The 72,089-nt window shown below is 44.5% G+C and overlaps 2 protein-coding genes across 2 annotated transcripts; both read right to left on the reverse strand.

Moving 5' to 3' along the window:
* Nucleotides 1–16,495: 16,495 nt before the first annotated feature.
* On the reverse strand, nucleotides 16,496–21,337 carry LOC123190667 (molybdopterin biosynthesis protein CNX1). Its single transcript, XM_044603357.1, has 13 exons — nucleotides 21,117–21,337; nucleotides 20,918–21,044; nucleotides 20,675–20,805; nucleotides 19,982–20,083; nucleotides 19,815–19,898; nucleotides 19,488–19,715; nucleotides 19,098–19,285; nucleotides 18,915–19,019; nucleotides 18,499–18,822; nucleotides 17,403–17,560; nucleotides 17,191–17,297; nucleotides 16,970–17,026; nucleotides 16,496–16,891 (listed from the first exon to the last, which is right to left on the reverse strand). The coding sequence occupies exons 1-13, from the start codon at nucleotides 21,273–21,275 to the stop codon at nucleotides 16,682–16,684; spliced, it is 1,980 nt and encodes a 659-aa protein (XP_044459292.1). The 5' UTR covers nucleotides 21,276–21,337; the 3' UTR covers nucleotides 16,496–16,681.
* Nucleotides 21,338–22,987: 1,650 nt separating this feature from the next.
* LOC123186281 (DNA topoisomerase 1 beta-like) lies at nucleotides 22,988–28,120 on the reverse strand. The gene is made up of 15 exons (XM_044598066.1): nucleotides 27,156–28,120; nucleotides 26,819–27,013; nucleotides 26,586–26,666; nucleotides 26,131–26,190; nucleotides 25,944–26,038; nucleotides 25,690–25,846; nucleotides 25,474–25,599; nucleotides 25,025–25,105; nucleotides 24,852–24,942; nucleotides 24,629–24,762; nucleotides 24,243–24,315; nucleotides 24,070–24,155; nucleotides 23,844–23,947; nucleotides 23,597–23,765; nucleotides 22,988–23,340 (listed from the first exon to the last, which is right to left on the reverse strand). The coding sequence occupies exons 1-15, from the start codon at nucleotides 28,074–28,076 to the stop codon at nucleotides 23,272–23,274; spliced, it is 2,442 nt and encodes an 813-aa protein (XP_044454001.1). The 5' UTR covers nucleotides 28,077–28,120; the 3' UTR covers nucleotides 22,988–23,271.
* Between the last annotated feature and the right edge of the window lie 43,969 nt (nucleotides 28,121–72,089).

A 72,089-nucleotide genomic window follows, 5' to 3' on the forward strand; every position in this document is an offset into this window, starting at 1 on the left:
AGGACACCCAAAACAGTTGGGTATACCTCCTGTCTCAGATCCGAAAGCAATAAGGGATTGTTTCTACAATCGGGTCCTTTCTCGAGGAAAAGTTTCTCTCGAAAGAATTGAGTGGGAGGATGGTGGAGACTTGATGAGGTTATTGAACCTTCACTTCAACTAGTGTGTGGCAGGGCACAGGAAGTTGTTCCTGTGGCACCTACACCAATTGAAGTTGAAGCTTATGATAGTGATCATGAAACTTCAGATCAAGTCACTACCAAACCTCGTGGGATGACAAGGATGCATACTACTTCAGAGTGGTACGTAATCCTGTCTTGGAAGTCATGTTGCTAGACAACAATGATCCTACGAGCTATGGAGAAGCGATGGTGGGCCTGGATTCCAAAAAAATGGCTCGAGGCCATATAATCCGAGAGAGGATCCATGTATGAAAACAAAGTGTAGACTTTGGAAGAGCTACTTGATGGTCGTAAGGCTGTTAGGTACATGTGGATTTTAAAAGGAAGACAGACAATGATGGTAAGTGTCACCATTGAGAAAGCTCAACTTGTCGTTAAGATGTTTCCCGACAAGTTCAAGGAGTTGACTACGATGAGACTTTCTCACACATAGCGATGCTAAAAGTCTGTTGGAATTATATTAGCGATTACTGCATTATTTATGAAATCTTGCGGCTAGGATGTCAAAACATTATTTCCTCAATGATTTTCTTGAGGAAAGGTTGTGTGTGATACAATCGGAAGGCTTTTGTCAATCCTGAAAGATGCTAATAAGTATGCAAAGCTCCAGCAATCCTTCTAAGGACTGGAGTAAGCATCTCGGAGTTGGAATGTATGCTTTGATGAGATGATCAAAGATTTTGGGTGTATACAATGTTTATGAGAAACTTGTATTTCCAAAGAAGTGAGTGGGAGCACTATAGAATTTCTGATGAGTATGTGTTGTTAACATGTTGTTGATCGGAAATGATGTAGAATTTCTAGAAAGCATGCAGAGTTATTTGAAAAGTGTTTTTCAATGGAAAGCCTGGATTAAGCTACTTGAACGTTGAGCATCAAGATCTATAAGGATAGATAAAAACGCTTAATGGTACTTTCAAATGAGCACATACCTTGACATGATCTTGAAGGTGTTCAAGATGGGTCAGTCAAAGAAGGAGTTCTTGCCTGAGTTGTAAGGTATGAAGTTAAGACTTAAAGCTCGACCACGGCAGAAGAAAGAGGAAGGACGAAGGTCGTCCCCTATGCTTTTGTCATAGGCTATATATGGTATGCCATGCTGAGTACCGCACCTGATGTGTGCCTTGCCACATGTCTGGCAAGAGGGTACAAAGGTGATCCAGGAGTAGATCACTAGATAGCGGTCAAAATTGTCCTTGGAGTAATAAGGACATGTTTCTCAGTTATGGAGGTGATAAAGAGTTCGACGTAAAGAGTTACATCGATGCAAGCTTAACACCTATCCGGATAGCTCTGAGTAGAGATACCGGATACGTATAATGGAGCAACAATTTAGAATAGCTCCAAGTAGAACAGTTATTTGAAATGGCTCCAAATATAGCATAGTAGCTGCATCTACAAGATGACATAGAGATTTGCGAAGTACATACGGATCTGAAAGATTCAGACCCGTTGACTATAACATCTCTCACAAGCATCACATGATCAAAGCCAGAACTCATCGAGTGTTAATCACATGGTGATGTGAACTAGATTATTGACTCTAGTAAACTCTTTGGGTGTTAGTCACATGGGGATGTGACCTTGAGTGTTAGTCACATAGCAATGTGAACTGGATTATTGACTCTAGTGCAAGTGGGAGACTGTTGGAAATATGCCCTAGAGGCAATAATAAATTGGTTATTATTATATTTCCTTGTTCATGATAATCGTTTATTGTCCATGCTAGAATTGTATTGATAGGAAACTCAGATACATGTGTGGATACATAGACAACACCATGTCCCTAGTAAGCCTCTAGTTGACTAGCTCGTTAATCAATAGATGGTTACATTTTCCTGACCATGGACATTGGATGTCGTTGATAATGGGATCACATCATTAGGAGAATGATGTGATGGACAAGACCCAATCCTAAGCCTAGCACAAAGATCGTGTAGTTCGTATGCTAAAGCTTTTCTAATGTCAAGTATCATTTCCTTAGACCATGAGATTGTGCAACTCCCGGATACCGTAGGAGTGCTTTGGGTGTGCCAAACGTCACAACGTAACTGGGTGACTATAAAGGTGCACTACGGGTATCTCCGAAAGTGTCTGTTGGGTTGGCACGAATCGAGACTGGGATTTGTCACTCCGTGTGACGGAGAGGTATCTCTGGGCCCACTCGGTAGGACATCATCATAATGTGCACAATGTGATCAAGGAGTTGATCACGAGATGATGTGTTACAGAACGAGTAAAGAGACTTGCCGGTAACGAGATTGAACAAGGTATCGGGATACCGACGATCGAATCTCGGGCAAGTACAATACCGATAGACAAAGGGAATTGTATACGAGATTGATTAAGTCCTTGACATCGTGGTTCATCCGATGAGATCATCGTGGAACATGTGGGAGCCAACATGGGTATCTAGATCCTGTTGTTGGTTATTGACCGGAGAGTCATCTCGGTCATGTCTGCATGTCTCCCGAACCCGTAGGGTCTACACACTTAAGGTTCGGTGATGCTAGGGTTATAGAGATATTAGTATGCGGTAACCCGAAAGTTGTTCGGAGTCCCGGATGAGATCCCGGACGTTACGAGGAGTTCCGGAATGGTCCGGAGGTAAAGAATTATATATAGGAAGTGCCATTTCGGCCATCGGAACAAGTTTCGGGGTCACCGGTATTGTATCGGGACCACCGGAAGGGTCCCGGGGGTCCACCGGGTGGGGCCACCTGCCCCGGGGGCCACATGGGCTGTAGGGGGTGCGCCTTGGCCTACATGGGCCAAGGGCACCAGCCCCAAGAGGCCCATGCGCCAAAGGGACAAGAGGAGGGGAGAGTCCTAAAAGGGGAAGGCACCTCCGAGGTGCCTTGGGGAGGATGGACTCCTCCCCCCCTTGGCCGCACCCTTCCTTGGAGGAAGGGGCAAGGCTGTGCCCTCCCCCTCTCCCTTGGCCCTATATATAGTGGGGGGGAAGGGAGGGCAACCTAACCTAAGCCCTGGCGCCTCCCTCTCCCTCCCATGACACATCTCCCTCCTCCCGCAGCGCTTGGCGAAGCCCTGTTGGAATCCCGCTACTTCCACCACCACGCCATCGTGCTGCTGGATCTCCATCAACCTCTCCTCCCCCCTTGCTGGATCAAGAAGGAGGAGACGTCGCTGCTCCGTACGTGTGTTGAACGCGGAGGTGCCGTCCGTTCGGCGCTAGGATCATCGGTGATTTGGATCACGACGAGTACGACTCCATCAACCCCGTTCTCTTGAACGCTTCCGCGCGCGATCTACAAGGGTATGTAGATCCACTCCTCCCTCATTGCTAGATGACTCCATAGATTGATCTTGGTGACACGTAGGAAAATATTGAATTATTGCTACGTTCCCCAACACTAGTGACTTCCTGCAAGTGACGTCCAAAGGGTGTATCTTTATCCGCTTGCGTGAACTTGCTCCTTGCATCCGCCATCCTAAAGAGTAGAAAATATGAGAGGCCAGAAGAGAAGAGAGTGAATAATGATCTAGGTCTTTAGCTTAGTGGTCGTGTCCTATAGTCAGCGTGTGCTCTGATACCATCTTTGTAGCGACCAGACCTCAAACAGTCTGATCCCTGTGCTCAGGTGTCATCCTTGGATCAGTAATGCTGACACCACACAGTACTTGAAGGATTTATAACAGAGTAGCAATCACACACTTATTACATCGAGTGTCTCAATACAGAACTTATTACAATAAATATGGCTTAAGGCCATCTAATAACGATAACAGCGGAAGGCTTAGAAGATAAGTGAGTCCATCAACTCCAACGGCATCACTGAGTATAGAACCACGACCTAAAACTCCTTAATCGTCGTCTGAAAAGTCTGCAACATTAATGTTGCAGCCCGAAACGGGTCAGCACATGGAATATGCTGGCAAAGTAACACATAGAGAGTAATGGAATGAAACAGCTATACTATATGCATATTTGGCTGGTGGAAAGCTCTATGGTTACAGTTTTTGCGTAAAGCTAATTTTTCCCTACTGCAAAGGAATAAATTTTATTTAACTATCATGGTAGTTGTTAAACATTGAGAATGGTTGACAGCATTCTCAATCCCAATTAAGCATCATCATTAAACAAAATCCATCAAAATTAAATTTTAGAGTAACATGTTGAGATTCACATGATAATCCAAGTACTAGATACTCAAGATGTCCATAACCGGGGACACGGCTAACCATGATTAGTTTATACACTCTGCAGAGGTTTACACACTTTTCCCCACAAGACTTGATCGCCTCTATTTGGTTTCTCGCACTACACGGTGTTTGAGAAACGGATGACCGAGACATAGTCTTTCAGAAGCGCTAGCACCTTACGATGGATAGACCGTTACACCTACTTTCCCCTACATCTGCTAGTCTACCCTGTAAGAGTTCGCACGACTTAATCAACTATGCTAGAGCCCATAATAGCTTGTGGTTGCACACGGAAATTTCTAGTATGAAAAATTCATGATCCCTTTGGGCCTGGGTGGCGGTCCATAAAGAAAAACAGGCAATCCTGGAATACCCAGGTACCTCAATCCACCCAGATGTGTGTTTAAGTTGCCACCTTAGATAAACCATTAAATTAACAAACTCACATCTGTCATGGATATCACTCACTCAATCCACGTCTACTAGCATAGCATGGCATAATAGGCAAACGTAGAAGTAACTCCCAAAGGTTTGATAATACAACAGGTAATAGGTATTATCTCAACTATTTCTCATCCCACAATTTAATTAGATCCTAATCATGCAATGTTTGAGGATTGATCTAATGCAATAAAACTGGGTAGTAGGAGGTATGATCAAAGTGTTACTTGCCTTGCTGATGATCCGCGAAACCTAGAGATTAGAAGTAACAGGTGGCGCACTCCGGGTATTCTATCGCAGACAAACAAACAAGCATATAATAAGTATTCATCTAATGCACACGTAAAACTCAAATAAGAGATCTAACCAGAAAGTTCAACTTAAGAACTCCGGTTTGCAAAAAGAATCAAATCAAACGAAGCAACGAAAGTCAAACGGCAAAAGAAACAGGCTTCGTTTACTATTCTGGATCTAGGGTAATTTTTACAGTAGCAAAAACTTGTTTAAGTTAGTTAAACAGATAGAGGGTTTCGAGACGAAACTCCAGGCGCTTGAATCGCCCGATTCCGATAAACGAGCGAAAAGTTATACTAAAACGAAAATCAAATCAGGAATCGCGATGAGAAAAATCACGGATTTAATCCGAGAAAAGAAAAACGACGAACGTTCGCTAGAACGAACGAACGCTCGCTATTTAAATAAATCGGAAAAACCGATCTACTTAAAAAAACTGAAACTAAAAAAACGAACAAAACCGTCGGAAAACCGAACGGTTTTTTGGAAAAAAAACGGCGACTAAAAAAAACTACCCCAGCAACTCTGGCGGCGGCGGCGGCGGTCGGCGGCGGTGCGGGGTCGGCGGCGGCGTGGCGGCGCAGGGCGGCGGCGGCGGCGGCGGCGGTCGGCGACAGCGGCGGCGGTCGGGGCGCTAGGGTTTGGAGGCCCCGGGCTGGGCTCCCCGTCTTATAAAGCCTGGACGGGCCTAGTGTCCGAGTTGGACACGGCCCGTAGGTCGGTTGCGTTTTTTTCATATTCCGCGATGAAAAATAAATAAAAGAAATACTAAACGGACTCCAAAATTCCGAAATAAATTTTCCCCGGCTTCTATAATCAAGCCGCACAAGGTGAACATTTATTTGAGTCCTAAATGCAATTTTGAAAAACGCATATTTTTCCTAAATTCAAATAAAATATCAAAAAACTCCGAAATAAAATCTTATTTGATTTTATTATTAAATCCTCAATATTTTTTTATTTTGGGAAAGTCATTTTATTCCCTCTCTCATATTTTTGTAATAGAAATAATTGATGATAAAATAATTAAAATCAAATGATCCTATTCTCAAAATTTGAGAAAACTCAAATATGAAAATAACGAAATCCCCAACTCTCTCCGTGGGTCCTTGAGTTGCGTAGAATTTCTAGGATCAAAACCAAAAGCAAATAAATTATGATATGAAATGATGATCTAATGTATAACATTCCAAATTGAAAATTTGGGATGTTACACATCGACATGCAAGTCGTGATTCCTATTACAAGAACATGATCAATCTCATACATCACATATATCATTCATCACATTCTTTTGGCCATATCACATCACACGGCACATGCTGCAAAAACAAGTTAGACGTCCTCTAATTGTTGTTGCAAGTTTTTACGTGGCTGCTATAGGTTTCTAGCAAGAACGTTTCTTGCCTACACCAAAACCACAATGTGATATGCCAATTTCTATTTACCCTTCATAAGGACCCTTTTCATCGAATCCGATCCGACTAAAGTGGGAGAGACAGACACCCGCCAGCCACCTTATGCAACTAGTGCATGTCAATCGGTGAAACCAGTCTCACGTAAGCGTACGTGTAAGGTCGGTACAGGCCGCTTCATCCCATGATGCCGCCGAATCAAGATAATACTAGTAACGGCAAGCAAATTGACAATATCCACGCCCACAACTGCTTTGTGTTCTACTCGTGCATAGAAACTACGCATAGACCTAGCTCATGATGCCACTGTTGGGGAACGTAGCAGAATTTTAAAATTTTCTACGCATCACCAAGATCAATCTATGGAGTCATCTAGCAACGAGGGAGAGGGGAGTGCATCTACATACCCTTGTAGATCGCGCGCGGAAGCGTTCAAGAGAACAGGGTTGATGGAGTCGTACTCGTCGTGATCCAAATCACCGATAAACTAGTGCCGAACGGACAGCACCTCCGCATTCAACACACGTACAATTGGGAAGACGTCTCCTCCAACTTGATCCAGCAAGGGGGAAGGAGAGGTTGATGAAGATCCAGCAGCACGATGGCGTGGTGGTGGAAGCAACGGTGATCTCGGCAGGCTTCGCCAAGCTCAGGGAGAGGGAGGAGTGTCACGAGAGGGAGAGGGAGGCGCCAGGGGCTAGGGTGTGGCTGCCCTCCCTCCCCCCACTATTTATAGGACCCCTAGGGGGGCGCCGGCCCTAGGAGATTGAATCTCCAAGGGGGGCGGGGGCCAAGGGGGGTGGAGTGCCCCCCAAGCCAAGTGGGGCGCCCCCACCCCTAGGGTTTCCAACCCTAGGTGCAGGGGAGGCCCATGGGGGGTGCACCAGCCCATCTGGGGCTGGTTCCCCTCCCACTTCAGCCCATGGGGCCCTCCGGGATAGGTGGACCCCCGGGACCCTTCCAGTGGTCCCGGTACAATACCGATTACCCCGAAAACCTTCCCGATGGCCGAAACTTGACTTCCTATATATAAATCTTCACCTCTGGACCATTCCGGAACTCCTTGTGACGTCCGGGATCTCATCCGGGACTCCGAACAACTTTCGGGTTACCGTATACTAATATCTCAACAACCCTAGCGTCACCGGACCTTAAGTGTGTAGACCCTATGGGTTCGGGAGACATGCAGACATGACCGAGACGACTCTCCGGTCAATAACCAACAATGGGATCTGGATAACCATGTTGGATCCCACATGCTCCTCGACGATCTCATCGGATGAACCATGATGTCGAGGATTCGATCAATCCCATATACAATTCCCTTTGTCAATCGGTACATTACTTGCCTGAGACTCGATCGTCGGTATCCCAATACCTCGTTCAATCTCATTACCGGCAAATCACTTTACTCATACCGTAATGCATGATCCTGTGATCAACCACTTGGTCACATTGAGCTCATTATGATGATGCATTACCGAGGGGGCTCAGAGATACCTCTCAGTCATACGGAGTGACAAATCCCAGTCTTGATTCGTGCCAATCCAATAGACACTTTCGGAGATGACTGTAGTGTACCTTTATAGTCACCCAGTTAAGTTGTGACGTTTGGCACACCCAAAGCACTCCTAGGTATCCGGGAGTTGCACAATCTCATGGTCTAAGGAAATGATACTTGACATTCGGAAAAGCTATAGCAAACGAACTACACGATCTTTGAGCTATGCTTAGGATTGGGTCTTGTCCATCACATCATTCTCCTAATGATGTGATCCCGTTATCAATGACATCCAATGTTCATAGTCAGGAAACCATGACTATCTTTCGATCAACGAGCTAGTCAACTAGAGGCTCACTAGGGACGTGTTGTGGTCTATGTATTCACACATGCATTACGATTTTTGGATAACACAATTATAGCATGAACAATAGACAATTATCATGAACAAAGAAATATAATAATAACCATTTTATTATTGCCTCTAGGGCATATTTCCAACAGTTCTTCGATCTTATGCTTTTCCTAGATTTTGCTTGTGATTGCTCAAACGCGCTTTGATCTCCTCCAATTCGTCCGCACAACCATGATCATCCACGCCGCCCTCCGTTTCATTGTAGTCGAATGGTTCGAAAGGGGCTTGATCGATGTCAACCACGTTCGTGTCCAACAAGTTCACGAACTCGTTTGTTGCATTGTTCGAACCACCGATATAGCGAATGATAACAAGTCACGAGCTATCGACAATAATGGTGAAAATGAAAGGGAATCGCCAAGACCGAAGACGCATACCTTCCGGCCATTTCGTCGAACACCTCGCTCGCGGGGGGAGCGGCACCGTTGAACGGCATCGCTGGAGCACCTCCTTGCGGGGGGATGGAGTGAGAGGTTGAAGAAGGTGGCTTCTTTGAAGCCGGAACCTTCCTCCGCTTTACGCCCACGACCTTGCCGACCTTCTCCGACGCCGGCCGGGATCGCGCTGCCGCGTTGGCACCCAAAGCACGGGCCATCGCGGCGGGGGCAGCCGGATTCCCGCCCTACACGACCATGTTGCCCTGCCGCTTGCGAGCAGGCGCGGCTTGTGCTTAGGCGACGGCGGCGGGGCCAACATGGCCGGCGACGAGATCCGCCCGAGGGGAAGGAGCGTGCGCGACCTCCACGGTGACGGGGGGCAGCATTGGGTCGTCCATGGCGACGAGGGACGACCGGGGAAGAGGAACCGGAGCTTGCGGAGGGGGGGCAATGGTGGCGGAGAGTGCGGGAAGCGGGAAGCAGGAAGCGGGAAGCGGGAAGCGGAAATGTCTCTCCCGCCAAATCTCGCGCGGGATAGGGGTTGAGCTCGGGTCGGCCTCCCAGCCCGTGAAGATAGAGGTTGGGGGAGAAGATTTGTTGCGCCCCGCAAAAATATTTGCGGGTCGGGGCGGGATGCGGGGTCTGATCGTGCCGATTTTCCGGCCCCGACCCGCAATCTGACGGTTATTTTACGGGACGGGACGGGATGCGGGGTCTGCTAGAGTTGCTCTTAGAGTCCAATAGCATTGCCCTGCCTGCTAATTTATATATTGGGGGTGACCCTTTAATATAAGTTGGCCAGTTTTTTTCCTTTTCTTTTCTATTTGTGTTGCTTTTTTACTTTAGTTTTAAAAATAACTAAATGTGTAAGTAATATCAAAAGGTATTTTAGAACATGTTCTTGACATTTTAAAAAATGTACATATTGTTTCTACAAATATTTCTGTACATTTTAAAATATATTCATGACATTTTATAAAGTGTTTGCATGATATATTCACACATTTAAAAATGTACATATTGTTTCTTTTAAATATTTCCGTAGATTTTAAAATATATTCATGACATTTTATAAAGTGTTTGCATGATATATTCCGCACATTTTAAAAAGTGGTCATAAATTTTAAAAAGTGTTCATGATTTAAAAATGTCTACGGGTTTGAAAAATGTTCATACAATTACAAACCGTGTGTCATGTATTGCTTTGAACGTGTTCACATATTTTAAGAATAGACATATAAGGGATGGAACGGCCCACACAACACGTCCTGCCCACTATCACATGGGGCCCACTCAACACACACGGCAGAGCCGCATGGAGATGAATGAAGATCCGTGTTGAAGAACTACGAAGGACAAAACTAGGTATGGCTGGCGCCGCGGAAGATCGTCAAACTGGCCACCTACAGCCAGTCATCGTATACAACAAAGGCCCCGCAGCTGCAACTCAACTTCATAGCAACAAACAAACCGAGTCAATCCCGCGGACACGTCAGAGAAGAGCCGACTACCTCAACCATTGTTACATTGCCGACATCGCTCTCAGCATCATCGTTGCCATAGAAGTTCGGACACCACAACCGCCGCCATCCACCAGTCCCGCTTGCCGATGCCGAGCTCCGAGACAAAGCCTCCAAGAAGGAAAACGACACCAAGACGCCACCATCATCCGATCACACAAGATCAAGGGTTTTTCCTGGAGAGGCCGAGATGGCCGGATCCGTGCAGGAGGGGTGCGGAAGCAAAGCAATGATGCCTCCAAGAAGGTTAACGATGGCCGCCGCCGCCGCCATCGTTGGGTTTGTTTTCGTTCATGTGTCTTCAGGTTGGTTCCTTCTGATCTACACTCTTCATCCACGGCGGTTGCTGTTCTGGTGCGTTGGTTCTATGGGGCCTTAGCACGACGACTTCCCGACTGTCTACTACAACGAGGTTTGCCCGGCTCCGGCGAGGGAGGGGCGATGATAGCGGCGCGCCTTCTGCTCGCTTCAGTGCTTGTAGTCGTCGCTAGGTGGTCTATGGATCTGGATGTAATCTTTATTATTTCTAGTGTTCGTTGTACTACCTTGATTAAAAATGAATAGATTGGAAGTTTTTTCCGCGAAAAAAAAATAGCACAAGGTCGAGACAGGGTTTTCACCCGAGCTTCCTCACTGACTGCACATCATCCTGCACCGGCGCCGACAAGCCCACCAATCACTGGCACACCATCGGAGCTGCCCATCAAAGAAGAAGCATCAAGATCTGCCGCAGCCAACCGCACTATGCGGAGACCAACAACGGTCAGTCTTCATCCGCCAGATCCGACCACAGTCTTCCGAACACAGAGCCATCGGACGCAGCGCGAGGCACTATGCCTTGCCGAGCATCATGCCGACAGGGAACAAAAGAGTGTTGTCCGAGGCCAAGGACCACCATGGTTCGATTCCGAGCCGTGGCCGAGCACCAACGCGCACCACGCACGCCACCACACCCTCCGGAGACCAGATCTGCCGCATACGCAGCCGGAAACACCCTTCTTTGCCAACCTGAGCCTCCGCTCGACGCCAGAACCAAGGCGTCTGACCCCTTGTGCAGCCGCGCGCCCAGCACGGCAGAACTGCGCTGTCCAGGCGCCTCTGCACCGCTGCCCCTCGCCGCCGCCCGTGTTGCCTGTGCGGAGCGACGCGGGGGGCCTTTGGCTCGGTGTCCGGCCAGTTCGTAAAAGCAGATTTTGGCTTCGGCTCGACGCTTTAGGAAGACGCATGGATCCACGACAGCGTGCAAATCCCTCAGCATTTGCCAGGCATCATGTTTCCAGACACAATCAGACAATCTTGTGTGATTGGCATCACGATGACTGGGTATCTACACGACCCGGAATACTAGAGGTAAAATGGCATTCATCACGATGGGAAATGATGAACTTGCTGACACAGGAAACAAGATACTTCACACTTTATTTGTCAATCGTAACACACACTATTACTGGAAAAATTAGGGGATAATTTTAGTTCTCCTGGTCTCTATACCAATTAGGCCTCTTTTGGTTCATAGGATAGGATTATCATAGGAATAAGAATCTTGTAGGAAATGAGATGACAATCCTATGAGTAGGAATAGGAAACAAGATGTCATTTGGTTGACATCAAAGAAATTTTTCCATTGAGTCTAGGCTCTTTTTTATTTTCCTATGAAATATGGAGGATAGGAACTAATCCTATGTAGAAATATGAATCCATTCCTATGAATCAAAGGGCTCTAAAGAAAAAAATCCTATAAAAATCCTATCCTCTAGAATTATTATGAAATTTCTCTAAACCAAAGGAGGCTTTAGAGATGCACAAATAATCTTTAAATATGAGTACTATATGGTTTAAATCTTAATGGATAGAATAATGCACACACGTTTTACTACTACGCACAAAGTTCGGTCCTCCAAAATAAATTTGTATAGACCATTGTGCACCAAGTTTGATCCTGATGGAAATAAACGGTGATAAACCCTTTTTTTCTAGAAAGGAAGGATGACCCCAGCTTCTGCATCTGGACAATGCATGCAACCACTTTATTAATTATTTATAAAAATCTTACAAAGTAATATATCTAAAGCCACCATCTCGGCAACATCTGTCGTTACTCCTATTCATTTGATGAATGGGTGTCAAAAATCTGAGCCGAATACCAAACAGACTTCGCACCAAAACCTAACATCTAAAGTTGGAGGCCCCAACCAAGCCATAATGCCGGGTCTGGGGCACACACTGCTCCGGTGCACTCTCAAAGATTACCGTCGCGGTCTTCCACTTATCCATCTTCAGAACAGGAACTGATGCATTGACCGCCATGTCGTGGACGCCACCACGATGGTAGACAATACCGTCCTCCTACGCGAGTCCGTGAACCCACATCAGACGCTGAGACTCCACTGCACCACGCCGTCGAGAACCACCGTCATTGATGCGGAGGATGAAACCCCGCTCCGCCTCTAGGCCCTTTCAGTCAGCACCTGCTCCAAAACGATGCCCCCGAGAGGAAGAACAATATCGAAGATGCCGTCATCGTTCGATTCAGGAAGACCCAGATTTAGGGTTTCCCCCGGAGCAGCCCGAGGGAGATGACGTTGCCTACAATGACAATGCCTCAACAAGGAAACGACGTCAATGACGCCGCCATCGCCTGTTAAGACCGAAGTCGGCGCGATTCTCACCGGTCGTCACGCCATTCCTACCCAGTATCTAACTGGAACCGCGCGGTGCGTCGCCAAGGAGACGCACGCAATCGCCGGAACTCCGAGGACCACTGTTGTGCCGTCACCACGGCCCAGCATAGCCCCCGGCCACCACCGCCCCAAGGACAGTACTAGCCACCGGTCTGTGTCGTACGCAGCCTGCTCCGCCATGTGCCATCAGACAGCGAATCTAGGCGAGTTCTCCGCCACCAACAACAACCTACGCGCCGCACAGTCCGCCGCGAGACGGAACCGCCAAGAGCAGAGTCGCACCGCCGCCACCCTCGTGCGGCCATCCACGCGCTGCCGCGACAACTAGCATTGACGCCGCTCCGGCGCCGCTACGCCCTGCATAGCGTCGCGCCCCAGCCCGGACAGATCGCCCCACGTCGATCCCACCGCAAGGGAGGGAGAAGGCACCCCGCCGCCGCCCATACCAGGTAGGCTTCGACCGCCGGCGCGCTTGGGCGACGGCAAGGAGAGAGGAGGAAGAGGAAGGTCAGGGGCCGGCAACGGTGGGAGGCCTCCCCTGTTGCCCGCGGGAGCGGCAGAGGAGGGTGATCCACTTTTTTCAGGAAGACTTGTTCCCAACTAGAGGAGGATCCAAACGGGGATAAACCCTTTTGCAGCATGAGTCGATGGTAGGGATCAAAATAGACTGCAACAACTCCAGGAGATTTACAAATCCAGATTGGATTTGTTGATCGTGAGATGCATCAGAGTTCCCATACCCTGCCAACATGTTGCCATGTAATTTGAATAGTTTGCCTATGTAAAATAAGCTTTTCAGATAGAAAAATTGTATTTACTCAAAAAAAGATAGAAAAATTGTATTGTTCTGCAAATGCTTCCCAAATATATAGATGCTTTTGTTTATTGGAAAGTTTGCCTTCTTTTCTAACCCTTTTGTACAGTTATTGATGACAAACTAGTTTTCGTTTTGTGAAAGATCAATGGTTTTTCGTGCCATTTTGGTTGGTTCTATGCATCTAAAAATTACATTGTTTTCTGAACAAGTTTACTGCACTTTATTTCCAGGGATCATAAGTATCAGTACGTTACACTGTATAACATAGATAAAATGACAACTGTCATTGTGAGAGGATAGACTGAGGCCAACTTCACCGTGCGACCCCCAACGGACGTTCGTTTTGTCCGGTTTCTTTCCGTTTGGGTAGGGCAATGGGGTCGTGTCCGGGCGTGTCCTGGGATGCGGTGGCCGTACGCCCAGCGCGCGGCCGCATCCGTTTGCCCCATCCTGTCCATCAAGACCAAAAATGCCCATATTTTCAGCAAAACTAGTTTTACAACCCAAATATTTGTTTGAAAATTAAAATAGTTTTCAACCCAAATGAAATTGTCTTTAATAAAATAGTTTTACAATCAAATCGAAATTGTCTTGACTGAACATAAAATGAACCAATACATCTATTGGTTGCCAATGTGATCCCACACGTGCTCAACCAAGTCATTTTGAAGATTCAAATGAGTGTGTCAATCACGCATCTCATGGTGGAATTAGACAAACTGTTCAAATGTGGTCGGGTCTTGGTGCAGGGGCTCAATATTTTCATCTTGATAATCAAATCCTTGGTCGAAGATACTCTCATCACGCTCGTCCTCGACGATCATGTTATGCATGATCACACAAGCAGTCATCACCTCCCAAAGCTTCCTTTCATCCCATGATAGTGCAGGGTTTCAAACGATATCCCACCAGGATTGAAGCACACCAAAAGCACGTACCACATCCTTTCTAACACTCTCTTGCATTTGGGCAAATCTTTTTCTCTTCTCACCTTGGGGTTTCGAGATTGTCTTCACAAAAAGTTGACCACTGAGGATATATACCATCAGCTAGATAGTATCCCTTGTTGTACTGGTGGCCGTTGATCTCAAAGTTGACAGGTGGGGAGTGGCCTTCTACAAGCCTTGCGAAGACTGGAGAACGCTGCAGCACGCTTATATCATTGTGAGAACCTGCCATGCCAAAGAAAGAATGTCATATCCAAAGATCCCACGAAGCCACCACTTCTAATATGACAGTGCACGCGTTGACATGCCCCTTGTACTGGCCCTGCCAAGCAAATGGACAGTTCTTCCACTCCCAGTGCATACAATCTATGCTGCCAAGCATGCCTGGAAAGCTCTAGCTGCGTTGGTCGTCAACAATCTCTCTGTATCAGCGGTAGTTGGCTGCCTCAAGTACTCTGGGCCAAACACCTCGATCACAGTCTGGCAAAACTTGTACATTGACATCAGACATGTTGTCTCACTCATACGCACATACTCATCCACCAGATCACCTGGAATTCCATATGCAAGCATGCAGATGGCCGCGGTGCATTTCTAGTAAGAGGAGAATCCAAACTTGCCAAGGGCATCCGTCTTGCACTCGAAGTATGGGTCATGAGCAATCACTCCCTATCGGATACGATTGAAAACATACCTTGCCATACGAAAACGGCGATGAAATTTATCCAGCTTGAAAAGCGGGTTTTCGCAAAGTAATCGGCATAGAGCAGGGCGTGGCCTCTCTCCCTGTTGCGGTTCAGGTTGGGAGCACGGCCAGGGACTGACCCCCTGTACCGAGGAAGCTGTCGTTGAATGTGGTCGTGAATGACCAATGCAGCCACCACAAGATCTTCATCATCCGACGACGAATCGTCCGATGAACAAAGGAAGTGATGGAAGAAAAACTCGGCTCCACTGTCCATACCTTTGTGGGCAAAATGTCGAACACCTTGCGGTCGTGATGGCGAAGAGGCCGCGATGATCACCTCGACGCAGAGGGGTGGTTGTCGGCCGGCTACTGGCCGCTTTGGAGCTCTCGTCGGAAGTTGCCGAGGCCGTCGTGGTACGTCGCCGGCGGTCGTGTCCCCTCTGCGACCGGCAAAGACAGCGACGGCCAAACCTTCTCCGATCGACGGCCAAAAGCGCGGGCGTGGTGGCAGCCATGTCGAGACATGGTTTGGCAGGGACGGCCGGGGGCTACGCGGTGAAGAGGCGGCCGAAGAATAGCGGCGGCGCCGACAGCGGGGCAGGAAAGAGGGGGTGAAAGCGTTGGGAGGGACTGCTAGTGTCCCCGACAGGCAGGCCACAGGGGGGGCAAGGGCGTGCGTCCAGGCCATCCGCGCGCGTCCGTTTCACCCCAAACCGAGCGTAAGTTTAGACCGGGGATGGATCGAAAACGGACGGAATCCGAACATTTGTCCATTTGTGCCCGCGCGCTGGGCCGCGCTATTCGTCCGTTTTACCCCAAACGGACGCGCACAGGGGGGGAAAGGGCGTGCGTCCAGGCCATTCGCGCGCGTCCGTTTCACCCCAAATCGAGCGTAAGTTTAGGCCGGGGATGGGTCGAAAACGGACGGAATCCGAACATTTGTCCGTTTGCGCCCGCGCGCTGGGCCGCGCTATTCGTCCGTTTTACCCCAAACGAACGCGCGCGGACAGGATGGGGTCGCGCGGTGGAGTTGGCCTGATAGACACAAGAACAAAAAGAAACTCTCACTGCTTTGCTGGTAGCACATACACGCCGGTTCTCAAATGTCCAAAGAGTCACGAAATGGCCATAACGATCAAAATCGAAACCATCGCTGTTTCAGCTTCAAACTAGATGCAGCAGGATTACGAAAGCAGGTTCCCCAGGAAGAGTGTTCCACCACCTCTGGACGAGTGCCAATCAAGGGTCGCATGAGCAGCCACCGCCCGACGACGCGGCTCTGAAGCTGCGCTCCCACTGGTCCACAGGTGCCGCTTCAGCATGAGGCACGTGTCGAGGGTTCTTCTCCCTCTTGTCACCCTTCAACTGCTTCATGGCGTGCTTCAGCGCTGGGAGAAGAGCCTCCATGCACTCCGCGACAGCATTCGGGTTCCCAGGCATGTTGATGATCTGGAAAGAAAACTCTTGTGAGCGGTTCAGGACCTACAAGTTTGAAATTAAAGAGCATTCTTGGGTTTTAGTCTGTACAAGTGTTGATCCTCTTATCCCACACGCGGCTCGGGATAGCATCGCAAATGGTGTCACCTGTACCAAAAATAACAGTGCAAGCACCGTCAGTACAGATAACAAAACAATCCTGCGAACTTTATGACAGTAAATGCTATTGGCGAAGATTGCGTTTTGTGTAATCTGCATGGTTTGCAGTTAGCTGTGCTAAACCTAGAGGCTGTAATAAACGCTGTCATCACCTTCAAGCTCTCTTGAATCATAACAAACGCAAGGCCAGGTGCTTCTTTCTGTATTACAGATTTAGTTGCTTCTGGAGTAACATCTCTAGGTGTGAAGCCAGTGCCACCTGCATGTACGTTATTACCAGGAGGTAGAACCTCATGTGAGTAGGAAACAACTTGAAACTTGAGATCATGTCACCTAAGCAGCTTCTTCAAAATAAAATTTTCACCTAAGGTCAAGATGAGGTTAACACGGTCAATATCGCTCCACTTCACCAGAATCTCCTTAATTTTGTCCACTTCATCTGGAACCACGGCAGTAGCAACAACAACTGCTCCCCCTAATTTCTCCGATGAAGAGTTCACTACAGATACAGCTCTTGGGCCACTACAGATGGGATGATAAGAGAGACGAAATAACAATGACATAAGTTACTTTTCATGGAAGCATGATTCACATCACGAAGAATAAACAGAAGTTATGATTAATCCGCAATTTTGAGGCCAAGAAAGGATAATAACTTTGTGAAATGTGGAGTCCTTACTGAAATTCATCACCATCTTAATGTGAAGAATCATCAGTTAATCATATCTTCTATTTTGCATCAAGAGTGACCCACTTGCAACTCGAGGCAAAGAGGTGTATCAAGATGCACATACTTTGCAAAGAGTACAAATTTTGAGGACTAGGTAGGATAATAAATTTGTAAAATGTGGAGTCCTTACTGAGACACATCACCATCTTATGAGAAGAATCATCAGTAAATTGACTCTTCTATTTTGCATCAAGAGTGACCCATTTGCATCTCAAGGCAAAGAGGTGTATCAGGATGCATGTACTTTGCAAAGAGCACATATTTTGAGGCCTAGGTATGATAATAAACTTGTGAAATGTGGAGTCCTTACTGAGACGCACCACCATCTTATGTGAATATGCAAAGAATAGACAGTAATTTGACTCTTCTATTTTGCATCAAGAGTGACCCATTTGCAACTCGAAGCAAAGAGGTGTATCAGGATGCACGTGCTTGCAAAGAGTACAAATTTTGAGGCCTAGGTACGATGATAAATTTGTGAAATGTGGAGTCCTTACTGAAACACATCACCATCTTATGTGAACATGCAAGGAATAGACAGTAATTTGACTCATTTCATTTTGCATCAAGAGTGGCCCATTTGCAGCTTAGGGCAAAGAGGTGTATCAGGATGCATGTACTCTGCATACCATACAGATTTTTTCTTTCTAATGTATTTTGAGAGTGGGAACAAAATCACAAACAACAGAACTTAAGACTGAAGAAAAAGGTATTGCACTTAAGGAAATACCTCCTATCGGGGCCTGCTCCAGAAGAAACAGTGTCACTAACAGTCAGAATTGCTACTTTAACTTCAGCATTCTGAGAAGCTGCAACCTGTGGCGCATCCGCCAAAGCACCTTTTGCAGAAGAAACAAGATGAGATGATAAGGGGCTGGAAGCAGCAGGCAGCTTATCCAGAGGAGGGCTAGTTATATCAGAAATAAGTATAGCTTGGACAGATGCTCCAGCTGCCAATATCTGCTCAGATGATTGCACTTCCAGCAAGGCATTTGCAGATTTCATACTTAGAAGGCGGCTACTAGCTTGTTGGCCAGTGCTCTCAGCAACATAACTGCCAAAAATAAATTAGCAGACATTTACTTACGTGGTGTCAAATATGGTGTAATGAAACATCAGGCTGCCATGGTAAAACATAACTCTTACCCTGGTCTACCGGATCCATCGTCGAGCACCCATCTGATCACTGCACGATGGAACTCCATACGATGTGGGTCTGCTCTTAGAGGATGTGATATTCGCACATGCACTCTAAAAAAGTCTCATCAGTGGAAAATGAAGAACAAAATGATGAAAGAAAAACAAATAACAAGCACAAAGGATAACTACCTCTCTAGATGAGGATTTGACCAACCAGAGACAAGACGTATTGCAGGAACAACAAAGAGATTGAAGCAAACCATACAGCTCACTGGGTTTCCAGGCAAGCCAAAAGCAAGAGCTGTTTTGGATGGCTTTGTTGGGTCATTTGATGTGATCTCAGCAAATGTCAATGGCTTCCCTGGTTTCATCCGGATCTGCATGCACATACAGCAAATGATTAAAATCATTGGAGAAAAATGGACAGATATAGCGGTGTCGAGTTTAAAAGGTATCTTTTGCAAACATAACTGCTTTCAATGGTTATCCAACAGCATAGAGGAAAAGAATACAATCATAAGGCTGATGCTGCTTATCAACATCTTGGTACACAATACCCCATAAGGATTTCTAGGTTACCTTTTCGAAGTGAATTTTACCCATCTTTGCCAAGCAAGGTTTGACAAGATCTCTATCACCCATGGAAACACCACCAGAAGTAAGGATTATATCAGCATCAGAATGTAGAGCTGCATCCATATGCTCCATAAGACTTTCTTCAGTATCTTTTGCAATACCCAAGTCAACCACTTTACACTTCTGCTGAATAGCAGCAGCAAGTAGCATGGCCCGGTTAGAATCACGAATCTGAAATTTTAGTTTGAAGCAGAGAGATTATGCATTTTGGTAAATATGGAATGCAAAGAAATGAGAAGGGCGCAAACATTGTGGAATAGTAGAAATAACCTGACCACGATTGAGAGTTGCAGTGGCTGGCTGAACTAACTCATCCCCTGTAGAAAATACAGCAATGGTTGGTCGACGGTATGCCTGCACATGCAAACACAGAATGCTGCATTAGAGCACTAGTTTTACTCTCATATACTTGGTAAAATTAATCATAAGATGTTCACCTTGACAGTAGTTACTCCCACTGTTGCAAGTAGCCCAATTTCTGCAGGACCTATGTTCTCACCAGATTTCAGCACTATATAATCTTTCTCTATGTCACATCCCTGGAAATTATAAATTCAGATAACTAACACACCGGTTACCAAAAAAACTCACCAGATGATTGTGGTCCATCTTTATAGAGAGAGCACAAAGTTGTAGTGCTAGACAAATGCCTTATTGTGCATGCAACATTTCATTGATCTTTTATTGCATTGAGTACAAACAGTGGTGGCAATTGATATACATTTGTACACAACTAATCTCATGAGGCCATGACAAGATTATAAACAAGAATCTTGCTTCCAGTTTCCAAGACAAGAGATAAAACAACTACCGAACTACGCAAGCTGAATTTGGATGCAGTTAACATGGCAGCAGAGTGTGAGAACTATAGCTAGTATCTATCAAATGCATAGCATCACAAATCAGAACCAACGGTTGCCCTCCAAAACACAGGAGAGCTCATTACAAATTTACAATAGAGATGAAACAGTAAGAGTGTCAAACATGTAAACTGAATTTAGGCGCAGCTGACTCGGCTGCAGAGCATGGGCTATAGCAATCCATCAAATTCAGTCTCACAAGCCGTGGTTAATCCCCATAAACCGAGAGAGAGCACATAAAACTAGCAAGCACTGACAAAATTGGCATACCACGCTGCGTATATCGTGCCCCTCGGCTACCCGCGCCGAGATCCTGACCCTCTTCGACCCATCCGGCGCGGCGGCGACCTGCTCCGTGTCCTCCACCTGCACGACGGCATCCGCGCCGTCGGGAATCGGCCCTGCCCAGCACAGCAACAACAGCCGCATCGTCAGCTCACTGAAAAACGCACGCAGCACCGGAGCACCCGAGAGAGATAGATAGGGCGTAGTAGTGGTAAGCCGCCGACGCACCTCCGGTCGTGACGTACGCGACGGTGCCGGGTGTCACGACCACGCCGAGCGCGTCGTCGCCGGCCCTGGCCTCCGCGATGACCGGGTACTCCCCGGGCCCGTCGGCGGCCACCACGGCGTACCCGTCCTGCAGGAGACGGCCGTTATTCACCTCAGACGGAGCAGCGGGAGGGGGGTGGTTGACTCGACTGGGACTGACCTTGACGGAGGCGCGGAAGGGGGGCAGGGGGTCGGGCGCGCGGATGTCCTCCACGAGGACGAGGCCGAGCGCGTCGAGCAGCGGCACGGCCGACGCGGCGGCGCGGCAGGCCGCCGCGGCGGACAGCACCGCCGCCAGCGCCTCCTCCACCCGCAGCATTTTTTTTTCTCTCCCTCTCGGCTCTCTCTGGTTGATTAGGGTCGACTGAGGGGCGGCGGCTGGGCTTTGGCTGGGCTGAGCTGAGGTGGGGGCCTCTCTATCGACCAGACAGCCAGCCACCCAGCCACGCTCCCGGCGACGTGCCACGTGTGGCGTGATTACTTTGAGTTGGTAGCGCCGAGGGACGGCTTCCAAATCGTGCTTGAATATTCACCCGTCAAAATCATGTCCGTCTCATTGGAATGGACTAGGTGAATCTCTTTTTCTCTTTTCTTTACCCAAACTCAGGCCAAACAATGACAAAGACGCCGGACACAAAGCACAAAGGTCGCGTCCCGACCGAACCATACACCTCAGAGCATGATAAAAACATCAAAGCAAACTAGATCCACGCACTCTGCACTCACTCAGGACGCCTAGGGGACCGGCAAGTGGACAGCAGAAGCTAGCCTGGCTTCATGAAAACGTCGCAGATGAGGCATCGATGATCGATCAGTAGCGAGGCCACCACAAGACCGATCCTGTGGGGGCATGTGGAACCAGGTCTTGTGGTGGGGTCGGCTACTGATCGATGCCGATGCATGACGGACCTCAAACGCTTCCTCCTCCGGTCGGCTGAAAATCAAAGAAAACTCTACCATTGAAGTAGAATCTCGGAACAGAGGTTCCACAGCTCAGGAAGGGGAGCTCTGGGGAATGGACATGGGTTTTTCATCGAGGCTATGTGGATTGGATTTGTCGTCTGCGAGCCCGAGGTGACAAGGTTGAGGGAAGCAAAATGTTACAAACAATCGAAGATAGTCTTGCGCATCTGAAAACGTTGGCCAAAATGGTCAGCGAGGAGTGCATCGAAGGAGTCGGCCAACAATGTCAAATGGCCGGGTGCCTTGTTGCGGTTGACCACTCGATAACCCTTAATCCATCCCTTGACTCGGAGTCCTACGTGTCTACTGTCCAGACTCCCGCAAAGCTTCATGTTCGTCCGAAAAAGTACGTCCACATCGCTCGACAGATCGATACAGATTCTATTGGATGGCTTTCGCAGTTCGAATATATGCGAGCGGTTTGAAGGTCCGTTTTGAAGATGCCCCAATGTTTTTATTTAGGAATCTCCGCCGGCCGTCCGAGGCCGCACTTCCTCCAGCGCGCCGCCCAGCTGCCTCCGCTGCCGCAGTGGGTACGTGGCCATGCTGGTCACCCCGCGCACCGTCTGCGCCTCCACCCGCCCGCCCTTCCACTCGGGTAGCCACCGCCTTGAGCCCTGCCATTTGGAGCGCGCGTCAGCTGTCTACACGTGCGCGAGCCACGGCAGTCTTGGCGACCACACCAGCGTGGCCTCGCTATGCGGGCACGCTCGCCGCCGTGCAGGGTTGCGGCCGTGCCTCATCGCAAAGAGGACGCGGCCTCCCTCCACCCCCGTCGCCGCGCCGGAGAATGGAGGAGAGCTAGCAGAGCGAGGCGAGCAGAGCTGGTGCGGGCAAGATTGCGGTGGACGACCACCGGCATTGAGCGGCGACCGAGGCCGACATAGCCACCATTCATATTTGGGGATGGGAGCTCACAGTTTGGATCATGTAAAAACGCTTCCCCGCAACCGTAATTTGAAGTTTCCGAAATACAGGCTACCAAATTCAGTCACCGCCAGTGCATTCTTGTTAGAATGCGTATAAAATACAGGAAGAGCATGGCACAACCAGTGAAGTACTCTATCAAAAATTGCACATTGTAGCATTTCTTCCATAAAAATCAGTCAGCAGTTCTCAAGCACATGCACACACCGTCATCTATATTTGAGATTCTACTAAATTCCATCGGGCCAAGCGCATACAAGGCATTCGAAAGATGGCAAACACAGGACAAAAGCAAAAGCAGAGCCTACACAGAGAATGACCGTAGATTCCTTCTTTCGGGGAGCTCTTTCTTTCCTAGCTCCGATTGCGGTCGGGGATAAGGGGGCTGGAAGATTGTTCGAATTTACTGACTGGCCAGGCATCCCTTAGAATCTGAAATCTGGGTCGGCATCCATCGCCCATCCAAATTTCGCGAGAATCGTCTTGCTGAAGATCTGCACACACACAAAAACAGCTTCTGTTAAGGACTACCAAATGATAACGATTAATCAAATTAAAACAACGCTTAATTTTATAGGAAGGACGGTTTATATGGCTTTATGTCTATAGATAGATTAACTGAGAAGCTTTTTTTTGTCTCTTGTATATATTTTTCTTGAGGGAATTGTCTCTTGTATATATGGTTGGTCAAGGAGCAGAGATGCTGAGAACTATAATACAAGCGAGAGGAGATCCAAGGGACTGTAATACCTTCTCAATAGGAACTTCATGGGTTTTGCACCACGCCACAGTGATTCTAGGATCAAGGTAATTAATCTTTGATGTTCCTAGTGCTACTGTCTTCAACTCCTCTCTGTTCGTCTTAGTGATATCTGTTTCCTTTATCTTGGCTTCAATCTTAGAGATCTTAATCTCCAACCTGCAAGTAGATTTATGAGATTGCCTTCACTCTATATTCAGGCAAGTACAAAACATGACATCTGTGGTTGAGACGTACACTTCAGGGGTCAATTTTCTCTTTCGCTTCCCATCTTCATCACTGGCTAGAGGCTTTCCTTTCTTCGCTCTCACTAAGTCTGCTTTCCATTCATCCCTCTGGGCCTGGAGAAAAGAACCAAATGATAGTCAAAAGTTTAGAGGACAAGGATAAATTTGAGGCAATCACTTGCACCCACATTAAACTAGCATAAATTTGATCTAATCATTTGCAACCATAAACCAACCTTTAATTCATCAATCTTTTCATTCAACTTTGTCATCTGGGAATCATGTGATTTTGGGACGGCACGCTGATGGTTACAGATATGGCAACCTGAATAAACGAGAAACATCGTTGAGAGTCAATAAGAGTGATGTACTGAATATGCAAGTTTTTTTTCCTCAGGAGTGACAGACATTACCTGTTTGTTTGCTCGGGAGTAGACATTAATTTTTTCAAGAAGGCTCCCATCTTTTGTTTGTTCATTCAACTGTAATACCATCACACATATATATTTATTCAGATCCAAAATATATGATGACATAACATCGTAGTCACATGGCACATAATAATGCTGACGATTTCTGCGTGTCATTGACAAACTAAATGTCTGTTGTTGATTTGAGCTGCAGCTATGAATATTACAGTACCAAAATAAAACAGTAAAACATACGCTACTAAATTGTTTTACTCATGACAAACTTCAGCTAGTCACTTCATCAAGCCCTTAGATTAAATAGTGTAAACATAAAAGTAGAAAACAAAGACCTGGTATGGAACAGTGAAATTTGCATTGAACTTACGATTTTGTCCAAAGTGATGGAAGCGTTATATGTACGGAAGACTTTTGCAGTAAGGCCAGGCATTAAGTCCTTGAGATGAGCATTTAGTTTAGTTGTATCAAGCTTGTCAAAGACATGCCCACCTTTATTTTTACCTAGAAAGCAGGTATGCAAAACATGTGTCAATAATATTTGTCTAGGGCAGGAAGAGATGGAGGGATGGGAAAAGAGCATTGAGAGATACCTGCACAGAATTCCTTAATCGCCTCGTATACAGGTGGTTCAACCTCTACAGTGTTCAAGTATCTTATAGAATCTTTACCAAGGAAGTCAAACTGAAAAGAAATCGACCGAACATTAGATAACATGAAATTTTCTCATATAGTGAGTACCAGAATAGGGAACAAAGATCAAGACCTGCAACTTGTTTGGAGGCAGACAGGTAACATTTTCAACCTTCAGCGTACAACAACCAACAGTATCGGCCTCATCGTCATCCTAAAAAGGATTGAAGTAGCATGAGAACATATGTCGATGAAGTTCAAAACTAAGTGGATTATTACTAAAAAATTTAACATGTATGTGGAAAGGAATTAATTTTGGGTGAATGACTCATCATGTAAATTATTTGTGTCCACTAATCCTGATGCAAAAGGGTATTTCAGATAACGCTGTCAGCGATGCTGACGGAACATACATTATGTTACAATAAAAGCATAGCACAGTTGTGTATCAAGCATAAAAGCAGAAGAATTTGTGCAACAACCTTTAAGGGTATACAGTGCATTGCCAACATACATGCTATCACAACCTCCTTGAATAAAATGGAAATATCATTCAGTAACTATAAGTCCAGTAGGATATACCTTTTCATTCCCTGCCCTAAGGGCTAGTTTATCTATAAGGTATGTCGCCACTGAAATTTGTTTCTTCACCTGCTCTTTGCTCCTGAAATCCTTGGTGTAATTTGCACGAATATTTTTTATGTGATCCTGCCATAGCCATATGAACACAATTAGCATTATTGTTATTATTTCACGGGAACAGAAAACCTATATGTTTCACAAAACTAACTTCCTCACCTTCAGCTTCCGGGCCTTCTCATATTTCTCCTTGTCGCTTTGCCCCTTTAGGGAGCTGCTTGCCGCCAGGAAAACATACTTGAAATCCTTTTGGTTTATCAGATCATTCCAAAAGGCCAACCATGTAACAGTATTGTCATGTTTAACTTCTTTCCAGTTGCAGAACACATTACCAATCATGAATTTATACATGCTAGAAGCCCCTTCACAAATACTCCTTTCCAATAACATCAATAACTTTAATTCCAGGATACCTTTCTCCAGGTATAGGACACACTGGGACTGGATCCTCTTCTCCAATGTTTATTGTAATATCACTTGGTCGGATGCGTCGCTTCAGTCTTCCCATCTAAAACAATTCAGTAGAGAGCCTTAAATTGAAGTCCCTCACTTGAAGTAAAACAAAAATACTTATGTGATTAAAAATTTGCAAATCTGTACCTTAGGATGCTCTCCACGTCCCCTGAACAAGCCAGGTGGTTCTACTCTGAAATTACCAACATGAAGCAATTAAACATGTCAGTTTGCTCAGTAGCCAAACTGGTATATATGCATGTAGAAGAATATGAACAACAATGCAAGTCTCACTTCCACTTAGGAAATCCATCGTTTATATAGTACTCCCTCTGTAAACTAATATAAGAGTGTTTGGATCACTAAACTAGTAATCTAAACACTCTTATATTAATTTACGGAGGGAGTACTAACATATCATTTCTCTACATCCAGTGCAAAAATCTTTAATTTCGTTATCGAAAAAATAATGGCAAAAATCTGAATTTGCTTTTGAGACTAGTGGCATATGTGTATAGTCCCCAAAGAAAAAGAGTGGACTGTCTATTCTAATAGGATTTATAAAAGCCCAAGTCATATTCAGAAACCATGAAAAAAAAGACCTTCTCTTCAACACCGTCTACGGAAGCCCACATAAATTTCTTCTCTTGTTTCTCTTTCTCTTCCCGCAATGCTTTCTTCTCCTGTCAAGAAAGAGTTACAAGGATTAAATACTTCAGATGATCAATGGTTGCAGGATAAATCTGTGTTCTTGGAGATCTTTTAGTCATCAAACTGTGGGAATTTTTGGAGATCAGAACAATATGTTCATTCTGCAGAATTCATAGAAATCTACCTCTGAAGTCATCTGTGTTTTCTTCTCCTTCTCTTGGAGGTGCCATTCATAGATCGGTGAGAAATCACAAAGCTCGAACTTTTTGATAGTATGGGTTTTACCAAGAATTTTACTCCAGTCGGTGAAGAAGTTGTTGATAAATGTTTCCTTGGACGCATACTCAGTGTCTTTCATCACAGCAAACATGGTTGCAACCTGCAGAGCAGAGAATTAGCGGAGGAACAAAAAGACGGAATTGTGATCTTGATATTTAGGAGCAGCCTGGTCATCCTCATTGCTACGAAACAGAAGTAGTAAAAAACAAAGCAGTAAACTGTCAATGCTGAATATATATCACCTCCTCCTGTTCTGGGGTCAGATCAACAGGTTTTCCATTGTAAAGCATCTTGACACCATGCGGCTTGTACGGAGGGGGGAAGATAACACCATTGTGCACCAAAGTAGACCATTTCTTCCCACCGCCAGACACTTCACGGACCTTCGTTGCCTTTGAGGACCGGGAATTTCTCATTAGTTTCTTTGTTTTCCTTTTTACTACCTTCTGGTTGTCCTTAGAAGATGAAGGACTCTTCTTTTTCTTTTTCTTCGCAATATCCTTTGCAGGCGGCTTTCTTTTTGAAGGCTCACCGACTGTCAGCCTTCGTGCGAGAGGTACGTTGTCACTTCCATCATCCTCTGAAATTGCAGAGGCAGAACTGTCTGTACACTTTGCCTTCTTAAGAGCTGAACTAGGCTGAATATTGCTATCACATGGCCTCTTGACTGAATTTCGGGGAGCACTACTTGCACTAGTGTTCAACGCCTTGTTGTTAGGTCTGATCGGCATGTCCACGGAATTCCGAGCAACGGGTGAAAAACGGGCAGCCAATGGTTTATCATCATCTGAATCATCATCATCGGAGGCGCTGCCCCCACTTGGTGAAGCGGCGTCTTTGAACAACCTTGCGGAGAGTGGTTTCTCGTCATCTTCTGAATAATCTGCATCGCCACTACATGTGTTGATTCTCTTGAATTTCCTGTCATCGGCCTTTTTCCTCAATGCAAGTGGTATGTCGTCGTCTGAATCATCGGTATCCGACATGAGGACATCTTCCACATGAGGTCTTTTCAATCTACTCTTGTGGCAATGTTGTGCGTTTCCTGATGAGGGGGTGGGCATGTTGTTTTGCTTCAGAGAGGCACTCGGCCGCTTGAAGGAGGTTGGGCCGTCGAATTCGTCGTCGTCGTCGCTGTCAAACGTATGGACAGCCGCCGGCATTGCTTCTTCCTCGAGGTGGCAGGAGGATGCCGGATTGAACGGACAGACCTGCAAGCTACCATGGTTCTCCCGTTCAAGATCATCAAACACGAAGCTAAGACCCACGGTGACCTTGGGAACCAAGGGCCAAGGCCAGCGCCGGAGAGGGAGGGAGAGACGTGAAGTTACCTTGGGCGCGTCGCCGCGCGAGTGGCAGGCAATTCTTCTCCCTTTGCTCCGGCGAGGCCGAGGGGTCGCCGTGGAAGAAGCCGGTGTGGAGGTAGGGTTAGCGCGGCACCGGCGTGGAGTATCTCTTTCTTTTCTCTCTCTCTTATATACTGCCTTGGCAGATACAGCGCGATGGTAATGTGGGTTCTTGATTTTTAGAACCTAAAGTCTAAAAAGTGCACGCGCACTATTTAGACGAGTCGACCGGGCGGCTACTGGCCACACGATCTCACTCCTATCATCCTGCGTGTGGGTCAGGTGCTACTTTGTCGGGATGGTTTTCCCGAGCCTTATCCTCTCCGTCGCAGGCGCTGCCCCTGCTCTCCCGTTCTTCCCCATCGCGGGCGCTGCCCCTGGCCCCTGCTCCTCCCATTCTTCCCATGGCGCCGCCCTAGTCCCCCCTCTCCTTCCCATGACAGGCACCAAGATCGACGGTCGAGCCTCTGCCGCCTTTCTGCCCCGTTCATCCAGCTTCAGGTGCTCGACGGAGGCCGGCGAGAATCTTTGACGAGGTAGATGGATTGCTGGGGTTGGATGGATTGGACGGAAGAGATCTGAGGTTCGTTCCCTTCCCCTGTTTTTGCGTGCTTCCCTTTCTTCAAATTTATCGGTCTTTTTGGGGATGGGTGTATTAGGACATTTTCCTCTTTCATATTTATCCATCACATCACAGCTTCTGAGACCCGAAGGTTGCAGTTTGAAAGAAGATCACTTGTGTTTTCTGATTTTCTATCTTGCCTCTGTGTACTAGCAGCAATTGAACATGTGATCTTGTTCCTGCTACTGTACTAAATACTACTGTATATTTTGACTGGTGAATGTGTGTGTGTATGCAGTCTATATGTCAATGTCAGAACCTTATTGAACTTGTTTGGAGTTACAGGACACACTCAATGTCGTAGATGGATCATTTTTCCGCGGGAGTAGACAATTCATTTTACACATGTGGCATGCTTATGCAGAACTTTCGCCCGGATTTGGTAAGGTTTCAGTAGGATGATGGACGCCGGCGAGATTTTCCATTTCGCCTTCCCGTCCTATGACCAGATGAATTGCGGCATCAAGATGTCAGCCAAGACAACGGCGTCATTGTTATAGTTTGTGTGGTTCTCGACCAAACGCGTTGGATTGGCGAGGTATGAGTTGCTGGAGTTTTGCTTAGGTGAAAGTTTTTTTGGTAGAATACTGTTGTACTAAGTTGGTTATGATAGTAGTATAAGTTGGATATGACTATTGGGAAGTTGCACAGCACAATAATACTAAGTTGGCTAGATGGTTTGTGCAGTTGCACAAGAGCTTCTACTGAGTTGGCTTTTTTACTTAGTCACGTTTGTGCAGTTTGCCGCAGGGGGACCGAGGTTTGTGCTTTTGTGTGAGGGTGTTTGTTGGGAGGTGGGAGTTTTGCCGAGATTTGAGCGATCTTTATGTGCGTTTTTGGGTGTTTTTCATGGGGTGCGACGAGTTGATTATGTTGTTTACACAAACATTTATGCACACTGGTCTACTTGAATTAAACTGATTGGCTAGTCAGGCTTGTGCAGTTGCACAAGAGTTTCTACTTAGTTGGTTTGATTGACTTGTTATTTTTCAGTTGCCAACTTCATATTAAGAGTAGCCATTTTTTCTGCCCATGTGCAACTTTGTTAATACAAGTTGCACAAGGGAACCTAATTAGTTGGCATCATCAGCATTTGTAGTTGCACAAATAGTATCCAACTAGTTGACATCCTCAGCCTTTTATGTAACTGCGTTGACATCCTTAGCATTTTTTATCTAGAAGCCTGACCTGAATGTGCAATTTCGCTGGTCATGGAAGCAGAGCAGACATTTTTTATGGCTTCACGAACTGCAATGCAAAACTGGATTTTCATACAGTTGTGGTTAGTACTTTTTTCTGCACAACTCAATGCAGCTAGTATTTTCAACAACATCAACATCATTTTTATAAACTAAGTTTTTGGTTTGGTGACGGTGTGATGATTTGTTGTCTCATCATGCAAGTGCGGAATAACTATTTTCAGACTTGGTATCCTCAAGATTTCTAGTTGCACAAGAGTATCCATTTAGTTGGTATCCTCAGCATTTCTAGTTTCAAAGAACAGTATACAACTAGTTGACATCCTCAGCATTTCTAGTTGCACAAGAGTATATAATTTAGTCCTATCTCCAAAAAATTTGAGGGTTGCCCAAGAGTATCTTTGGCACCTTAGACTTTATACTTGCACAGTAGTATGCAATAAGTTGGCATCCTTAGCAATTCTAGTTGCACAATACTTTTTAACTAGATGACATACTCAAGACTTTTTCTAGTTGCACAAGAGTATCTATTTAGTTGGCATCCTCAGCATTTCTAGTTGCACAAGAGTATCTATTTAGTTGGCATCCTCAGCATTTCTAGTTGCACAACAAACATAATACTGTGTTGGCATCCTCAACCTTTTTAATCCAGATTTCTGAAGAAGAACAATTTTTTTATGCAGTGTTAACTAATCACCTTTTTCACCTTCAGGATATTGTGCAGGGGGATGAGGGTAATGAAGGAGATAATACAGAACGATAGTCACAAGCTGGTAGGATAAGGGCATCACCTGGGACTGGGAGGTTGGTGACGTTGAACAATAAGTTGAGCCCATTACAAAAGTCTCACCTCTGCCAGAAGCTGTTTGGAAGTGGAACAATAAGTTGTGCATTGGAGCGAATTCAGATTTCGGAACTTCTTTGTACGCTCGTTTTTTACATTTTTCTTTATTGCTCTTTTTGTCGCATAGAGCAGTTGTATCTCTTGCACAGTTTGTACTAAATAGGTTGCACAGACACAACCCAGTAATTGGTTTATTCCTTTTTCTCACATTATTTTTCTTGTTTTCAATGATGTACATGTTCTTTTGGCCAAGAGGTTGATCTAGATTTGCTGCACATAATTCAAGCTACAATTCTTGTACACTACTATTTGGGAAGTAGAAATAAGATTCTGATGTCAGGAAATAGATTTTCATCTTTTTTATGTTTTACTTTTAGTATATAGAACACCCTATAGAACATATTCCCGCTACTGCTATTTGTGTGAGACAAGACTATTGTACTCTCCTTTGTACTACTGTTTCTTTGTGCTTCTTTTGGTCTGGATTCATGTTTTAGTTGCACACATTTACAGCAAAAGTTGGCTTTGGATTCATATTTAGTTGCACAAATATATGTATATTTTAGCACAGACATCACACATCCATGTCGGTGTGTGTTGGTTGCACACATCTACAGCAAAAGTTGGCTTTTAAAATCCATGATTAGTTTGCACATCTCTTTTCTAGTCTTGGCTGTTTGGTTGCACACATAGCAGGAAAAGTTGGTTTTGGATCCATGTTTTAGTTGGCACAAATATAGGCTTCTATTTGCACACATGGCATAAAAAGGTTTCTTATGATCCTTCCCCTGATGTTCAGTATGAGTAAATAGGCTATAAAATATGTTTTTATGGTGTTTTTGTCTATGTGTTTTCTTATGATCCTTCTCCTGATTTTCTTTTGTGTCATGTATGTAGGGAGATGATGGTGATCAATACCGTCTTGTAAAGCGCCGAACACGGAAAGCGAAAGCCACAACACCCGATGTAGGCGGTTCCTCATCTACAGCAGCTGTTGAGGTACAAAGTGCCAACCAATCCTGATTCAGTGCCAACCAATCTTGATTCAGTGCCATCTCAACATGTCAGCATTGCATGTAGGAAATCGGCAACCCGAGCACCTACTGTGGCAACTCCAACACCTAATGAGCCAGCTGCAGGTCAACACATGCATAATGCATCATCTGATGGACCAACACCAGCAACTAGTGAGGGAAACACACTTTCATCTGTGCCAGCTCGAGTAATCACTGTGCCAAGTACAATATCAAGTGAGGCAACTGTAACTCCAGATGTGCCACCCCCAGTAGCCAATGTGCCACCTGAAGGTCAAACTATGCCAACTGCAGGGCATATGTTGGATGTTGGTGTGAACAATCTTTTGTGCCTATTGTGTATCTATTTTCATCCGATGTTGGTGTGAACAATCTTTTATGCACGTTGTGTGCCTACAGGTGGCTGTTGCAACTTGTCTAGTTGTACGAAAGCAGTATATAGTTGCACCAACTTGTTTACTCTTTTTGGCACACAGTGTTGCTACAATTGGCTGCTGTAACTTGATTGGTTGCACGAAAGCAGCATATTTGGCTGCACAGATTTTGTGCCAACCCCCTACATAATCAATGTGATTTCTGTACCAAATTCATGAATCAAAGGTTCGTTCAAGAAAACCAGCTAGAGGACAAGTCTGCAAGTCATGTCAAGGGAGGAAGAAAAGCAGAGGAAGGGGAATTCTCTCCTGGAGTTCTCTCCTCCTGGTACGTTTGTCCTACTTGTCTGCTCCTTTTTGCTTGGCTTTTTCTTGATGTTTTCCTGGTTCTTTTTCCTTTCTCCCTCTCTTCCCCTCTTCTGTTCTTAATTTTTTGGAGCCGCCATGGATTTTCCTGGCGATGTGGAGATGGAGGTTTCACCATGGCGAATCCTTCTTTCGTGGGGAAGAAGTAGATGGCGTAGGGGCAGTTAGAGGGGAGATTCGGGTGTGGAGGTACAAATGCTGGGGCGGGTGGTTGGGTGCACGTGATCCCCATGGCCAGCTGTCGCGCGCGGGCACCGTGGTTGGTAGTTGATGTTTCGCGCACGTGGGGGAGGATTGGAGACTTTCCTTTTTGCCCATGCGCCCCGACCAGGTCTTTCCTTTTATATCAGCCGCTCGGTAACCCTCCCAAGCACCCGGGCGCCAGCTAGACGCGTCCTTTTTAGAAACCCGCGTCGCCGACCTTTTTCCTGTTGGGTTCGGGTTCAAGTTCCGGTCCACCCATCGAATATCCGTTGTGGAGACAAAAAAGTTCATTTTACTACCCTGAATAAAGTGGATGGTTTACTTTACCCCCCGATCTATTTTTCGACTTCTTCTACCCCTCAAACAAATTAAAACCGGACAAAACACCCCTGGCTGGTTTTGTGTCCACCCGCTGCTGATGTGGCACTAGTCAACGGCGGTTTTGACCTGGGTGGTCCCCCTTTGTCAGGTCTCTCTCTCTCTCTCTCTCTCTCTCTCTCTCTCTCTCTCTCTCTCTCTCTCTCTCTCTCTCTCTCTCTCTCTCTCCGGGAACCCGACGCCGCTCGGAGGAGCTCACCCCCGTCGTCCACCCCGTCGCCGCTCAGGCCGTGCGCCTACGCCGCCCTACCTCCTCCCTGAGCTTGCGCCGTCGTCCCCGCCCGCCCCCATGCGTTGCTCACGCCGTCGTCCCCGCCCGCCCGCCGGCTTCGACTGCCCCACTCTGCCCCCACGTGCGCCGCCCCGCCTCCTCCCCGAGCGCGTCGTCGTCCTTGTCCGCCCCCGCACGTTGCTTGCCTCGTCGTCCCCGGCCGCCCGCCGCTCTGCACTTGGTCACGCCCGCGTCGCTGCGCCTGGCTACGGCCGCCCTACCCCGCTCGGCGCGCGCTGTCTCCGCCCGCCCCGGCGCCGGCCCGGCCGCCTACCAGCGCCGCGCGCACCGGCCGCCGCCGTTGTGGCCGGCTGCTATTGCAGTAGGGGCCCGCCCCTTTTTTCTTCTATTTCTTTGATTTTTTTGTAAAAAAAACTGACGAGTGGGACCCACCCACAGGTCAAATACCACTTTTGACCATGTCCACGTCACCATCCGGTCTGGGTAAACCACTTAGGGTGTTTTTTGTCTGGTATGAGATTTTTTTAGGAGGGTAGAGGAACCGAAAAATAGATCAGGGGGTAATGTGAACCACCCACTTTGTTCAGGGTAGTAAAATGGACTTTTTTCAGCTTTTTTTGGGACTGCTCCCCTTCACCAAAATTAGTTTCACTTCACTAAATTCACTTTGGAGCAGTTGCATACAGAAGTCGTAGCACTACCAAAGAGAATGTTTGGCTTTCATCTAGCTCCAGCTTCAAGAATGAAAAATTTGGAGGAAATGATCTATTTGATTGGATGAGGGGTGAGAAACGAAGGGATATCCACTTACTGGTAGCAATGTTGGGTAATTTCCACCAAACTTCAGCTTTTAGAGTTTTTTGGAGCACCCCCTATAGAGCTTTATAAAAAACTGGGAGTTGTACCCCTGATTCTAGTTTTTTGCGGAGCTGCATATCATTGAGCTACCCCATTTCTCTTGTGTTTTCTAGACCGAAGCTAAATTTTAAGGAGTGGAGCAGTCCCAAACAGGCTCTTAGTTGCTCCTGGATTCGGGCAAGACACATGTGGGATGTTTAGGTGGGTCTAACCTTTTTTTGTTGAGATAAATGAAAACTTTATTCATTAGAGATAAAAAGTACATCGTTTGTGAGCATCATTACAATTTCATTTAAAGGTTCCTCAAACCAATCAGAAATCAATGAAAATCTTGCTAAACTCGCTAGCTCATGAGCTACTTTATTTGCTTCTCTATTACAGTGTTCGAATCTAGTAGCAACGAAGTCACAAGCATAATGAAAACAATCGTCGAAAATTGCCGCCGCCGCACCCGCCGACTGTCCTCAGTTATTCATGGTATCAATCACCTCCAGGTTGTCCGAGTTAATAATAAGGCGATTACATCCCGCCCTTTGTGCCAATGTTATACCAAATTTAAGAGCTGAGGCTTCCGCCATCAACACATCTGGGCAATAGTCAATCTTCCCGTTCTCTCCCGCGATAAACCTACCTTTTCATCTCTCAAAACCGCCCCCATCGTGCCCCTAAGCAGGTCGTGGTCAAAAGAAGCATCAACGTTAAGTTTCACAAAACCCCTAGGAGGACATGAGCAACCCCCCTTTTTCATAGAAGCCTTGGGGGATGATGCATTTACGAAGTTTAACGTAAGGGCTAGAATCCCCATTGAAATTTGAAGTGCATCCTGAGTTGTCTCCTTGTGCACTAACTTGTCTCCTTGTGCACTAACTTGTCTCCTTGTGCACTAACTTCCGTCTTTCCCACCATAGATACCATGCTGAGACAACAATCATTTCACGCACATTATGATAACCCATTATCCTCAATTCTTGGTCTGGCAGAAGTAGCAGGTACTCCAACACCGCCTCTCCAGCAAGGTCAACCTCGCAAGCTTTATTAATGATATCATCCATCCCCAGCCATGTCCAAACCTCCTTTGCTCTACTGCAAAAGAGAAGCATATGCTTTGTATCTTCAGAACCCTCAGAGCAACTAGGACAAATGGGCGTGACCTTCATATGTCTATTTGCGAGGGTAACCCGACACGGAAGCGTTCCATGTAATGTACGCCATATAAATTTTTAAACTTTTGTCAGACATGATAACTTCCATATCTTACTCCAAATAGGATTAACTGTGGTTCGCCCCATCCCATTAGAATGTCTTAGTCTACTTCCATACCGATGGTCCCACTCCACAAAATAAGCAGACCAAACCGAGAACATACCATTTTTCGTATAACTCCAAGCAATGAAATCTGGCATATCATGTTGCGAGATTGGAATTGACAGAATACGTTGAACATCAATGGGCCACATTGTTTGTGTAATCAGGTCCTCATCCCAAGTATTTGAAGCAGGATCAATCAGATCACCCACCTTAGTTAACAGTTGTCCCCCCTTAGGTGTCACAACTTTTCTAGTAGCACAATTTGGGATCCAGGCATCTTCCCAAATATTGATATTTTGTCCATTCCACACACGCCAAATATAGCCATGTTTCAGAGAATTTATGCCTGCCATAATACTTTGCCAGGTAAGAGAAGAGCCTTTCTTTTGCTTAGAATTTAACAAATCACCATCAGGATAGTATTTAGCCCTTAGAATTGTAGCACACAAAGAATCAGGATCATCCAGAAGGCGCCATGCCTGTTTGGCGAGCAGTGCCAGATTGAAACAGTGAATATCACGAAATCCCATCCCTCCTTGGTTTTTAGGTATGCACATTTTCCACCAGGCCATCCAGTGCATCCTCCTCTGGTTCTCCTCATCTCCCCACCAAAAATACGCTATCGCGTCAATGATTCCTTTACAATTTTTTTAGGAATTTTAAAGACCGACATTGCATAGGTGGGTATTGATGAGGCTATGTACCTAGGGTAGGGTCGTAGGCATGACCTAGACACCCTTCCCTAGGACATCACCCTAAAACCAGAAGCATTTGAGGGATATCATAATCCACTCGACCTCGAAGCATTCCACTCGGAAGACTCGAAGTCACTCGACCACGACAACTACCACTCGACAGACAGAAGATCTAAAGTCACTCTGCGCGGCAACAGTCGAACATTTACTTCATAGACTTAATAGACATTTATGTCACTTTATTGCTAGCGTTACCAGTAACACCCCCTCTTGATGTACCTTAAAACCCTTGTAACATGGGCTGACTGGGGTCTAGGTGCACTCTATATAAGCCACCCCCTCCACTGGCACAAGGGTTCGCACCCCCTGTAAACACACACATACATAATCCAGTCGACTGCCTCCGGGCACCGAGACGTAGGGCTGTTACTTCCTTCGTGAAGGGCCTGAACTCGTAAAACTCGTGTGTAAAACTTCGCCATAGCTAGGATCTTGCCTCCTCATACCTACCCCCCATTCTACTGTCAGTTTTAGATCCACGACAGTTGGCGCCCACCGTGGGGCAGGTGTCTTAGCGATTTTTTGGTGGAGTTGCGATTTTTTCCAATTCTCATCATCATGGCTTCCGCCAGCGGACTGGTTGAGGGCCACGAGATCCGTCTCGGCGCGCTCGTTTTCGTTGCCGACGACTCGGCTTGGCTTCAGGAAGCTCCACTCGACGTCGAAGCGCTCCCCGTCTGTGGGGCGATGATACGTCTCCAATGTATCTATAATTTTTGATTGTTCCATGCTATATTATATCCTGTTTTGGACATTATTGGGCTTTATTATACACTTATATATTATTTTTGGGACTAACCTATTAACCAGAGGCCCAGCCCAGAATTGCTGTTTTTTGCCTATTTCAGAGTTTCACAGAAAAAGAATATCAAATGGAGTCCAAATGGAATGAAACCTTCGGCAACGTGATTTTCAGAACGAACATGATCCAGAGGACTTGGACCCTACGTCAAGAAAGCAACCAGGAAGGCATGAGGTAGGGGGGGCGCCTACCCCCCAGGCGCGCCCTCCAACCTCGTGGGGCCCATGTTGCTCCACCGACGTACTTCTTCCTCCTATATATACCTACGTACCCCCAAACTACCAGAGACAGAGCCAAAACCCTAATTCCACCGCCGTAACTTTTTGTATCCGTGAGATCCCATCTTGGGGCCTTTTCTGGAGCTCCGTCGAAGGGGGCAACGATCCCGGAGGGCTTCTACATCAACACCATAGCCTCTCCGATGAAGTGTGAGTAGTTTACTTCAGACCTTCGGGTCCATAGTTATTTGCTAGATGGCTTCTTCTCTCTTTTTGGATCTCAATACAAAGTTCTCCCCCTCTCTTGTGGAGATCTATTCGATGTAATCTTCTTTTGTGGTGTGTTTGTTGAGAACGATGAATTGTAGGTTTATGATCAAGTTTATCCATGAACAATATTTGAATCTTCTCTAAATTCTTTTATGTATGATTGGTTATCTTTGCAATTCTCTTCGAATTATTAGTTTGGTTTGGCCTACTAGATTGATATTTCTTGCAATGGGAGAAGTGCTTAACTTTGGGTTCAATCTTGCGGTGTCCTTTCCCAGTGACAGTAGGGGCAGCAAGGCACGTATTGTATTGTTGCCATCAAGGATAACAAGATGGGGTTTATATCATATTGCATGAGTTTATCCCTCTACATCATGTCATCTTGCTTAAAGTGTTACTCTGTTCTTTTGAACTTAATACTCTAGATGCATGCTGGATAGCGGTCGATGTGTGTAGTAATAGTAGTAGATGCAGGCAGGAGTCGGTCTACTTGTCTCGGACGTGATGCCTATATACATGATCATACCTAGATATTCTCATAACTATGCTCAATTCTGTCAATTTCTCAACAGTAATTTGTTTACCCACCATAATACGTATGCTCTCGAGAGAAGGCACTAGTGAAACCTATGGCCCCCGGGTCTATTTTCCATCATATTGATCTTCCGTCAACAAGCTATTTCCTTTTCCGTTTATTTTGCTTTATTTACTTTGCATCTTTATCATAAAAATACCAAAAATATTATCTTATCATATCTATCAGATCTCACTTTCGTAAGTGACCGTGAAGGGATTGACAACCCCTTTATTGCATTGGTTGCGAGGATTTTATTTGTTTGTGTAGGTGCGAGGGACTCGTGCGTGGCCTCCTACTGGATTGATACCTTGGTTCTCAAAAACTGAGGGAAATACTTACGCTGCTTTGTTGCATCACCCTTTCCTCTTCAAGGGAAAACCAACGCAATGCTCAAGAGGTAGCAAGAAGGATTTCTGGCGCCGTTGCCGGGGAGTCTACGCAAAAGTCAACATACCAAGTACCCATCACAAACTCTTATCTCCCGCATTACATTATTTGCCATTTGCCTCTCGTTTTCCTCTCCCCCACTTCATCCTTACCGTTTTATTCGCCCTCTCTCTCCGTCCTCCTTCTCTTTCTCTATTCGCCTCTTTTTGCCCGTTTCTTGTTTGCTTGTGTGTTGGATTGCTTGCTTGTCGTTATGTCTAGTCCCCTATCTTCTCCGTTGTCTCCCGAAAATGAACTTCTTAATTTTAAGCAAAGGGAAGGAGAAAACCTAAAACACGCTTGGTATAGAATTTGCAATGCTCAAAATAGATCTACCAAGAAGCAATCTACTTCCGTTCTTCTCCGCAATTTTTATGTAGGCACTACTCCTTGGCACATATATGTCCTTGATACCATTACCGGAGGGAATTTCTTAGGTAGTCACACTTTTGATTCCTATAATGCTATGATAGATTTGTTTGGCTCACCCCCTCTTTTGGTTAATGGAACTATGTTAACTTTGGAGCATGTAATGCAAAAACTTGAAATTATTAAAAATAAAGTTGCTACCATAGAGTTAATTGAAAATTTGGATAAAAAGACCACAACCAAATTACTCAATATGGATCTAAAGTAGGAGTCACTTTGAAAATATTAAGGAGAAGGAACCCATAGTTAATGAAAGAATAAATCAGGATTCCACTAGAATCGATAAACTTGAGGGTATCATTACCAACTTGGGAACCGCTTTTTCTTCCATAAAGAATACTCCAAGTCCTCCAACTAAAATTGCCAAGCTTATGTATATTCCTAAAAATAAGGGTGAATCCTCTAGCAAGGAAACTGCGGATCTCAAATCTATAAGTATTCATCCCAATCTTTTTGCTATCATTAAGGAACTGTTTGCTACTAATGATTTTTTCGATTTTGTGCCTAGAAGTTTGATAATTTATAAAAAGAAAGAAACTCCTAAGGGTGATAGATGTCTCATTAAAGAATTACCAACTAAAGATACTTAGATCTATCCTTGCTTTTATGCCTAGCTAGGGGCGTTAAACGATAGCGGTTGTTGGGAGGCAACCCAATTTTATTTTTATACCTTGCTTTTTGCTCATGTTTAGTAATAAATAATTTATCTAGCCTCTGGTTTGGCTGTGTTTTTTGTGTTTAATTAGTGTTTGTGCCAAGTAGAACCGCTGGGAAGACTTGGGGAAAGTCTTTTTAATCTTGCTGTAAAAAAACAGAAACTTTAGCGTTCACGAGAATTTCTGCCATTTTTATTTGGAAAGTGATATTTAGTTAATTATTTTTGAATATGATTAATAGATAAATTCCTCACGTCCAGAAATTTATTTTAGAATTTTTGGGGTTCCAGAACTTGCGTTAGCTACATATTACTACAGACTGTTCTGTTTTTGACAGATTCTATTTTTCGTGTGTTGTTTGCTTATTTTGATGAATCTATGGCTAGTAAAATAGTTTATAAACCATAGAGAAGTTGGAATACAGTAGGTTTAACACCAATATAAATAAAGAATGAGTTAATTACAGTACCTTGAAGTGGTGTTTTGTTTTCTTTCGCTAACGGAGCTCACGAGATTTTCTACTTTAAGTTTTGTGTTGTGAAGTTTTCAAGTTTTGGGTAAAAGATTTGATGGATTATGGAACAAGGAGTGGCAAGAGCCTAAGATTGGGGATGCCCATGGCACTCCAAGATAATCTAAGGACACCTAAAAGCCATAGCTTGGGGATGCCCCGGAAGGCATCTCCTCTTTCGTCTACTTCCATCGGTAACTTTACTTGGAGCTATATTTTTATTTACCACATGATATGTGTTTTGCTTGGAGAGTCTTGTATTATTTGAGTCTTTATTTGTTAGTTTTCCACAATCATCCTTTATGTACACACCTTTTGAGAGAGACACACATGATTCGGAAATTGTTAGAATACTCTATGTGCTTCACTTATATCTTTTGAGTTATATAGTTTTTGCTCTAGTGCTTCACTTATATCTTTTAGAGCACGTTGGTGGATTTGTTTTATAGAAACTATTGTTCTCTCATGCTTCACTTAGATTATTTTGAGAGTCCTACAAAACAGCGTGGTAATTTGCTTTAATTATGTTAGGCATTCAAGATTAATTTTTTTTCTTATGAGTGTGTTGAATACTATGAGAAGTTTGATACTTGATAATTGTTTTGAGATATGGAGATGGTGATATTAGAGTCGTGCTAGTTGAGTAGTTGTGAATTTGAGAAATACTTGTGTTGAAGTTTGTGATTCCCGTAGCATGCACGTATGGTGAACCGTTATGTGAAGAAGTTGGAGCATGATTTATTTATTGATTGTCTTCCTTATGAGTGGCGGTCGGGGACGCGCGATGGTCTTTTCCTACCAATCTACCCCATAGGAGCATGCATGTAGTACTTTGCTTCGATAACCAATAGATTTTTGCAATAATATGTGAGTTCTTTATGACTAATGTTGAGTCCATGGATTATACGCACTCTCACCCTTCCACCATTGCTAGCCTCTCTAATACCGCGCACCTTTCGTCGGTATCATACACCCACCATATACCTCCCTCAAAACAGCCACCATACCTACCTATCATGGCATTTCCATAGCCATTCCGAGATATATTGTCATGCAACTTTTCACCGTTCCGTCTACTATGACACGCTCCATCATCGTCATATTGCTTTGCATGATCATGTAGTTGACATTTTTAGTTGTGGCAAAGCCACTGTTCATAATTCTTTCATACAAGTCACTCATGCATCATTGCTATCCCGGTATACCGTCGGAGGCATTCATATAGAGTCATACTTTGTTCTAGTATCGAGTTGTAATCATTGAGTTGTAAATAAATAGAAGTGTGATGATCATCATTCATAGAGTATTGTCCCAAAAAAAGGGGAAGGCCAAAAAAAAGAAGGCCCCCCAAACAATAAAATAAAAAATAAAAAAGGACAATACTACTATCCTTTTTCCACACTTGTGCTTCAAAGTAGCACCATGATCTTCATAATAGAGAGTCTCCTATGTTATCACTTTCATATACTAGTGAGAATTTTTCAGTATAGAACTTGGCTTGTATATTCCAATGATGGGCTTCCTCAAAATGCCCTAGGTCTTCGTGAGCAAGCGAGTTGGATGCACACCCACTTAGTTCTTTTTGTTGAGCTTTCATATACTTATAGCTCTAGTGCATCCATTGCATGGCAATCCCTACTCACTCACATTGATATCTATTAATGGGCATCTCCATAGCCCGTTGATACGCCTAGTTGATATGAGACTATCTTCTCCATTTTTCCTCTCCATAACCACCATTCTATTCCACATATAGTGCTATGTGCATGGCTCACGCTCATGTATTGCGTGAAGATTGAAAAAGTTTGAGAACACCAAAAGTATGAAACAATTGCTTGGCTTGTCATCGGGGTTGTGCATGATTTAAATACTTCGTGTGGTGAAGATGGAGCATAGCCAGACTATATGATTTTGTAGGGATAACTTTCTTTGGCCATGTTATTTTGAAGAGACATAATTGCTTAGTTAGTATGCTTGAAGTATTATTATTTCTATGTCAATATTGAACATTTGTCTTGAATCTTTCGGATCTGAATATTCATACCACAATTAAGAGAATTACATTGAAATTATGCCAAGTAGCATTCCACATCAAAAAAAAATCTGTTTTTATCATTTACCTACTCGAGGACGAGTAGGAATTAAGCTTGGGGATGCTTGATACGTCTCCAACGTATCTATAATTTTTGATTGTTCCATGCTATATTATATCTTGTTTTGGACATTATTGGGCTTTATTATACACTTTTATATTATTTTTGGGACTAACCTGTTAACTGGAGGCCCAGCCCAGAATTGTTGTTTTTTGCCTATTCCAGAGTTTCGCAGAAAAAGAATACCAAATGGAGTCCAAAGGAATGAAACCTTCAGGAACGTGATTTTCGGAACGAACATGATCCAGAGGACTTGGACCCTACGTCAAGAAAGCAACCAGGAAGGCATGAGGTAGGGGGCGCGCCCTCCACCCTCGTGGGGCCCATGTTGCTCCACCGACGTACTTCTTCCTCCTATATACCTACGTACCCCCAAACTACCAGAGACAGAGCCAAAACCCTAATTCCACCACCATAACTTTCTATATCCGTGAGATCCCATCTTGGGGCCTTTTCCGGAGCTCCGCTGGAGGGGGCATCGATCACGGAGGGCTTCTACATCAACACCATAGCCTCTCCGATGAAGTGTGAGTAGTTTACTTCAGACCTTCGGGTCCATAGTTATTAGCTAGATGGCTTCTTCTCTCTTTTTGGATCTCAATACAAAGTTCTCCCCCTCTCTTGTGGAGATCTATTCGATGTAATCTTCTTTTGTGATGTGTTTGTTGAGACCGATGAATTGTGGGTTTATGATCAAGTTTATCCATGAACAATATTTGAATCTTCTCTGAATTCTTTTATGTATGATTGGTTATCTTTGCAAGTCTCTTCGAATTATCAGTTTGGTTTGGCCTACTAGATTGACCTTTCTTGCAATGGGAGAAGTGCTTAGCTTTGGGTTCAATCTTGCGGTGTCCTTTCCCAGTGACAGTAGGGGCAGCAAGGCACGTATTGTATTGTTGCCATCGAGGATAACAAGATGGGGTTTATATCATATTGCATGAGTTTATCCCTTTAGATCATGTCATCTTGCTTAAAGCGTTACTCTGTTCTTTTGAACTTAATACTATAGATGCATGCTGGATGGCGGTCGATGTGTGGAGTAATAGTAGTAGATGCAGGCAGGAGTCGGTCTACTTGTCTCGGACGTGATGCCTATATACATGATCATACCTAGATATTCTCATAACTATGCTCAATTCTGTCAATTGTTCAACAGTAATTTGTTTACCCACCATAATACTTATGCTCTCGAGAGAAGGCACTAGTGAAACCTATGGCCCCCGGGTCTATTTTCCATCATATTGATCTTCCGTCAACAAGCTATTTCCTTTTCCGTTTATTTTGCTTTCTTTACTTTGCATCTTTATCATAAAAATACCAAAAATATTATCTTATCATATCTATCAGATCTCACTTTCGTAAGTGACCGTGAAGGGATTGACAACCCCTTTATTGCGTTGGTTGCGAGGATTTTATTTGTTTGTGTAGGTGCGAGGGACTCATGCGTGGCCTCCTACTGATTGATACCTTGGTTCTCAAAAACCGAGGGAAATACTTACGCTACTTTGCTGCATCACCCTTTCCTCTTCATGGGAAAACCAATGCAGTGCTCAAGAGGTAGTAGGCAACGCACTTTCGCGCATGCGTCCGTGGCGTCCTTCTCCGGCAACTGTCGACCCAGTATCGGTCGGCTCCTATGGTGTCCTCGTCCCCTGCTGTTCGCCAGCACAAGAGTTCCGGTCGGTCGCGGCTCCAGCGGTGGGTGAGACACGCGGTGGCCCGCCAGTCGGCCACCTCACAAGTCGCGGCAATCGAGCTCGACGAAACCCTCTACGGCATGTTCGACTGGCTCCGTCGAGACCGCATCCGAGTGCGACAGCAACGATCCTACGACAGAAGTCTTGATGGTCAACGGACCACGCAGTCCTCCTGGCTTCCCCCGCGATGACGGTGGTGATGGCGGTGGCGATCCGTCGCGCGTTCACGAGGAGTACCACCCCGAGCCTCTTTCTTCGCAGCGGAGGGAAGAGCTTCGCCGCCACAATATGGATGCACTTCACACTCCTATCGTTGGAGAAACCCCCGAGGCCCGGACCTTGGAGGAAGCGCGCCTGGCCAACTTGGCTGAGCGCACTCGACTGGAGAACCTGCAGCATGCACTCGACGAGCGTGCTCGGCAGCGGATCCCTGAATCCAGTCGACGGCAGCTTTTTTCGCCCCAAACTCAGGTATACCGCACTCCGATTCAAAATCTCACAGCTGCAGCCCGAATAGCAGAGTCAATTCAGCCTTCCCAGTCAGAAGCTGGCAGAGGTTTGATGCAGATCCGGGCCTTGCTCCGAGCAGTCGGAGAGCAGAACACGGCAGTGTCTCAATCGCGGAATAGGATTCATAGCAGGTCTGTGATGGCAGATACAATACAGTCGGCCCACAACCCAAGATCGCCCCCGCGGCATGAAGGACGTGGGCACAGGCAAGACCAGTACAGAAACCATGAGCAATATGATCACCGCCTCGGCCACGATGACCGTCGTCGAGTGCCCACGCCTCCCCCGAGGAGTGGGTCATATGTGCCTCGGCGGCATGATGACAGACGCCCTCACAGCGGCGAGCGAAGAATATCAGTCGACCCAAGGGAGCCATGCTTTGATGCGAGATCTATTCTCGTTCAAGGTCTGGTTGACAGGAACAGAGCACACAAAGAAGGCCATGATAGAGATTATCCGACTAGCGGCAGAGTGCATGTTTCAGGTCCCAAGTGTTTCAGCAGAGCCATCAGGGCCGCGGTGATTCCTCCCAATTTCAGGTTGGCGACTGGAGTCAGCAAGTTTACGGGTGAGTCTAAGCCTGACACTTGGCTTGAGGACTACCGAGTAGCTGTACAAATTGGTGGTGGGAATGATGAAGTCGCAATGAAGCACCTTCCTCTGATGTTGGAAGACTCGGTCAGAGCATGGTTGAACCAGTTAGCACCTGGCAGTATATTCAGTTGGGAGGAACTCGCCCTAGTGTTTGTTAGGACTTTTGAAGGTACTTGCAAGCGACCAGCGGGGTTGACTGTGTTGGGGAACGTAGCAGAAATTCAAAATTTTCTTACGTGTCACCAAGATCTATCTATGGAGAAACCAGCAACGAGGGGAAGGAGAGTGCATCTACATACCCTTGTAGATCGCTAAGCGGAAGCGTTCAAGAGAATGGGGTTGAAGGAGTCGTACTCGTCGTGATCCAAATCACCGGAGATCCTAGTGCCGAACGGACGGCACCTGCGCGTTCAACACACGTACAGCCCGGTGACGTCTCCCATGCCTTGATCCAGCAAGGAGAGAGGGAGAGGTTGAGGAAGACTCCATCCAGCAGCAGCACAACGGCGTGGTGGTGGTGGAGGAGCATGGTGATCCAGCAGGGCTTCGCCAAGCACCGCGAGATATGAGGAGAAAGAGAGGTAGGGCTGCGCCAGGGAGAGGTCAGAAACTCATGTGTTGGCAGCCCCAAAGACCTCAACTATATATAGGGGAGAGGGAGGGGGCTGCGCCCCCACCTAGGGTTCCACCCTAGGGGCGGCGGCCAGCCCAGATCCCATCTGGTAGGGCGGCCAGGGGAGGGGGAGAGGGAGGCGCACCAGGCATGGGCCCTAAGGCCCATCTGCCCTTAGGGTTTGCCTCCCCTCCTCCCCTTAGGCGCCTTGTGCCCTTGTGGGGGGGGCGCACCAGCCCACCTGGGGCTGGTCCCCTCCCACACTTGGCCCATGCAGCCCTCCAGGGCTTGTGGCCCCACTTGGTGGACCCCCGGGACCCTCCCGGTGGCCCCGGTACATTACCGATAAAACCAGAAACCTTTCCGGTGACCAAAATAGGACTTCCCATATATAAATCTTTACCTCCGGACCACTCCGGAACTCCTCGTGACGTCCGGGATATCATCTGGGACTCCAAACAACATTCGGTAACCACGTATATCTATTCCTTATAACCCTAGCGTGATCGAACCTTAAGTGTGTAGACCCTACGGGTTCGGGAACCATGCAGACATGACCGAGACGTTCTCCGGTTAATAACCAACAATGGGATCTGGATACCCATGTTGGTTCCCACATGTTCCACGATGATCTCATCGGATGAACCACGATGTCGAGGATTCGATCAATCCCGTATACAATTCTCTTTGTCTAGTGGTATGATACTTGCCCGAGATTCGATCGTCGGTATCCCGATACCTTGTTCAATCTCGTTACCGGCAAGTCTCTTTACTCGTTCCGTAACACATCATCCCGTGATCAACTCCTTGGTCACATTGTGCACATTATGATGATGTCCTACCGAGTGGGCCCAGAGATACCTCTCCGTTTACACGGAGTGACAAATCCCAGTCTCGATTCGTGCCAACCCAACAGACACTTTTGGAGATACCTGTAGTGTACCTTTATAGCCACCCAGTTACGTTGTGACGTTTGGCACACCCAAAGTATTCCTACGGTATCCGGGAGTTGCACAATCTCATGGTCTAAGGAAATGATACTTGACATTAGAAAAGCTTTAGCATACGAACTACATGATCTTTGTGCTAGGCTTAGGATTGGGTCTTGTCCATCACATCATTCTCCCAATGATGTGATCTCGTTATCAACGACATCCAATGTCCATGGTCAGGAAACCGTAACCATCTATTGATCAATGAGCTAGTCAACTAGAGGCTTACTAGGGACGTGGTGTTGTCTATGTATCCACACATGTATCTGAGTTTCCTATCAATACAATTCTAGCATGGATAATAAACGATTATCATGGACAAGGAAATATAATAATAACCAATTTATTATTGCCTCTAGGGCATATTTCCAACAGTCTCCCACTTGCACTAGAGTCAATAATCCAGTTCACATCGATATGTGATTAACACTCAAGGTCACATCCCCATGTGACTAACACCCAAAGAGTTCTGGGTTTGATCATGTTATGCTTGTGAGAGAGGTTTCAGTCAACGGGTCTGCAACATTCAGATCCGTATGTACTTCACAAATTTCTATGTCATCTTGTAGATGCAACTACTACGCTACATTTGGAGCCATTTCAAATAACTGTTCTACTTGGAGCGATTCCATTATACGTATCCGGTATCTCTACTCAGAGCTATCCGGATAGGTGTTAAGCTTGCATCGACGTAACTCTTTACGTCGAACTCTTTATCACCTCCATAACCGAGAAACATATCCTTATTCCTCTAAGGATAATTTAGACCGCTATCTGGTGATCTACTCCTAGATTACCTTTGTACCCTCTTGCCAGATATGTGGCAAGGCACACATCAGGTGCGGTACTCAACATGGCATACCGTATAGAGCCTATGACAAAAGCATAGGGGACGACCTTCGTCCTTCCTCTTTCTTCTGCCGTGGTCGAGCTTTAAGTCTTAACTTCATACCTTACAACTCAGGCAAGAATTGTTGGGGAATGTAGTAATTTCAAAAAAATTCCTACGCACACGCAAGATCATGGTGATGCATAGCAACGAGAGGGGAGAGTGTGATCTACGTACCCTTGTAGATCGACAACGGAAGCGTTTGGTTGATGTAGTCGTACGTCTCCACGGCCCAACCGATCAAGCACCGAAACTACGGCACCTCCGAGTTCTAGCACACGTTCAGCTCGATGACGATCCCCGGACTCCGATCCAGCAAAGTGTCGGGGAAGAGTTCCATCAGCACGACGGCGTGGTGACGATCTTGATGTACTACCGTCGCAGGGCTTCGCCTAAGCACCGCTACAATATTATCGAGGACTATGGTGGAAGGGGGCACCGCACACGGCTAAGAATATGATCACGTGGATCAACTTGTGTGTCTAGGGGTGCCCCCTGCCCCCGTATATAAAGGAGCAAGGGGAGGAGGCCGGCCGGCCCTATAGGCGCGCCAAGGAGGAGTCCTCCTCCTAGTAGGAGTAGGACTCCTACTAGGAGGGGGAAGGAAGTGGGGAGGGAGAGGGAAAGGGGGGCGCCACCCCCCCTCTCCTAGTCCAATTCGGACCAGGGGGGAGGAGGCGCGCGGCCCACCATTGGCTGCCCCTCTCTCTCTCCACTAAGGCCCATATGGCCCATTACTTCTCCCGGGGGGGTTCCGGTAACCCTCCGGCTCTCCGGTTTTCTCCGAAATCACCCGGAACACTTCCGGTGTCCGAATATAGCCGTGCAATATATCAATCTTTATGTCTCGACCATTTCGAGACTCCTCGTCATGTCCGTGATCACATCCGGGACTCCGAACTAACTTCCGTACATCAAAACTCATAAACTCATAATATAACTGTCATCGAAACCTTAAGCGTGCGGACCCTACGGGTTCGAGAATAATGTAGACATGACCGAGACACGTCTCCGATCAATAACCAATAGCGGAACCTGGATGCTCATATTGGCTCCTACATATTCTACGAAGATCTTTATCGGTCAGACCGCATAACAACATACGTTGTTCCCTTTGTCATCGGTATGTTACTTGCCCGAGATTCGATCGTCGGTATCTCAATACGTAGTTCAATCTCATTACCGGCAAGTCTCTTTATCATTTCGTAATACATCATCTCACAACTAACTCATTAGTTACAATGCTTGCAAGGCTTATGTGATGTGCATTACCGAGAGGGCCTAGAGATACCTCTCCGACAATCGGAGTGACAAATCCTAATCTCGAAATACGCCAACCCAACATGTACCTTTGGAGACACCTGTAGAGCTCCTTTATAATCACCCAGTTACGTTGTGACATTTGGTAGCACACAAAGTGTTCCTCCGGCAAACGGGAGTTGCATAATCTCATAGTCATAGGAACATGTATAAGTCATGAAGAAAGCAATAGCAACATACTAAATGATCGGGTGCTAAGCTAATGGAATGGGTCATGTCAATCAGATCATTCAACTAATGATGTGATCCCGTTAATCAAATGACAACCCTTTGTCCATGGTTAGGAAACATAACCATCTTTGATTAACGAGCTAGTCAAGTAGAGGCATACTAGTGACACTCTGTTTGTCTATGTATTCACACATGTATTATGTTTCCGGTTAATACAATTCTAGCATGAATAATAAACTTTTATCATGATATAAGGAAATAAATAATAACTTTATTATTGCCTCTAGGGAATATTTCCTTCAGTCTCCCACTTGCACTAGAGTCAATAATCTAGATCACATCACCATGTGATTAACATCGATAGTTCACATCATCATGTGATTAACACCCATAGTTCACATCGCCATGTGACCAACACCCAAAGGGTTTACTAGATTCAGTAATCTAGTTCACATCGCTATGTGATTAACACCCAAAGAGTACTAAGGTGTGATCATGTTTTGCTTGTGAGAGAATTTTAGTCAATGGGTCTGCCATATTCAGATCCGTATGTATTTTGCAAATATCTATGTCAACAATGCTCTGCACAGAGATACTCTAGCTAATTGCTCCCACTTTCAATATGTATACAGATTGAGACTTAAAGTTATCTAGATCAGTGTCAAAACTTGCATCGATGTAACTCTTTACGACGAACCTTTTGTCACCTCCATAATCGAGAAACATATCCTTATTCCACTAAGGATAATTTTGACCGCTGTCCAGTGATCTACTCCTAGATCACTATTGTACTCCCTTGCCAAAATCAGTGTAGGGTATACAATAGATCTGGTACACAGCATGGCATACTTTATAGAACCTATGGCTGAGGCATAGGGAATGACTTTCATTCTCTTTCTATCTTCTGCCGTGGTCGGGCTTTGGGTCTTACTCAATTTCATGCCTTGTAACACAGGTAAGAACCCTTTCTATGACTGTTCCATTTTGAACTACTTCAAAATCTTGTCAAGGTATGTACTCATTGAAAAAAAACTTATCAAGCATCTTGATCTATCTCTATAGATCTTGATGCTCAATATGTAAGCAGCTTCACCGAGGTCTTTCTTTGAAAAACTCCTTTCAAACACTCCTTTATGCTTTGCAGAATAATTCTACATTATTTCCAATCAACAATATGTCATTCACATATACTTATCAGAAATGCTGTAGTGCTCCCACTCACTTTCTTGTAAATACAGGCTTCACCGCAAGTCTGTATAAAACTATATGCTTTGATCAACTTATCAAAGCGTATATTCCAACTCCGAGATGCTTACACCAGTCCATAGATGGATCGCTGGAGTTTGCATATTTTGTTAACACCTTTAGGATTGACAAAAACTTCTGGTTGCATCATATACAACTCTTCTTTAAAAAATCCATTAAGGATTGCAGTTCTGTTACCCATTTGCCAGATTTCATAAAATGCGGCAATTGCTAACATGATTCGGACAGATTTAAGCATAGATACGAGTGAGAAACTCTCATCGTAGTCAATACCTTGAACTTGTCGAAAACCTTTTCCGACAATTCTAGCTTTGTAGATAGTAACACTACTATCAGCGTCCGTCTTCCTCTTGAAGATCCATTTATTCTCAATTGCTTGCCGATCATCGGGCAAGTCAACCAAAGTCCATACTTTGTTCTCATACATGGATCCCATCTCAGATTTCATGGCCTCAAGCCATTTTGCGGAATCTGGGCTCACCATCGCTTCTTCATAGTTCGTAGGTTCGTCATGGTCAAGTAGCATGACCTCCAGAACAGGATTACCGTACCACTCTGGTGCGGATCTCACTCTGGTTTACCTACGAGATTCGGTTGTAACTTGATCTGAAGTTACATGATCATCATCATTAGCTTCCTCACTAATTGGTGTAGTAGTCACAGGAATAGATTTCTGTGATGAACTACTTTCCAATAAGGTAGAAGGTACAATTACCTTATCAAGTTCTACTTTCCTCCCACTCACTTCTTTCGAGAGAACCTCCTTCTCTAGAAAGGATCCATTCTTAGCAACGAATGTCTTGCCTTTGGATCTGTGATAGAAGGTGTACCCAACAGTAACTTTTTGGGTATCCTATGAAGACACACTTTTCCGATTTGGGTTTGAGCTTATCAGGATGAAACTTTTTCACATAAGCATTGCAACCCCAAACTTTAAGAAACGACAACTTTGGTTTTTTGCCAAACCACAGTTCATGCGGTGTCGTCTCAATAGATTTAGATGGTGCCCTTTTAACATGAATGGAGCTGTCTCTAATGCATAACCCCAAAACGATAGTGGTAGATCGGTAAGAGACATCATAGATTGCACTATATCCAATAAAGTACGGTTATGACGTTCGGACACACCATTATGCTGTGGTGTTTCATGTGGCATGAGTTTGTGAAACTATTCCACATTGTTTTAATTGAAGACCAAACTCGTAACTCAAATATTTGTCTCCGCGATCAGATCGTAGAAACTTTATTTTCTTGTCACGATGATTTTCCACTTCACTCTGAAATTCTTTGAACTTTTCAAATGTTTCAGACTTATGTTTCATCAAGTAGATATACCCATATCTGCTCAAATCATCTGTGAAGTTCAGAAAATAACGATACTTGCCGTGAGCCTTAACACTCATCGGACCGCATACATCAGTATGTATTATTTCCAATAAGTTAGTTGCTCGCTCCGGAGAATGGAGTCTTAGTCATCTTGCCCATGAGGCATGGTTCGCAAGCATCAAGTGATTCATAATCAAGTGATTCCAAAATCCCATCAGCATGGAGTTTCTTCATGCGCTTTACACCAATATGACCTAAACAGCAGTGCTACAAATAAGTTGCACTATCATTATTAACTTTGCATCTTTTGGTTTCAATATTATGATTATGTGTATCACTACGATCGAGATCCAACGAACTATTTTCATTGGGTGTGTAACCATATAAGGTTTTATTCATGTAAACAGAACAACAATTTATTCTCTTACTTAAATGAATAACCATATTACAATAAACATGATCAAATCATATTCATGCTTAACGCAAACACCAAATAACACTTATTCAGGTTCAACACTAATCCCGAAAGTATAGGGAGTGTGCGATGATGATCATATCAATCTTGGAACCACTTCCAACACACATCGTCACTTCACCCTCAACTAGTCTCTGTTTATTCTGCAACTCCCGTTTCGAGTTACTAATCTTAGCAACTGAACTAGTATCAAATACTGAGGGGTTGTTATAAACACTAGTAAAGTACACATCAATAACATGTATATCAAATATACTTATGTTCACTTTGCCATCCTTCTTATCTGCCAATCACTTGGGGTAGTTCCGCTTCCAGTGACCAGTCCCTTTGCAGTAGAAACACTTAGTCTCAGGCTTAGGACCAGACTTGGGCTTCTTCACTTGAGCAGCAACTTGCTTGCTGTTCTTCTTGAAGTTCCCCTTCTTCCCTCTGCCCTTTTCTTGAAACTAGTGGTCTTGTCTACCATCAACACTTGATGTTTTTCTCGATTTCTACCTTCGTCAATTTCCGCATTACGAAGAGCTTGGGAATCGTTTCCGTTATCCCTTGCATATCATAGTTCATCACGAAGTTCTACTAACTTGGTGATGGTGACTAGAGAATTCTGTCAATCACTATCTTATCTGGAAGATTAACTCCCACTTGATTCAAGCGATTGTAGTACTCAGACAATCTGGGCACATGCTCACTAGTTGAGCGATTCTCCTCCATCTTTTAGCTATAGAACTTGTTGGAGACTTCATATCTCTCAACTCGGGTATTTGCTTGAAATATTAACTTCAACTCCTGGAACATCTCATATGCTCCATGACGTTCAAAACGTCTTTGAAGTCCCGATTCTAAGCCATTAAGCATGGTGCACTAAACTATCAAGTAGTCATCATATTGAGCTAGCCAAACGTTCATAACGTCTGCATCTGCTCCTGCAATAGGTCCGTCACCTAGCGGTGCATCAAGGACATAATTCTTCTATGCAGCAATGAGGATAAACCTCAGATCACGGATCCAATCCGCATCATTGCTACTAACATCTTTCAACACAATTTTCTCTAGGAACATATCAAAATAAACACAGGGAAGCAATAACGCGAGCTATTGATCTACAACATGATTTGCAAAATACTACCAGGACTAAGTTCATGATAAATTAAAGTTCAATTAATCATATTACTTAAGAACTCCCACTTAGATAGACATCCCTCTAATCCTCTAAGTGATCACGTGATCCAAATCAACTAAACCATGTCCGATCATCACGTGAGATGGAGTAGTTTCATTGGTGAACATCACTATGTTGATCATATCTGCTATATGATTCACGCTCGACCTTTCAGTCTCCGTGTTCCGAGGCCATATCTGTATATGCTTGGCTCGTTCAAGTATAACCTGAGTATTCCGCGTGTGCAACTGTTTTGCACCCGTTGTATTTGAACGTAGAGCCTATCACACCCGATCATCACGTGGTGTCTCAGCACGAAGAACTTTCACAACGGTGCATACTCAGGGAGAACACTTCTTGATAATTAGTGAGAGATCATCTTATAATGCTACTGTCAATCTAAGCAAGATAAGATGCATAAAAGATAAACATCCCATGCAATCAATATAAGTGATATGATATGGCCATCATCATCTTGTGCTTGTGATCTCCATCTTCGAAGCACCGTTGTGATCACCATCGTCATCGGCACGACACCTGGATCTCCATCGTAGCATCGTTGTCGTCTTGCCAATCTTATGCTTCCACGACTATCGCTACCGCTTAGTGATAAAGTAAAGCATTACAGCGCGATTGCATCGCATACAATAAAGCGACAACCATATGGCTCCTGCCAGTTGCCGATAACTCGGTTACAAAACATGATCATCTCATACAATAAAATTTAGCATCATGTCTTGACCATATCACATCACAACATGCCCTGCAAAAACAAGTTAGACGTCCTCTACTTTGTTGTTGCAAGTTTTACGTGGCTGCTACGGGCTTAAGCAAGAACCAATCTTACCTACGCATCAAAACCACAACGATAGTTTGTCAAGTTGGTGCTGTTTTAACCTTCGCAAGGACCGGGCGTAGCCACACTCGGTTCAACTAAAGTTGGAGAAACTGTCACCCGCTAGCCACCTTTGTGCAAAGCACGTCGGGAGAACCGGTCTCGCGTAAGCGTACGCGTAATGTCGGTCCGGGCCGCTTCGTCCAACAATACCGCCGAACCAAAGTATGACATGCTGGTAAGCAGTATGACTTATATCGCCCACAACTCACTTGTGTTCTACTCGTGCATATAACATCAACACATAAAACCTAGGCTCGGATGCCATTGTTAGGGAACGTAGTAATTTCAAAAAAATTCCTACGCACACGCAAGATCATGGTGATGCATAGCAACGAGAGGGGAGAGTGTGATCTACGTACCCTTGTAGATCGACAACGGAAGCGTTTGGTTGATGTAGTCGTACGTCTCCACGGCCCGACCGATCAAGCACCGAAACTACGGCACCTCCGAGTTCTAGCACACGTTCAGCTCGATGACGATCCCCGGACTCTGATCCAGCAAAGTGTCGGGGAAGAGTTCCATCAGCATGACGGCGTGGTGACGATCTTGATGTACTACCGTCGCAGGGCTTCGCCTAAGTACCGCTACAATATTATCGAGGACTATGGTGGAAGGGGGCACCGCACACGGCTAAGAATATGATCACGTGGATCAACTTGTGTGTCTAGGGGTGCCCCCTGCCCCCGTATATAAAGGAGCAAGGGGAGGAGGCCGGCCGGCCCTATAGGCGCACCAAGGAGGAGTCCTCCTCCTAGTAGGAGTAGGACTCCTACTAGGAGGGGGAAGGAAGTGGGGAGGGAGAGGGAAAGGGGGGCGCCGCCCCCCCTCTCCTAGTCCAATTCGGACCAGGGGGGAGGAGGCGCGCAGCCCACCTTTGGCTGCCCCTCTCTCTCTCCACTAAGGCCCATATGGCCCATTACTTCTCCCGGGGGGGTTCCGGTAACCCTCCGGCTCTCCGGTTTTCTCCGAAATCACCCGGAACACTTCCGGTGTCCGAATATAGCCGTGCAATATATCAATCTTTATGTCTCGACCATTTCGAGACTCCTCGTCATGTCCGTGATCACATCCGGGACTCCGAACTAACTTCGGTACATCAAAACTCATAAACTCATAATATAACTGTCATCGAAACCTTAAGCGTGCGGACCCTACGGGTTCGAGAATAATGTAGACATGACCGAGACACGTCTTCGGTCAATAACCAATAGCAGAACCTGGATGCTCATATTGGCTCCTACATATTCTACGAAGATCTTTATCGGTCAGACACATAACAACATACGTTGTTCCCTTTGTCATCGGTATGTTACTTGCCCGAGATTCGATCGTCGGTATCTCAATACCTAGTTCAATCTCGTTACCGGCAAGTCTCTTTACTCGTTTCATAATACATCATCTCGCAACTAAATCATTAGTTGCAATGCTTGCAAGGCTTATGTGATGTGCATTACCGATAGGGCCCAGAGATACCTCTCCGACAATCGGAGTGACAAATCCTAATCTCGAAATACGCCAACCCAACATGTACCTTTGGAGACACCTGTAGAGCTCCTTTATAATCACCCAGTTACGTTGTGACGTTTGGTAGCACACAAAGTGTTCCTCCGGCAAATGGCAGTTGCATAATCTCATAGTCATAGGAACATGTATAAGTCATGAAGAAAGCAATAGCAACATACTAAACGATCGGGTGCTATCCTAATGGAATGGGTCATGTCAATCAGATCATTCAACTAATGATGTGATCCCGTTAATCAAATGACAACTCTTTGTCCATGGTTAGGAAACATAACCATCTTTGATTAACGAGCTAGTCAAGTAGAGGCATACTAGTGACACTCTGTTTGTCTATGTATTCACACATGTATTATGTTTCCGGTTAATACAATTCTAGCATGAATAATAAACTTTTATCATGATATAAGGAAATAAATAATAACTTTATTATTGCCTCTAGGGAATATTTCCTTCAGTCTCCCACTTGCACTAGAGTCAATAATCTAGATCACATCACCATGTGATTAACATCAATAGTTCACATCATCATGTGATTAACACCCATAGTTCACATCGCCATGTGACCAACACCCAAAGGGTTTACTAGATTCAGTAATCTAGTTCACATCGCTATGTGATTAACACCCAAAGAGTACTAAGGTGTGATCATGTTTTGCTTGTGAGAGAATTTTAGTCAACGGGTCTGCCATATTCAGATTCGTATGTATTTTGCAAATATCTATGTCAACAATGCTCTGCACGGAGCTACTCTAGCTAATTCCTCCCACTTTCAATATGTATCCAGATTGAGACTTAAAGTTATCTAGATCAGTGTCAAAACTTGCATCGATATAACTCTTTACGACGAACCTTTTGTCACCTCCATAATCGAGAAACATATCCTTATTCCACTAAGGATAATTTTGACCGCTGTCCAGTGATCTACTCCTAGATCACTATTGTACTCCCTTGCCAAAATCAGTGTAGGGTATACAATAGATCTGGTACACAGCATGGCATACTTTATAGAACCTATGGCTGAGGCATAGGGAATGACTTTCATTCTCTTTCTATCTTCTGCCGTGGTCGAGCTTTGAGTCTTACTCAATTTCATACCTTGTAACACATGTAAGAACCCTTTCTATGACTGTTCCATTTTGAACTACTTCAAAATCTTGTCAAGGTATGTACTCATTGAAAAAAAACTTATCAAGCGTCTTGATCTATCTCTATAGATCTTGATGCTCAATATGTAAGCAGCTTCACCGAGGTCTTTCTTTGAAAAACTCCTTTCAAACACTCCTTTATGCTTTGCAAAATAATTCTACATTATTTCCGGTCAACAATATGTCATTCACATATACTTATCAGAAATGTTGTAGTGCTCCCACTCACTTTCTTGTAAATACAGGCTTCACCGCAAGTCTGTATAAAACTATATGCTTTGATCAACTTATCAAAGCGTATATTCCAACTCCGAGATGCTTACACCAGTCCATAGATGGATCGCTGGAGTTTGCATATTTTGTTAACACCTTTAGGATTGACAAAAACTTCTGGTTGCATCATATACAACTCTTCTTTAAAAAATCCATTAAGGATTGCAGTTTTGTTATCCATTTGCCAGATTTCATAAAATGCGGCAATTGCTAACATGATTCGGACAGATTTAAGCATAGATACGAGTGAGAAACTCTCATCGTAGTCAACACCTTGAACTTGTCGAAAACCTTTTGCGACAATTTTAGCTTATCAGGATGAAACTTTTTCACATAAGCACTGCAACCCCAAACTTTAAGAAACGACAACTTTGGTTTTTTGCCAAACCACAGTTCATACGGTGTTGTCTCAACAGATTTAGATGGTGCCCTTTTAACGTGAATGCAGCTGTCTCTAATGCATAACCCCAAAACGATAGTGGTAGATCGGTAAGAGACATCATAGATTGCACTATATCCAATAAAGTACGGTTATGACGTTCGGACACACCATTATGCTGTGGTGTTCCATGTCGCATGAGTTTGTGAAACTATTCCACATTGTTTTAATTGAAGACCAAACTCGTAACTTATTAGCATCTTATTAGCATCTTTCAGGATTGACAAAACCTTCCGGTTGTATCACATACAACCTTTCCTCAAGAAAATCGTCGAGGAAACAATGTTTTGACATCCTATCTGCAAGATTTCATAAATAATGCAGTAATCACTAATATAATTCCAATAGACTCTTAGCATCGCTACGAGTGAGAAAGTCTCATCATAGTCAACTCCTTGAACTTGTCGGAAAAAATCTTAACGACAAGTCGAGCTTTCTTAATGGTGACACTTACCATCATTGTCTGTCTTCCTTTTAAAATCCATCTGTACTCAACAGCCTTACGACCATCGAGCCGTTCTACCAAAGTCTACACTTTGTTTTCACACATGGATCCTTCTCTCGGATTTTATGGCCTCGAGCCATTTATCGGAATCCGGGCCCACCATCGCTTCTCCATAGCTCGTAGGTTCATTGTTGTCTAGCAACATGACTTCCAAGACATGATTATGTACCACTCTGAAGTAGTACGCATCCTTGTCATCCCACGAGGTTTGTTAGTGACTTGATCTGAAGTTTCATGATCACTATCATAAGCTTCCACTTCAATTGGTGTAGGTGCCACAGGAACAACTTCCTGTGCCCTGCCACACACTAGTTGAAGAGACGGTTCAATAACCTCATCAACTCTCCACCATCCTCCCACTCAATTCTTTTGAGAGAAACTTTTCCTCGAGAAAGGACCCGATTCTAGAAACAATCCCTTATTGCTTTCGGATCTGAGACAGGAGGTATACCCAACTATTTTGGGTGTCCTATGAAGATGCATTTATCCGCTTTGGGTTCAAGCTTATCAGCCTGAAACTTTTTCACATAAGCGTCGCATCCCCAAACTTTTAAGAAATGACAGCTTAGGTTTCTCTAAACCATAGTTCATACGGTGTCATCTCATCGGAATTACGTGGTGCCCTATTTAAAATGAATGTGGTTGTCTCTAATGCCTAACCCATAAACTATCATGGTAATTTGATAAGAGACATCATGGTATGCATCATATCCAATAGGGTGCAGTTATGATGTTCGGACACACCATCATACTATGGTGTTCCAGGCTGTATTAGTTGTGAAACAATTTCCACAATGTCTTAATTCTGTGCCAAACTCGTAATTCAGATATTCATCTCTATGATCATATCATAGATATTTTATCCTCTTGTCACGACGATCTTTCAACTTCACCCTGAAATTACTTGAACCTTTCAATAATTCAGACTCGTGATTCATCAAGTAAATATGCTCAACATCTACTCAAATCATTTGTGAGGTAAGAACATAACGATATCCACTACACGCCTCAGCACTCATTGGACTGCACACATCAAAATGTATTACTTCCAACAAGTTGCTTTCTAGTTCCATTTTACTGAAAACGAGGCTTTCAGTCATCTTGCCCATGTGGTATGATTTGCATGTCTCAAGTGATTCAAAATCAAGTGAGTCCAAACGGTCCATTTGCATGGAGTTTCTTCATGCATATACACCAATAGACATGGTTCGCATGTCTCAAACTTTTCAAAACGAGTGAGCCCAAAGATCCATCAACATGGAGCTTCTTCATGCGTTTTATACCGATATGACTTACATGGCAGTGCCACAAGTAGGTGGTACTATCATTACTATCTTATATCTTTTGGCATGAACATGTGTATCACTACGATTGAGATTCAATAAATCATTCATTTCAGGTGCAAGACCATTGAAGGTATTATTCAAATAAACAGAGTAACCATTATTCTCCTTAAATGAATAACCGTATTGCGATAGACATAATCCAATCATGTCTACGCTCAACGCAAACACCAATCTTGATGGTAGAGGGAGCGTACGATATTTGATCAACCTTGGAAATACTTCCAACACATATCGTCATCTCACCTTTAGCTAGTCTCCGTTTATTCCATAGCTTTTATTTCGAATTACTAACACTTAGCAACCGAACCGGCATCTAATACCCTGGTGCTACTAGGAGTACTAGTAAAGTACACATTAACATAATGTATATCCAATATACTTCTATCGACAGCCTTCTCATCTACCAAGTATCTAGGGTAATTCTGCTCCAGTGGCTGTTCCCCTTATTACAGAAGCACTTAGTCTCGGGTTTGGGTTCAACCTTGGGTTTCTTCACTAGAGCAGTAGATGAATTGCCGTTTCATGAAGTATCCCCTTTTGCCCTTGCCCTTCTTGAAACTAGTGGTTTCACCAACCATCAACAATTGATGCTCCTTCTTGATTTCTACTTTTGTGGTGTCAAACATCGCGAATATCTCAAGGATCATCATATATGTCCCTGATATATTATAGTTCATCACAAAGCTCTAGCAGCTTGGTGGTAATGACTTCGGAGAAACATCACTATCTTATCTGGAAGATCAACTCCCACTCGATTCAAATGATTGTTGTACTCAGACAATCTGAGCACAAGCTCAACAATTGAGCTTTTCTCCCTTAGTTTGTGGGCTAAGAAAATCGTCGGAGTTCTTATACCTCTTGACGTGGGCATGAGCCTGAAATCCCAATTTCAGCCCTCGAAACATCTCATATGTTTCGCAACGTTTCAAAACGTCTTCGGTGCCTCAATTCTAAACCGTTTAACTGAACTATCACATAGTTATCAAAATGTGTATGTCAGATGTTCGCAACATCCACAGACGACGTTCGAGGTTCAGCACACTGAGCGGTGCATTAAGGACATAAGCCTTCTATGAAGCAATGAGGACAATCCTCAGTTTACGAACCTAGTCCGCATAATTGCTACTATCAACTTTCAACTAAATTTTCTCTAGGAACATATCTAAACAGTAGAACTGAAGCGCGAGCCACGACATAATTTGCGAAGACCTTTTGACTATGTTCAGGATAATTAAGTTCATCTTATGAACTCCCACTCAGATAGACATCCCTCTAGTCATCTAAGTGATTACATGATCCGAGTCAACTAGGCCGTGTCCGATCATCATGTGAGACGGACTAGTCATCATCGGTGAACATCTTCATGTTGATCGTATCTACCATACGACTCATGCTCGACCTTTCGGTCTCTTGTGTTCCGAGGCCATGTCTGTACATGCTAGGCTCATCAAGTCAACCTAAGTGTTTCGCGTGTGTAAATCTGTCTTACACCCGTTGTATGTGAACGTTAGAATCTATCACACCCGAACATCACGTGGTGCTTCGAAACAACGAACCTTCGCAATGGTGCACAGTTAGGGGGAACACTTTCTTGAAATTTTAATGAGGGATCATCTTATTTACTACCGTCGTTCTAAGCAAATAAGATGCAAAAACATGATAAACATCACATGCAATCAAATAGTGACATGATATGGCCAATATCATATTGCTCCTTTTGATCTCCATCTTCGGGGATCCATGATCATCATCGTCACCGGCATGACACCATTATCTCCATGATCATGATCTCCATCATTGTATCTCCATGAAGTTGTCTCGCCAACTTATTACTTCTACTACTATGGCTACCGGTTAGCAATAAAGTAAAGAAATTACATGGCGTTGTTCAATGACACGCAGGTCATACAATAAATAAAGACAACTCCTATGGCTCCTGCCGGTTGTCATACTCATCGACATGCAAGTCGTGATTCCTATTACAAGAACATGATCAATCTCATACATCACATATCATTCATCACATTCTTCTTGGCCATATCACATCACATAGCATACCATGCAAAAACAAGTTAGACGTCCTCTAATTGTTGTTTGCATGTTTTACGTGGCTGCTATGGGTTTCTAGCAAGAATGTTTCTTACCTACGCAAAAACCACAATGTGATATGCCAATTGCTATTTACCCTTCATAAGGACCCTTTTCATCGAATCCGATCCGACTAAAGTGGGAGAGACAGACACCCGCTAGCCACCTTATGCAACTAGTGCATGTCAGTCGGTGGAACCAGTCTCACGTAAGAGTACGTGTAAGGTCGGTCCGGGCCGCTTCATCCCACAATGCCGCCGAATCAAGATTGGACTAGTAATGGTAAGCATATTGAACAAAATCAACGCCCACAACTACTTTGTGTTCTACTCGTGCATAGAAACTACGCATAGACCTGGCTCATGATGCCACTGTTGGGGAACGTAGCAGAAATTCAAAATTTTCTTACGTGTCACCAAGATCTATCTATGGAGAAACCAGCAACGAGGGGAAGGAGAGTGCATCTACATACCCTTGTAGATCGCTAAGCGGAAGCGTTCAAGAGAACAGGGTTGAAGGAGTCGTACTCGTCGTGATCCAAATCACCGGAGATCCTAGTGCCGAACGGACGACACCTCCGCGTTCAACACACGTACAGCCCGGTGACGTCTCCCATGCCTTGATCCAGCAAGGAGAGAGGGAGAGGTTGAGGAAGACTCCATCCAGTAGCAGCACAATGGCATGGTGGTGGTGGAGGAGCGTGGTGATCCAGCAGGGCTTCGCCAAGCACCGCGAGATATGAGGAGAAAGAGAGGTAGGGCTGCGCCAGGGAGAGGTCAGAAACTCATGTGTTGGCAGCCCCAAAGACCTCAACTATATATAGGGGAGAGGGAGGGGGTTGCGCCCCCACCTAGGGTTCCACCCTAGGGGCGGCGGCCAGCTCAGATCCCATCTAGTGGGGCGGCCAGGGGAGGGGGAGAGGGAGGCGCACCAGGCATGGGCCCTAAGGCCCATCTGCCCTTAGGGTTTGCCTCCCCTCCTCCCCTTAGGCGCCTTGGGCCCTTGTGGGGGGCGCACCAGCCCACTTGGGGCTGGTCCCCTCCCACACTTGGCCCATGCAGCCCTCCGGGGCTTGTGGCCCCACTTGGTGGACCCCCGGGACCCTCCCGGTGGCCCCGGTACGTTACCGATAAAACCAGAAACCTTTCCGGTGACCAAAATAGGACTTCCCATATATAAATCTTTACCTCCGGACCATTCCGGAACTCCTCATGACGTCGGGGATATCATTCGGGACTCCGAACAACATTCGGTAACCACGTATATCTATTCCTTATAACCCTAGCGTGATCGAACCTTAAGTGTGTAGACCCTACGGGTTTGGGAACCATGCAGACATGACCGAGACGTTCTCCGGTTAATAACCAACAACGGGATCTGGATACCCATGTTGGTTCCCACATGTTCCACGATGATCTCATCGGATGAACCACGATGTCGAGGATTCGATCAATCCCGTATACAATTCCCTTTGTCTAGTGGTACGATACTTGCCCGAGATTCGATCGTCAGTATCCCGATACCTTGTTCAATCTCGTTACCGGCAAGTCTCTTTACTCGTTCCGTAACACATCATCCCGTGATCAACTCCTTGGTCACATTGTGCACATTATGATGATGTCCTACCGAGTGGGCCCAGAGATACCTCTCCGTTTACACGGAGTGACAAATCCCAGTCTCGATTCGTGCCAACCCAACAGACACTTTTGGAGATACCTGTAGTGTACCTTTATAGCCACCCAGTTACGTTGTGACGTTTGGCACACCCAAAGTATTCCTACGGTATCCGGGAGTTGCACAATCTCATGGTCTAAGGAAATGATACTTGACATTAGAAAAGCTTTAGCATACGAACTACACGATCTTTGTGCTAGGCTTAGGATTGGGTCTTGTCCATCACATCATTCTCCCAATGATGTGATCCCGTTATCAATGACATCCAATGTCCATGGTCAGGAAACTGTAACCATCTATTGATCAACGATCTAGTCAACTAGAGGCTTACTAGGGACATGGTGTTGTCTATGTATCCACACATGTATCTGAGTTTCCTATCAATACAATTCTAGCATGGATAATAAACGATTATCATGAACAAGGAAATATAATAATAACCAATTTATTATTGCCTCTCTGGCATATTTCCAACAGACTGAGTTACAACATTGTGTGAAAAACCCGAATGAAACCCTGAGAGACTATATCCAGAGATGGATCATGTTACACCATACAATGGAGAATGTGTCAGATCACCAAGCAGTTTGTGCCTTCAAAGAAGGCGTTAAGTATCGGGAGTTGAATCTGAAATTCGGTCGGACAGGAGATATGTCCCTGGCTCGGATGATGGAGATTGCCACCAAATACGCTAACGGCGAAGAAGAAGACCGATTCCGGAGTGGAAAACACAAAACAGTCGCCCAGGACACCGGTGGAGGTACTCCCAATCGGAAACAAAAGCGTAAGGCCGAGCCAGCTGCTCCTGGTGAGGCTTTAGTTGTGGCTCAAGGAAAGTTCAAGGGGAATCCCAAAGGGCCTTGGAACGCCAAGAAAGTGAAAGATCAAGACGGAGATGATGTGTTGGATTTGCCATGTCACATTCACACCAAGAAAGATGAAGAGGGTAATCTGATTTATCCTAAACACACCACACAGCCGTGTCGACTCCTGATCTAGCAGTTCTAAGAGAAACAACCCAATGAGAAGGAAAAGAGTCGGACAAGGGTGAGGATAAGGAAGAGGATGGTGATGGTTTTCCCAATGTCAACTCCACTCTGATGATTTTTTCTGATGTTGAGAGCAAAAGTCGATTGAAAGTTATCAACAAAGAAGTGAACATGGTTGCTCCGGCAAAACCAAGTTATTTGAAGTGGTCCCAGAATGCCATCATGTTCGACCAGTCTGACCATCCAACACGTATAGCCACCCCTGGGAGGCAAGCGTTGGTGGTTGACTCAGTTGTTGAAGGCACTCGACTGACTAAAGTGCTGATGGATGGTGGTAGCGGCCTGAATATCCTTTATGCTGAAACCTTGAAGGGAATGGGGATTTCGATGTCCAACTCAGCGAAAGTAATATGAGTTTCCATGGCATTATACCTGGCAAGAAGGCTGAATCACTCGGCCAAATCGCCCTTGATGTGGTTTTTGGTGATTCCAAGAATTACCGCAAGGAAAAGTTGACATTTGAAGTAGTGGATTTCCAGAGTGCTTATCATGCTATTCTGGGTAGGCCTGCCTATGCACGTTTCATGGCTCGACCGTGTTATGTGTACCTCAAATTGAAAATGCCTGGTCCCAGAGGAGTGATCACTATCACTGGCAATCGGCAGAAGGCAGAAGAGTGCTTATAGAAGGGCTAAAAAATCGCCGATGCACAAATGGCAGCAGTAGAAATGCAAGAATACCAGAAAAATGCAGATCCGAGTGATTTGCTGCGCTCCAAGAAGTCTGCCACAGATTCTGCATTTCAGTCGTCCGGTGAAACCAAGCCGATTCATATTCACCCGACCGATTCTAATGCTGCTCCTACTCATATCTCAACCTCACTCTACAGCAAATAGGAATCCAGTTCCTCCGTGAGAACTGGGACATCTTTGCATGGAAACCTTCTAACATGCCGGGTGTACCCAGGGGACTGGCCGAGCATCGTTTGTGAGTCAACCCGAAAGTAAAACCAGTCAAGGAACATCTTCGACGGTCCGTGATACATCTCCAACGTATCTATAATTTTTGATTATTCCATGCTATTATATTATCTGTTTTGGATGTTTATGGGCTTTATTAAACACTTTTATATTATTTTTGGGACTAACCTATTAACCCAGAGCCTAGTGCCAGTTTCTGTTTTTTCATTGTTTTAGAGTATCGCAGAAAAGGAAAATCAAACGGAGTCCAATTGACCTGAATCTTCACGGAACTTATTTTTGGACCAAAAGAAGCCCACGGAGTATCGGAGATGGACCAGGAGAGTCCCGGGCAGCCCACAAGGGTGGGGGGCGCGCCCACCCCCCTGGGCGCGCCCCTGCCTTATGGACAGCCCAGAGGTCCATGGACGTACTTCTTCCTCCCATATATACCCATATACCCTAAAAACTTCGGGGAGCACAATAGATCGGGAGTTCCGCCGCCAGAAGCCTCCATAGCCACCGAAAACCAATCTAGACCCGTTCTGGCACCCTGCCAGAGGGGGAAATCCCTCTCCGGTGGCCATCTTCATCATTCCGGCGCTCTCCATGACGAGGAGGGAGTAGTCCACCCTCGGGGCTGAGGGTATGTACCAGTAGCTATGTGTTTGATCTCTCTCTCTCTCTCTCTCTCTCTCTCTCTCGTGTTCTTGAGGTGATACGATCTTGATGTATCGCGGGCTTTGCTATTATAGTTGGATCTTATGATGTTTCTCCCCCTCTACTCTCTTGTAATGGATTGAGTTTTCCCTTTGAAGTTATCTTATCGGATTGAGTCTTTAAGGATTTGAGAACACTAGATGTATGTCTTGCGTGGGATAACCATGGTGACAATGGGTTATTCTATCGATTCACTTGATGTATGTTTTGGTGATCAACTTGCGGGTTCTGCCCATGAACCTAAGCATAGGGGTTGGCACACATTTTCATCTTGACTCTCTGGTAGAAGCTTTGGGGCACTCTTTGAAGTACTTTTGTGTTGGTTGAATAGATGAATCTGAGATTGTGTGATGCATATCGTATAATCATGCCCATGGATACTTGAGGTGACATTGGAGTATCTAGGTGACATTAGGGTTTTGGTTGATTTGTGTCTTAAGGTGTTATTCTAGTACGAACTCTAGGGCTGTTTGTGACACCTATAGGAATAGCCCAACGTATTGATTGGAAAGAATAACTTTGAGGTGGTTTCGTACCCTACCATAATCTCTTCGTTTGTTCTCCGCTATTAGTGACTTTGGAGTGACTCTTTGTTGCATGTTGAGGGATAGTTATGTGATCCAATTATGTTATTATTGTTGAGAGAATTTGCACTAGTGAAAGTATGAACCCTAGGCCTTGTTTCCTAGCATTGCAATACCGTTTATGCTCACTTTTATCATTAGTTACCTTGCTGTTTTTATAATTTCAGATTACAAATACCCATATCTACTATCCATATCGCACTTGTATCACCATCTCTTCGCCGAACTAGTGCACTTATACAATTTACCATTGTATTGAGTGTGTTGGGGACACAAGAGACTCTTTTTTATTTGGTTGCAGTGTTGCTTGAGAGAGACCATCTTCATCCGACGCCTCCCATGGATTGATAAACCTTAGGTCATCCACTTGAGGGAAATTTGCTACTGTCCTACAAACCTCTGCACTTGGAGGCCCAACAACGTCTACAAGAAGAAGGTTGTGTTGTAGACATCAAGCTCTTTTCTGGCGCCGTTGCCGGGGAGGTTAGCGCTTGAAGGTATATCTTAAGATCTTGCAATCAAATCTTTTTGTTTCTTGTTTTAGCACTAGTTTAGTTTATAAAAGAAAATTAAAAAATATATGGAATTGAGGGTACCTCATATGCTTCATCTTTTTAATATCTATCATGAAAATAAGGATTCCGATAATTGTGCTCAATTGCTAGAGGAAGAATGCATTAGAATGTTTGGCACTAAATATTTGAATGATGAGCATGATTGCAATGTTGTTAGTATGAATTCCTTGAATATCCATGATTCTAATGATATGCAAAGCCACAAGCTTGGGGAAGCTATGTTTGATGAAGATGATATTTTTCCCCAAGCTTTGATGAGCAAATTTACTATGATGAAAGCATGACTCCTATCTATGATAATTATTGTGATGACATGTATGCTTTAAAGAATTATGATAACCATGAAACTTGTCATCTTGGTCTTAATTTTCAATCACATGATAGTTATTTTGTTGAGTTTGCTCCCACTATTATTCATGAGAAATTTTTTGCTTATGTGGAGAGTAATAAAAATTCTATGCTTGTAGATCATGAAAATAATGCTTTATGTGATAGTTATATTGTTGAATTCATTCATGATGCTACTGAAAATTATTATGAGGTAGGAATATATGCTTGTAGGAATTTCAATAATATCAAGTTTCCTCTCTATGTGCTTAAAATTTTGAAGTTATGCTTGTTTTACCTTCCTATGCAAGTTGATTATTGTTCCCATAAGTTGTTTGCTCACAAAATCCCTATGCATAGGACGTGGGTTAGACTTAAATGTGCTAATCATATTGTTCATGATGCTCTCTTTATGTTTCAATTCTTACCTTTGTGAGCATCATTGAAATCATCATGACTAGCTAGGGGCGTTAAACAATAGCGCTTGTTGGGAGGCAACCCAATTTTATTTTTGTTCCTTGATTTTTGCTCCTGTTTAGTAATAAATAATTAATCTAGCCTATGTTTAGATGTGGTTTTATGTTTTAATTAGTGTTTGCGCCAAGTAGAACCTTTGGGAAGACTTGGGGAAAGTCTTTTTGATCTTGCTGTAAAAAACAGAAACTTTAGCGCTCACGAGAATTTCTGCCATTTTTATTTGGAAAGTGATATTTAGTTAATTATTTTTGCATATGATTAATAGATAAATTCCTCAAGTCCAGCAATTTATTTGAGAATTTTATGAGTTCCAGAAGTATACGTTTGATTCAGATTACTACAGACTGTTCTGTTTTTGACAGATTCTGTTTTCTATGTGTTGTTTGGTTGTTTTGATGAATCTATGAGTAGTATCGGAGGGTATGAACCATAGAGAAGTTGTAATACAGTAGATATTACACCAATATGAATTTATAATGAGTTCACAACAGTACCTAAGTGGTGATTTATTTTCTTATACTAACGGAGCTTACGAGTTTTTTGTTAAGTTTTGTGTTGTGAAGTTTTCAAGTTTTGGGTAAAGATTTGATGGACTATGGAATAAGGAGTGGAAATAACCTAAGCTTGGGGATGCCCAAGGCACCCCGAGGTAATATTCAAGGACAACCAAGAGCCTAAGCATGGGGATGCCCCGGAAGGCATCCCCTCTTTCGTCTTCGTTCATCGGTAACTTTACTTGGATCTATATTTTTATTCATCACATGATACGTGTTTTGCTTGGAGCGTCAATTTATTTTGTTAGGATTTGCTTGCTGTTATTTAGAACAATTTTTTGCATCTTTTATTTCAATAAAAGTGGCATTGATAGCCTTTACTATGCCTATTTTACAAGTCTTCATGTTGCTGTTTGAAAACAGAAAGTTTACCGCTGTTGCAATAATTTCCTAGAAAAGTCAGAATGTGATAAAATGTTGAAACCTTTTGCATATTAAGCTCTGATAAATTTACTATAGTGGGAATTTTCTTTCATAATTTCTGCAGTTAGGGAAGTCTGGATCTTGCTGCACTCTTTACAGACTGTCCTGTTTAGGCAGATTGCTGTTATGTTTGCATTGTTTGCATATGTTTGCTTCTTGAATGATTCTATTTGAGGATAGGACTATTAAATATGCAGAGGAATTTAGTATGCAATGTTGAATAAGAATTTTAGTGATTTTCTTCAGTAGAGTATGATAAGGTTTTTGCAATGGTTTATACTAACTTATCTCACGAGTCCTTGTTGAGTTTTGTGTGGATGAAGCTTTTGAGATTTAGGGAGACCGTGATATGAGAGGAATTAAGGGGACACAAAAGCTCAATCTTGGGGATGCCCAAGGTATCCCAAGATAATATTTCAAGAAGTCTCAGGTGTCTAAGCTTGGGGATGCCCCGGTTGGCATCCCACCTTTCTTCTTCAACAACTATCGGTTAGTTTCGGTTGATCCTAAGTTTTTGCTTCTTCACATGATGTTTGCCATTCTTAGAATGTCATTTTACTTTGTTTTGTTTGCTGTTTGAATAAAATACCAAGATATGAAATTCTTAAATGTTAGAGAGTCTTCATATAGTTGCATAATTATTCGACTACTCATTGATCTTCACTTATATCTTTTGGAGTAGTTTGTAATTTGCTCTAGTGCTTCACTTATATCCTTTTAGAGCACGGTGGTGGTTTTATTTTATAGAAATAATTGATCTATCATGCTTCACTTATATTATTTTGAGAGTCCTTTAGAACAGCATGGTAGTTTGCTTTGGTTATGAATTTAGTCCTAATATGATGGGCATCCAAGATGGGTATAATAAAAACTTTCATATAGAGTGCATTGAATACTATGAGAAGTTTGATACTTGATTATTGTTTTGAGATATGAAGATGGTAATATTAGAGTCATGCTATTTGAGTAGTTGTGAATTTGATAGATACTTGTGCTAAAGTTTATAATTCCCGTAGCATGCACGTATGGTGAACCATTATGTGATGAAGTCGGAGCATAATTTATTTATTGATTGTCTTCCTTATGAGTGGTGGTCGGGGACGAGCGATTGTCTTTTCCTACCAATCTATCCCCCTAGGAGCATGCGCGTAATATTTTGTTTCGATAACTAATAGATTTTTGCAATAAGTATGTGAGTTCTTTATGACTAATGTTGAGTCCATGGATTACACGCACTCTCACCCTTCCACCATTGCTAGCCTCTCTAGTATCGCGCAACTTTCACCGGTACCTTAAACCCACCATATACCTTCCTCAAAACAGTCATCATACCTACCTATCATGGCATTTCCATAGCCATTCCGAGATATATTGCCATGCGACTTTCCACCGTTCCGTTTATTATGACACGCTCCATCATTGTCATATTGCTATGCACGATCATGTAGTTGACATCGTATTTATGGCAAAGCCACTGTTCATAATTCTTTCATACATGTCACTCATGAGTCATTGCACATCCCGGTACACCACCGGAGGCATTCATATAGAGTCATATCTTGTTCTAAGTATCGAGTTGTAATTCTTGAGTTGTAAGTAAATAAAAGTGTGATGATCATCATTATTAGAGCATTGTCCCAGTGAGGAAAGGATGATGGAGACTATGATTCCCCCATAAGTCGGGATGAGACTCCGGACGAAAAAAAGAGAAAAAAAGAGGCCATAAAAAGGAGAGAAAAGGCCCAAATAAAAAAATAAAAAATAAAAAATAAAAATAAAAAATGAGAGAAAAAGAGAGAAGGGACAATGCTACTATCCTTTTACCACACTTGTGCTTCAAAGTAGCACCATGATCTTCATGATAGAGAGTCTCCTATGTTGTCACTTTCATATACTAGTGGGAATCTTTCATTATAGAACTTGGCTTGTATATTCCAATGATGGGCTTCCTCAAAATGCCCTAGGTCTTCGTGAGCAAGCGAGTTGGATGCACACCCACTAGTTTCTTTTGTTGAGCTTTCATACATTCATAGCTCTAGTGCATCCGTTGCATGGCAATCCCTACTCACTCACATTGATATCTATTGATCGGCATCTCCATAGCATGTTGATACGCCTAGTTGATGTGAGACTATCTTCTCCTTTTTGTCTTCTCCACAACCACCATTCTATTCCACCTATAGTGCTATGTCCATGGCTCACGCTCATGTATTGCGTGAAGATTGAAAAAGTTTGAGAACATCAAATGTATGAAACAATTGCTTGGCTTGTCATCGGGGTTGTGCATGATTTAAATATTTTTGTGTGGTGAAGATAGAGCATAGCCAGACTATATGATTTTGTATGGATAGCTTTCTTTGGCCATGTTATTTTGAGAAGACATGATTACTTGGTTAGTATGCTTTAAGTATTATTATTTTTATGTCAATATTAAACTTTTGTCTTGAATCTTATGGATCAGAATATTCTTGCCACAATAAAGAGAAATACATGATGAATATGTTAGGTAGCATTCCACATCAAAAATTCTGTTTTTATCATTTACCTACTCGAGGACGAGCAGGAATTAAGCTTGGGGATGCTGATACGTCTCCAACGTATCTATATTTTTTGATTGTTCCATGATATTATATTATCTGTTTTGGATGTTTATGGGCTTTATTAAACACTTTTATATTATTTTTGGGACTAACCTATTAACCCAGAGCCCAGTGCCAGTTTCTGTTTTTTCATGGTTTTAGAGTATCGCAGAAAAGGAAAATCAAACGGAGTCCAATTGACCTGAAACTTCACGGAACTTATTTTTGGACCAGAAGAAGCCCACGGAGTATCGGAGATGGACCAGGAGAGTCCCAGGCTGCCCAAGAGGGTGGGGGGGCGCGCCCCCTGCCTCGTGGACAGCCCGGAGGTCCACGGACGTACTTCTTCCTCCCATATATACCCATATACCCTAAAAACTTTGGGGAGCACAATAGATCGGGAGTTGCGCCGCTAGAAGCCTCTGTAGCCACCGAAAACCAATCTAGACCCGTTTCGGCACCCTGCCGGAGGGGGAAATCCCTCTCTGGTGGCCATCTTCATCATCCCGGCGCTCTCCATGAC

This window comes from Triticum aestivum, chromosome 2A (genome assembly GCF_018294505.1).
Source record: "Triticum aestivum cultivar Chinese Spring chromosome 2A, IWGSC CS RefSeq v2.1, whole genome shotgun sequence".
In the NCBI taxonomy this organism is placed as follows: domain Eukaryota; kingdom Viridiplantae; phylum Streptophyta; class Magnoliopsida; order Poales; family Poaceae; genus Triticum; species Triticum aestivum.

Bases quoted from the DNA above. Each gene is read 5' to 3' on its own strand.
- LOC123186281 (XM_044598066.1), bottom strand. From the start codon at position 28,076: ATGCCGGCGGCTGTCCATACGTTTGACAGCGACGACGACGACGAATTC. The intron at 26,191-26,585 runs GTCTTTTTTTTC...TAATTGCTTCAT, and splicing joins TAGACGGTGTTGAAGAGAAG to GTTGGTAATTTCAGAGTAGA. The intron at 23,341-23,596 runs GTATTACAGTCC...GTGTGTGTGCAG, and splicing joins ATGAAGTTCCTATTGAGAAG to ATCTTCAGCAAGACGATTCT.
- LOC123190667 (XM_044603357.1), bottom strand. From the start codon at position 21,275: ATGCTGCGGGTGGAGGAGGCGCTGGCGGCGGTGCTGTCCGCCGCGGCG. The intron at 19,020-19,097 runs GTAGTTATCCTT...AGACTTTTTTAG, and splicing joins TCAAATCCTCATCTAGAGAG to AGTGCATGTGCGAATATCAC. The intron at 16,892-16,969 runs GTACAGACTAAA...TTTTCTTTCCAG, and splicing joins GGATAAGAGGATCAACACTT to ATCATCAACATGCCTGGGAA.